Below are 72089 nucleotides of genomic sequence, written 5' to 3' on the forward strand. Positions count from 1 at the left end.
GTTGAATGTATTTTAAACACAATTGATATGTACATTCTACCTGTATATGATAAATACTAACCTCAGGTATTCAATGCTCTTTGAGACAAGGGAGTGGAGTTCTACTGTAGGTTCAAATCCATAACATTTACAATTACTCTGAACACCTTGTAGTAGGACATTTTTTCATATTGGACACGAACATTGTGGAAATTTGTAATAAATTGTTGTAAAATGGTTCGTTTTCACCGCCTTCTGAGGAAAGTTTGTAGAGCCTTAAAACCAAGTTTGTTATATTTGCAGATACTCGGATCACCTTATGACTTGATCGATTTAAACCAAAACTGGAATGTTCGTTTTATATGAAAAATATTAACGAACAGAAGCCTGGAGGTCCTAGAGACTGAGAGCTCACCGTGCCAAAAAAAGTTCAAAAACCAGGGATCTGACAGAGGCCTGAAGCTCTCATACAACGCCTAGAGAGCTTTATAGTGTATATTATTTAGTTTAATGTATATTTTTACGGAACTAGGTGGTACAGTGACGTAACTTTCAATGTACCAGACCTACGATCTGCCATGGAAATCCACGTAAATCTTGTGACCGGTAAGTGAAAGTGTTGCGTTTTAAATAACATTCCGAATTCCAAAATATCCAAATGAACTATATTATTTAATATATTTTAAATATCGCTTTGAATCCCTTACCCATTTCTCTGACACTAAAGTTTATACAAAATTTCTTCCTACAACAATCTAGATAATGTAATTTTATTAGCTTGCTACGTTACACCTCTATTTTTAAACATTATTGCAATATATAAACGATTAGTGTTCGTTATATAAACTTTATAAAACGTCATTATACTAAAAGCGTATTCAAGTAAAGTTACAACAACACCTATTTCATTGTAAATGCTTTATAACAATAAAAATAAAAACATAAAAAATAATAAAAATTCTTTAACAACATTAATAATTTAGCTTAAGAAGTAATGTTTTTGAATTGACTAATGAAGTTTTGAAATTTTAATGTAGAGGAATGTGCGGGTATATCACAGCAAACTGTAGTCTAAGGGCACAGCGCGGCTGTACTTCACTGTCTGAGAAACAAACCACAGACGGCTTGAGAGCCCATTGTGGTTCGTTACAGCGCACCAACATAGAACATTGTGGTTTATAGTGAGGCATTTATACACTTTACTCATCTAACTGGTCTTAACCACAGACGGCTTGAGAGCCCATTGTGGTTCGTTACAGCGCACCAACATAGAACATTGTGGTTTATAGTGAGGCATTTATACACTTTACTCATCTAACTGGTCTTAACCACAGACGGCTTGAGAGCCCATTGTGGTTCGTTACAGCGCACCAACATAGAACATTGTGGTTTATAGTGAGGCATTTATACACTTTACTCATCTAACTGGTCTTAACCACAGACGGCTTGAGAGCCCATTGTGGTTCGTTACAGCGCACCAATATAGAACATTGTGGTTTATAGTGAGGCATTTATACACTTTAGTCATCTAACTGGTCTTAACCACAGACGGCTTGAGAGCCCATTGTGGTTCGTTACAGCGCACCAATATAGAACATTGTGGTTTATAGTGAGGCATTTATACACTTTACTCATCTAACTGGTCTTAACCACAGACGGCTTGAGAGCCCATTGTGGTTCGTTACAGCGCACCAACATAGAACATTGTGGTTTATAGTGAGGCATTTATACACTTTAGTTATCTAACTGGTTTTTGTATACTTTAAGTTTTATGAAATTTACTTCTTACTACTCTTTTGTTGAGGCAAAGAAATAGTATAGTTTGTAGTACGCTATTATTAAACATCCTGAAGGTTGTACTATAATTTTACACACGTAGTCTAAAGCTCTTCAGAACTGAAACACACCAAACTTATTACGTCCCGTAATACCAATCAATAAAATAACCGGTTACAATTCTATGTTACTTTTGCAGCCTAAAAATTATAAATCGTTTATATCTTGTACAGCTTTAACTTTATAATGTTAATTGCCTTTTGTTATTTTCTAAACAGGGTCTATAAGTTAATTACATCGTAAAAGATAAAAAATAATGATTTAGTTCAATATTAATGAGTAATAAAATTTAAATTACATTTTTATAAAACGAAAATATAAAGTAGATTGTAGTATTTACAATGTATATTCAATCTAAACTTATCATAACATATTTGATTCTTTCGGCAAATTTAATCTGAGTCACTTAGCTGTCATTTGTGTTTTAGTTCAATTCGATAATTTATTTCAACTTATCCAAGACTCTTTTAATTTCAGAGAGTAATTTCTCTAAGTTTTTATAGTGATAAATGAGTACCTTTGCTAGATTTAAGAAGAGTAATTCATAGACATTAAACTCTCTTACTAATTATTTTCCTGATTAAGGAAATTATTTAGAGATTGATTTGAAAATATATTTATTTACTGTAAAATGCAATAATTTTTCCAATCTACCGTAGATCTAAAGATTTTAAAAACTTTAAAAAACCTGCAAATGCTACATTGAGCTACAAATAGTATGTTGCTATAAGTAAATAACACGTTATAGTATTGTATGTATTGAACTCAGAACAAAAATGGAGGACAGACACCAAGGTATAATTGGATATCGCGTTTATCTCAATTACTGCCGCCAAGTTTGACAGTTGATAATCCTTCATTTCGTTATTGGGTTATGCGTTGGCTACAAAGATTAAATTAATATCTATAACAAAAAAGTTTTGATCAATATTTATCACTTTACTTTAAAAACTAATTTAACCTTCAGGAGGTATGACGCGATTCTTAAACTCTCAAACGTTTATGTAAAACATATGTATACAGTGCAGAATATAAATTACCACTCTTTCTAAACACCATAAAACTTAATTTTGCCTTTTCTCTAAGAATTGTATTTGAAAGAAACACACTTGAGTGCTTGAACATATTGAAAATTTATATCTTAATGAGACAATCATAAACAATCAAACGTAAAACTCATAATACTGCAAACTCTGTAGGTAAATCCCAAAACTTTGTACCTTACGAGTTGTTCGGTTTTTGAAAATAAAGTAACTCTACCAATTCAAGAAGTAAAATTTCAAATTTACACTACTAAAATGAAGCGCAATTGAAAGATTATCGGTTTTGTCACATTCTGGAAATTTTAACAGCCACAAATTTGTTACACCCAAAATTTTTTTTGAATAATTTTGATTAGTTTAGTTGTTTTTAGTTTTCATTTATTACACGGATACATTAAACAACTGTCAAAAATATTTTGTGAAACTACAGTAAATAGTTGTGCATGGAAGACAAATTTTATTTAATTTAAATTAAGGTCTATTTCATTTGGTTACCACCTTTTTTCAAAAATATTAGAGGTCTACAATTTTTATAGAGACATTTTTGGTCACCACCAATAAAGGAAGAAAATGTCTAAGGTATAATATAAGTACATGATAAAGCATAGACAATCTATATTAACCCATGTTTAGGCACATTCAGATATTTATATAACCTACAAATATGTGCCGAAAGTACAAGGAGCTGCAGTGTAAACTTAAGTTGAGGGATTTAAATTTAGAGATTTAACCTAAAAGTTGAAATATAATTCGAGAAAATACTTTTTGTCCATATTTTCAAGGAGAAATACTAAAACGAGCACTTAACATTGCTTGGAATCTGTTTTTTACACTCAAATTGTTTAGTAATAGATGAATTAAATGGTTAAATATCCTCATAAAATTGATAATGTAAAGTTCCCATATATGAATGACACGAATGATTTTAAATATTGGTATATTGGCCCTACTGGTATATCAATATCCTATTTGGATCAATTGATTTTTTTCAATTTCAAAAGCCTCAGGAACATTCGCATGTAATAAATTTCCTAACAGTAGTTATACTATTTACACATTCCTATATAACCCAACACAATAATGGCTTTCCTGGCATTTTGGTACGTCATACTCCCAGTGGCTAATACCACTGAGGAATAGATCCATACAGAAATTGGCTACAGGGAGACAATATTTCCGAAACTACAGTTTGGAGAAACTGAGTAGCCAGGCTGACAAAATGTGCGATGTGTTTAGGGGGATAAGGAAACCACCGAGTGTTACAAGTCTTACTGCAGTGGTGAGTTAAGTAACTGAGCAAACACAAATACATACTATTAATAGGATGAAATAAAAGGAATGGAATACAGCAAACAGGGCTTCTTTCCACTGGCCTTCAACCGCATACCGCGGAAATTCGAATTCCTCGCTGGGGTTTGAGGGATCTTTCTGTCTCCAATTTCAACTCCATCCGTATGACCATTTAAGGTTGAATATCCGATTATTCGATAGGCCTAATTGAATTTAAGAAGGCAACACGTTTTAGATTATTGAAATTAATTAAGTTAAAGGCATTGATGGATCCTGCTCAACCTTCAATAAACAAAAATAGAAAAATAAAACTCAGGACACCATTCTGGGAAAAAGAAAAACATTAAAAAAAATAGATTTTTGGGTCACAGTTTAAAAATTGTTTATTGGGGAAATGGGCAAAGTTGTAAAAATGCCAAGAAAGTTCACTTCTTCTGCATTTCAAAGAAAGGTGTACCGAGCTCCATCCTTCCACCTTTATCCATCGAAAAATAAACAGAGTGTATCCATTATCTCCATTTTAACTCACACTATATATAGTGCAAAATACACGTGTTGAATGAAACAAATATGTACTTTGGAATTAGTGACTAACTCTGTGAACACCTACAATAAGCAGTACTTATACTACTTGACTTGCACTTTACTACTTTGCTTTACACTACTTACATTACTTACTCTACATTACATAATAACAATTAAAAGATTTCTGTTTAAGAAACTCAAATCATTTAATGCATATTTGATATATTATTAATTTTGATCCGTATACAAGTATAGATATCAAAACAGTTGGTGGGAAAACTCTTGATTCATTTCTGAGCCAAAACTGATGTTTTTAAAATGTCTAGCCGCTTAACAAGGAACAAAATTTAGTAAGAAGAGGCCTTAGAATGAACTACAAGTGGACAAGGCTTGAAATTTCGCGATGATGTTTAGCGAAATTAACTACTGCAAATTCCAGTTTCTACTGTATAAAAAATAGCTTATTCGAGAAGTGAGGCATAACTTTTTTAAATATCAACTCATAGAGAAATTTGATAATTGCTACATAATATATTTGTCTTCATGGGGTAGAGTAGACAAATATTTCTTCCGCGTCAACCACACAGCAAACAATGGACTCTGCGAAGCACCACAAACAATGCAACGTAACGACCTTGTGCTTCTCTGAAGAGTCTTGGTTCCACGAGCACGTCAATTTCTGTGACCCAATTACATTACACTTCAGACCTTTTCACAACTTGAGGTGAAACTTCTATACTCTGTCCGGTGAGTATGGCCTCAAATATATAGACCCTTACCACAACAAACATACCCCCGTAACTGACCGCCCTTAACCTTGAGTCCTCAACTAGTACCATGCGTACAGAAACTACTTTTTTGTACTTTTAGTGTATTGAATTATTCTCATAAAATACAACTATGTTATCTCTAAACAAGAGAATGAGAATAAACTCAGCATACATTTTGCATGTATAAATTGTAGGAAAAGTCAATACGAGCCTAATATTTAAACATTAAACTATTAAACTTTAATGTTTCATACTTACATCGTATTTGATTAACCTTATATATTTTGTAATTAAGATTGATTACCTACAGTATGTAATAAAATTAACATAGAAAAATTAAATATAAATAATAAAATATTTGATATATCGGGAGTATTATGGATGGCTGAGGCTCTCTTTACAACGGTTAGGATTGTGAATGCGCATGCAAAAGCCCCTTGTATCGGTTCTCTGGATAGTGTATAGGACCAACAAGACTTCATAATCTTTCAAGAGACACGTATCTCTGGATATAGTACAGAACCGACAAAGGTCCAAATCTTTCAAGAGACACGGCTCTCCGGATAGTGTATAGGACCAACAAGACTTCATAATCTTTCAAGAGACACGTATCTCTGGATATAGTACAGAACCGACAAAGGTCCAAATCTTTCAAGAGACACGGCTCTCCGGATAGTGTATAGGACCAACAAGACTTCATAATCTTTCAAGAGACACGTATCTCTGGATATAGTACAGAACAGACAAGGGTCCAAATCTTTCAAGAGACACGGCTCTCCGGATAGTGTATAGGACCAACAAGACTTCATAATCTTTCAAGAGACACGTATCTCTGGATATAGTACAGAACCGACAAAGGTCCAAATCTTTCAAGAGACACGGCTCTCCGGATAGTGTATAGGACCAACAAGACTTCATAATCTTTCAAGAGACACGTATCTCTGGATATAGTACAGAACCGACAAAGGTCCAAATCTTTCAAGAGACACGGCTCTCCGGATAGTGTATAGGACCAACAAGACTTCATAATCTTTCAAGAGACACGTATCTCTGGATATAGTACAGAACCGACAAAGGTCCAAATCTTTCAAGAGACACGGCTCTCCGGATAGTGTATAGGACCAACAAGACTTCATAATCTTTCAAGAGACACGTATCTCTGGATATAGTACAGAACCGACAAAGGTCCAAATCTTTCAAGAGACACGGCTCTCCGGATAGTGTATAGGACCAACAAGACTTCATAATTTTTCAAGAGACACGTATCTCTGGATATAGTACAGAACCGACAAAGGTCCAAATCTTTCAAGAGACACGGCTCTCCGGATAGTGTATAGGACCAACAAGACTTCATAATCTTTCAAGAGACACGTATCTCTGGATATAGTACAGAACAGACAAGGGTCCAAATCTTTCAAGAGACACGGCTCTCCGGATAGTGTATAGGACCAACAAGACTTCATAATATTTTAATAGACACGGATCTCTGGATATATAATAGAATCGGCGCAGAACCATAATCTTCCAAGTGATAAGCTCACCGGATAGAGTATAGAATCGGCGATGCTCTATAATATTCCAAGAGACACGGCTCTTCGACCAGAGTATATATAATCTTTAAACAATTAAAAGTCCATTTAATCTGAATAAATAACACCGACACAGCCCTAGTATCTTCTCAAAAACAATTTAAATCTGAAGAATAGAATGTAAATATAACTCTCATCTATATTATTAATATTTTTATACCGAATGTCCCAATATACCACGCTCATTTATGAAGAAGAAAACTTATTATAATATAAAGCTATTTGGCCGATTTACTATTAATACATAGGTTTCACTTACAACAGATATGAAAGAATGTAATGAGAGCTACTCTTCCTACACCAAATATTATTGGAATATGTAATGTAAATGTATACAATAATATTAGAACATGCAATTTATTTAGATTAAAAAATAATTTTATAGACTTACGTTTGAAGATTGTTGTAAAGTCCAAACATATATGAGCTGGAGTTGATTCCAGTTTACTATATTTAGTAGTTGTACAAATCTACTCGATATATTAATGAGACTTTGACGTTCGTACATAGAGTAACATCACAATTCAAGTACACATTATATTATTCCTAGCAATTAGTTTTTTATATAGTTTGTTGTAAAGATTATACATTTACAAATTATTTCAAAATATACTTTTAATGAAGTATTCTAGGTCATAACAACTTCTTACCCTTGGTTGTCGTAACCAACAGATGATAGACTCAAATATTCCTCTTAATGGACTTTCCAGAGATTACGGAACCATCTGGCTTATCTCATAATGATTTAATGTCATCAAATTCAAGAGCACAACAAGAAATATGCTGAAGGTTGGAACTTGAGACTTGTACTCTGGTATTAAAGAAGATCTAGGACTTATCTTTTTAATTTAACGTTTATCATATAACAACCTCCCATGTACAATTAACTATTCTCTGTGTTAACTATTCTTAACAAAACAAAGTATAGCTACTTAATATGATAAGTATACTTTAAATTTTTAGAAATTTATACAAATGGCATGAATGAATATTAAGGGTGTGAGGGGGGGAAATATATGGCTTCATCGCATTACCGTTACAGAAATGTTACCTTTGTTCAGTTTTATTTTACAAGAATTTGATTTATAGTTACTTACAATATCACTAATGATGACCATCTATGATAGAGAACTAATTATGTCAATACATCATTCTATAACTCTTGAAGGCAATCGGTTTTAATAGGGCGGCACCAACAGTTAATCAAGGAGGTAAAGTATCTACCAGTATTAAACAATCGAAATATTACAATGTACATGCATTGAATATTGTAAGAACTGAATGAGGGGGATGATGATCAAAATATTATCTTATTGATATTAAACAACTACCGATCTCCAATTGTAACAAATGAACCATATTTTCCTCACAATATAATAATATACATCCTCTCTTTACTTTAGTGGATGAACAATAAATTACAATAACAATCAGAATTCAGTGTGCTGAAAAGTGTCTGAAAACAATTACAAATGTACTCATATTTATCTTTTCATTTCTAAAACTATCTGAAAATAAATATTTCTGATATAAAACTCGTATATTATTACATGTTTGTGCACTGTAATTAATACCTTTGTGTAGCTCGAATGAGGTTGAAAACAATATCCACAGTTATATTTTTGCTCACGGAAACAAACTAGTAGAGGGTGGGGGATGAGTATATAAAATGTGATGCCGGTTTCCATTTTCATAACTTATACATTTGACTCAGTGCAAAGATATATTAATCCCCATGAGGGTTTACTCCAGCTGGTTTATACTTTCCAGTTGAACCTACACTGCTTACAGCAAAAACAAACATGTCACTTTAATCTGGGCAACCTTATGGATGTCCAGGTGCATCACAAATGGTCTAGTCTACTGCGGAAATGACTGTTGGAATTGGTGGGGCTCCCTAAGTGTTAAGGGATGTTGGTAGCTTAGACATGAGTGTGTGCTACCGTTTGCCTGTATTGACTGGAGGCTGGTACAGAACTGGCTTTCCCTTCTTCCAAGGAAGCATGGCGGAGATTAATGATCCAAATCATTCTTCATGGATCTTCAGGAGGCGCCCATACCACAAACTTTCTCATCCAGATTATACTGTCACTCCAAAAGCACAGAGCAAAGGTCCAAAACTTCTTGTCCTAAGAGAACAGAAAAATCACACAATTACAACAACAATCATTGATTTTTTATTACAATATACATAAAAATAATTAAATTTTACAACTACAACCTAGTTCTGCCGAACTTACACAATCGCACTTATAGGCCTCGTTCAAGTTGTAGAATCTTAGCCTCTGGCCGACTGATTTAGAAATAGCAGTGCTAAATATATCTTATCTCGGCCAAGGTTAGTCGTTCATCGACCCCGTCCTTGACAACTTTCACTGGACGTGAAGCCATTCCAAATATGCGAGACGATAGAAACAGTTTTGTGGTGCAGTTTTACTGATAAGTGTTGTGTTTGGTTTATTTACTTAGTGCATGTTTTAGAGTTAGCGAAGTTGATACACAGATTGGTGGTTGTGATTCCTGACTTGCGCGTGTCACAAAGCTCTGGTATTATTTGTTTGTATTAACCTAGTTTGTATTTTTGTGTTAGGTTAGTTATTTACCTGAAGAAGAGATCAGATTGCAGATCTCGAAACGCAGTGTTACTGATATTTGTATCAATGAACGATGGAAAATGTCCGGAAAAAATCGTGTGTCCTTCACAATCCTTCCATCGTCAAACAAACTTCAAACAAAGGATAAAAACACTGTCACATCAGTGCAGCCTTTACGAAATATAGAGATCAATTTATTAAGGAGAGGAAAGGTCCTTTTTAAAATCGTGTAATTATATGACTGTCTGTCCATCCGCGCAATAAATCTCGATATAAATAATGTTAAATACCGAAAACTTTGTACATAAGTTCATCTTGCTCCAGGAGGGAGAACTCTATGGAGCCTGAGGTCAAGAGGCGAAGGGCATCAAATTTACAAGGGATACCATTCCATGAAAAAATTGCATTACTTCGGTAACGACTCTAATAATAATAATAATAATAATATTTTTATTGCGGTAACAATTATAAAATTGCATACAAACGTCATAAATAAATATTTAAATAGTAAAAAGGTAGGCCTAAACTTCATTCACTCACGCACATGGTTCTCTCATTCACTCTCATCTTCATTCTCACCAGACAATCCTGCCACTGCCACACCAGAACCAGAGGATTGATGGTGTTAGTTTTGAATTTCGTCCCAGCGGCTCTCCATAAACTCGTCAACCGAGTAAAACACCCCCGACAGCAAAAGATGTCTTAGTCGAGTTTTAAATTTTTTTTGGTCATTCAATTGTTTGATCTCTTCAGGGAGCTTATTGATTAGCTTGACACCAACCTCAGACGGCAAACGTTCGAATGCTGCAGTTCTGTGTTGTTGAACGCGGAAGTTGTCCCTGCCTCTAGTCCCGTACTGGTGAACGTCCCTGCCTTGAACCAAGTTACACTTAGAACGGCAGTACAGGACAACCTCCAGGATATAGAGACAGGGCAAAGTCAGCAATCCAAGCTCCCTGAAGGTGTTTTTGCATGAATCTCTGAAGTTCAATTTTGAAATGATTCGGACAGCTTTCTTTTGACTTCTAAATACACGTTCGAATTTGTATTTAGAACAGCTGCCCCACAGTCTCAAACCGTATGTCAGATGTGGATATACCAAGCCAAAGTAGGCCGTTTTAGTATATCCAAAGAGCAGAATTTTGCAAGGTTCCGTAAGGCATAAATGCCTGAGGAAACCTTTGAACAAATGCCGTCAATGTGATCGTCCCAAGTCAGCCCTCGATCTAGGTGCATTCCGAGGAACTTGGTGGAATCAGTTTCTTCTATTAGAACATCATCCGCCATCACGGCAGCGAAGTTGTCAGGTTCTTGCTGCCGGAGAAAAAAATTGACGACGCTTGATTTGGAACTTTTGGCCCTCAGATTTAGTGTTGAAAAATACTGAATACATGAATTCAGTTCTAAAAATGAGTTTATTTCTAATTCATCTTTTGTTTTTGCTCTGATGCAGAGAGTTGTATCGTCAGCATACTGAACCATCCTCCCCGTAAGGATCGATGAGTTCAATCTGTTGACGTACACAAGGAAAAGGACAGGTCCAAGGATAGATCCCTGTGGGACACCATAAGTCATTTTAACCTTTCCTGACAGGGTATTCGCAATCTGCACACACTGGCTTCTATCCCTGAGGTAAGACGAGATCCATTTGTGCGGCAGACCTCGAACACCACATGTCGTCAACTGGTACAACAGTGTTTCGTGATGTACACAGTCGAAAGCTTTAGAGAGGTCTAGAAATATGCTTAACACATGTTCTCTTCTCCCCAGGCCATCGACAACTGTATCGATTAGGTCTGTGACCGCATCGATTGTTGATTTGTTTTCTCTGAAACCAAATTGTTCGGAACAGAGGATTTCAAAACGATCAAGAAAATTTTCAAATCTGACAAGAAAAATCTTTTCAAAAACTTTGCTCATAACTGGGAGGATTGAAATTGGACGATAGTTGCTTGCAAGGCAAGGATCGTCTTTTTTGAAAATGGGTGTGACTTTCGCAGATTTCAAAAGGGAGGGGAAAATGCCTTGGGCGAAAGACAAGTTGATCAAATTTGTGAGTGGAGCCAAAATATGCTTAGAGCAACGTTTGAGCAGCCACACAGACATGCCGTTGATGTCACATGATTTTTTTGGTTTCAATCCCTGTATCTCTGATTACGTTCTGTCAGGTCCTCATATTTAATGTTTCTGATATGTTTATCCTTCGATTGATAGGCAGGCTCTATGTACAGTCAACAGTTAACGTTGTGTTTGTTCCTACACTAGATATCAATAAACAAAACTTGTAGGAGTTTTTTCCAGAAATATGACTGATTACATGATATAATTGACTTTTGTTGTTCCAATGACGACAAAAGAGTCCAATATTATTAATATGTTGATAATTAAACTAATACCTCACAGAAAGAGAGATAGAATAGCTTCTGAACTGCAGATTTTTGGCATCTTGATTGAGGATAATCAATCAGATAATGTTCTGACAGATGATATCAATCTACGTAATATTAAATCGGAGTCAAAATAACATAAATATTTAAAAAACCAAGAAAGAAATACATATCTATTTTATTGATTTGTGGTGAAAATAATCCAAGCTATGTTGTTTATTAATGTTAGTTTACATTACATACGTTGTTTTAATTTATGTTTAATCCAATAATACATAAATATACATACATCAGAGATATAATATTTTACATATATTAATGCAAATTTAACACATCATGGTTTCTATTTATTGGAATATTTGAACAGCATAACTAAAGCACCGATGGTTATTTGCTTACTCATAACGTTCAGTACGAGTGCATTATCACAATAATATATTAGCTATTCACATTTTATTGTATTCATCAAATTGAGAGGCATTTAAGAGACATTAACTATTTATAGCATGTGTAGCTATTTAATATGAATCAAATAAGTTTATAATATATTACTCTGAATGAATATTTAAAGAATTGAGATAACCTCGAAATTAACCCCAGAAAATCGTTTCAAACACTTTGTTGTCGTAATATTTCTGATCATAAAATAATGGGAGATGTCCAGTTTCAAAAAAATTATTAATACACATCCAAACTCTTTTTATATGAATGAGGAGGAGTTCTTCTTATTGGAATATCAATTTTCTATTATTTTACAAAAGAAAACTCACAATTCTCCAATAATTTGTGTATTTTACCACGAGGCCTTTCGACATCGAAGATGCCATCATCAGGTGTGTAAAAATGATGATTAACATACTTGTACATGTCAACTTATACTATATTAGCAAAATATTCTTTATTACTAAACTCTCCTATCTTATGGGTAGCCTACTTTCTAAATAGCAGTCTCTACAAAGATGATACATGTTTTATTTAAAAAGCAAAACATTGTAAGAACTGAAAATATCCTCCCCCCATAAGTTTTGAGATTATGGTATGTGATAGACTTCCTAAAGAATTGTGTTTCTTTAAAGCTCTATTCTATGCATTACGGTGATGTAACAGCACCACATCTATTCATAACTATCCAAAATCTCATATTGGTTCTGTCTAGAAAATGTGAGCTAGACTCCAAGTGCCCTCAAGCATTTGACTAATATTATTGAAGTGCACAAGTATGTTAACACCTGATGATGGCATCTTCGATGTCGAAAGGTCTCGTGGTAAAATACACAAATTATTGGAGAATTGTGAGTTTTATTTTGTAAAATAATAGAAAATCTTTTTATATGTTGTGATATTTTCTTGGTTATTCTGAAAAAAGGTTTTAATATTTTTGTAATTTGTCGATTGAATATTAAAGTAATCTTTAAAGCCCTTCCAGTTTACAAAACATTCTTTATAGCCCGAAACAAAACTATGAAAATAATTCAAGAAGTAATAACATAAAAGCAACATCAACAATCTCTATAACAAGCAAAGACGTGGCATTTGTAAGATGTGTGACGTTTCCGTCTTTCCTTTTTATTAATTAATTGATTAGTTGCCGATTAGCTCAGTTAGTTATCACTATCGGAAATTATATATGAAACTCAGAGTCACAGTTTTATAATATTTGTTTCCTTTAATTAACACAAACAATACAATTATGAAAAATACTGAAACTTATTCATACTAAATTATTTTGTAATATTAATTTAATAAATCTTATGCATCATTTTGAAATAATAACTAACTTATTTATATCAAAGGTGACTATTTGTTAATGTCAAAATCAAATAAGTAGAAACTTAACTTAATTCTGCGTGAAGCCACTGGAGCCAGATTCCTTGGTAAACAGTGTTATTTTGCGGTTAATTTAGTTGGTGGTTTGCGTCTTAATAGTTTCTTGTATTTGTCTGCGAGGGACTTTGCGTAAATAGCTCTTTTATAAAAGAATTACGATTTTCAAATGGGAGTTTTTCTGTTTACTAATAGTAGCTTTCTTGTACAAGGATAGCTCTCAATAGAGCTCATGTCGTTGCAAGTATAGTTCAGAGTAGTCTCCCATTTGAATATAATTTAAAAGTTACTGGTGATAACCATTTAGTATTAAACAGTCTTAATAATTTTTATACATGAAGATATAAAGCTTTTAACAAACATTTTTGGGTGAAACATAGTTAAATTACAGTTTAAACTTTGAGACTGTACTAACAGCAACAGGTTGTGACATAAGTGGTACAAAAAAGTGTTCAGGAAGTTTTTAGTAGAAAAGTATATTTTATTTTGAGTTCAATTACAATCTTTATTTAATTTGAGTTTGATAAAAAAAGTTAAATTTGTAGTTCGATGTTATTTTTGAAACAAGAAGTTGGCTTTAATTTTATTTATTTTATTTGAAAGAAGATAATATTTTCTTGAGAAAACTTTTAAAAGGCAAGTGGTCGTGTAATCATTTGAGTATTAAATCTATACCACTAACCTCTCAAGTCTGCCCCAAATATTATTAAACTGTCAAAACATCACATCGTTAAGAGTAAGAATAAGCAATCATTGGTTTGATGTTCATAAAAATTCTGAGAGACCATTATGTGCACATGTGCTTCAACAAAATCAAAATAAACTATAATAATTTCGACCTAAAAAGAATTTACCACATATATCTTGTCACAGTAAATCTGCTCTAAATCAGCTATTTAATATTCGATTTCAATAATTTTTGTTTCATTAGATTTATTATAAAATCCTCTAAAATCAGTTATTACTGTAAGTCTTGAGAAAAATTGCAGGTTCTTAAGATATTACAAAGTTTAAAGTTTTAGTGGCCGCCATTTTGAAAATACTAAAGATAACTTTATGATATATTTTTCAGTAACTGGCCTTATTATAATAAACATTTGAGCCAAATTTAGTATAATTTAATCAATTAAAATTTTTAATATATTAATTTTTTATAAAAAACACTTACAAACAGATGGAAAACTAAGCATCGGAGACCCATGTTCATATGGTGAAGTAAGTCTGTCTTGACTTGAGCAATAACGTGGCATACCTTTGTCCAGATAGTTACGGGACACCCTGTACAATATATACCTAGGTTAATGATCGAGGAAGCAAGGCTTAATTCAACAATGGCACCAAAAGTATAATTTATTCTAATCACAAGTGCTCTTACACGTACAAAACTGAAAATAATTTGTATCATTCGCCAAGGTCTTATCGCTCAACATTGCAAAGCTTGTTAGAGAAAGAATAATCACACTCACACAGTGACATCATACAACTGGCCGTGCTATATTATGCTTCACGTCAACTTCTGTCTTAACCCGATCACGGGTTTAATTTGGTCCTTCTAGAAGGACGTATTCAATCTTGATTTTTTCAAGACAACACGGAGATCGTAGCACGTCATCCTAGTATAAGGCAATGATAAACATTAAAAACCTAGTGATAGAGAAAATATTTATCATATTTCCTCTACCCCTTTGCCAATACCTCCTACACTCCAGCCCCCACATCACTGCACCACCCCACTAGGGACAGTACTTGAATCAAGGGTGTGTCCAGGACCACTTGTCAGGTAATTACATTCCACCTCCAGTCTGCTCTCTATATTTCCTCGTATTTCAAACTGTATTGCACATCAAACTGTGTATACAAGGCCTTTGTCTCAATAAACATCATATATTTCATATTTATTTCAAATACTTATTTCCCCAAAACCTTTAATGAGCACACACGTACAATGAGATCAGTACTGACATGTGTTATTTTTCTTACCGCTGGTTTATAAATCCCTTCGCTCCTCCTAGAGTTAGTCACTCTTATAATACACGGAGATCCAAGCACATCGACATAATCTCACGAATAACAACTGATGACTAGTTATGTTGCGTTTTGAAAATAAAATAACAAAAGTATATCATAGTGAACACGACAAACTAAATGAGAGGGACATATCTCATCGTGTTTCTTCTACCCCCTGCCCATACTCTCCTGGACTCTCCCCCCCCCGGATTACTCGACCACCCCACCAGGGACTGTACTTGACTCTAGAGTGTGTCCAGGACCACTTGCCAGGTAATTACATTCCACCTCTAGTCTGAAACTCTATATTTTCTCGTATTTTCAAGACTTGTGTATACAAGTCCTTTGTTTCGATAAATATCTGCATTAATTTTTACATTTATGAATCATTTCGCATTGTATTTTACATTTAATAAATAATTGAGTCTTTTGTACTCTGTGGTTGCTGTTAATACTTGAAACCCAGAATTTTCCCGTTATTTACAACCATATTCCTCCATCCATATCAACGTTGCGTAAGACTATCATATCAATCCTTAGCCGGCAGTTAAGTTTAACATTTGTATCAAAATATATAGTACATATAATGTATACGTTTATCTTACTTTCTTAGATCTCTGCATTTCATAACTATTCCAAATTAATAAAGAGGAGTTCATTAACTGCACTAAATCCATCAGGAGGGTTCGATTCTAGTTGTCTTATACCTTCCAGCTGAACCTATAATGGGTATAGCAAAAACCGCCGATGTGTCACTTAAATCTGGGGAACCTTATGGATGTCTAGGAGCGGCATATCTCTAAACGCAAATGTCGAGATTCTGGTGTGCGAGTGTGCATCGATAGGTGTAGTATACTGCGAGAAATAACTATTGGAGATGGTGGGGCTCCCTAAGACTCAAAGGTTCTTGCTAGCCTTGACTTAAGTGCGTGCTACCCCCTACCTGCTTCGACTAAAGAGGCTAGCTTCCCCTTCTTGCGAGGAAATGTCCCAAATCCTTCCTCGTGGATCATGACAGGAGGCTAACGATGCCCAAATCTTACCCAAGCAGAATATCTTGTCACTCTGGAAGCAGCGCAAAAAATTAATTTTGGGCTTCTTATCTTAAGGAACAAAATAAAAACTACGCTAACATGCCAAGTCCTAGCCGCTGGCCGACTGATTAAGAAATAGCAGTGCTAAATATATCTTATCTCGGCCAAGGTTAGTCGTTCATCGACCCCGTCCTTGACAACTTTCACTGGACTTGAAACCATTCCAAATATGCGAGGCGATAGAAACACTGTCACTTTAGTGTAGCCTTGACGAAATAGAGAGATCAATTTATTAAGAATACGATAGATCCTTTTTAAAACCTTATAATTATTTGTCTCTGTCCAGAAGAACAAAATCTGCACTAACATGTCAATTGTAAAAATTCTAAAACAAAATTATCAATAATGGTGGATTCAACAGAAAACAAAATAAAATTTGCACAACTATCACAAAATTACTCCTATACTAAGTTTGTAGGAGTAAAAAGGTATCTTGCTCGTCAGCGATAAAATATGTTTTAACTTAGTGGAATGTATAGAAGTATAAAGCGTATTCACTATAAAATGGATATGATACATTCACAGAGCATTTCACACGTGTTGTGTCCGCTTTCAATATTCAGAAACAGGATTAACTCCGAAGTAAGCGATATGCGAGCTGTCGCTGTCGGGACAGTAATGCGATTACTGTAAACCCACTCATCCTTATATCGGGACCGGCAGTTTTAATGTTTTTGCTTATCTAAACATTTCCATATATCGGACAATATTTTTTTGTTGGTAGCAGCTAAAATCAAGAACGTTGTTTAATTTATATTACGATAATGTCAAATTACTATAAATTACGCAGTTTACTAACGTAGATTTTAAAACATTGGATAGATAGATTGTTCACAAGACCAGTTTGTGATGAGTTTGGTGGGAAATGGAAAGTATTTGGCAGGTGACGTTGTTGGTGAAAGGATTAAGGATTACTACAATCCTCTTCTTATTGAACCAATTATGGAAATTTTATTTAGAACTTTGTTTTTCTAGAATTATTAACATTCTTGAGTTCCAGTTTTTATAGAAATATCCTGTCACTTTAATTTTGGAGTAGAACTTTGAGATTAAAGTTCATGTAACGTCAGAGACACATGTGGTTAATGTTTGAAGCTGATAACTGCTATTAAACGGATTAAGTCTCAAATCCTTGACCTAAATTATTCATTTTGATCCTAGAGATGAACAAACTATTATTAACAATGATACAGTTTGAAAGTCACTTTACATTTCTGAACACATATGAGTATTCAAAATGAGGCATTATCAGTCGAGGATGTGCAAACTGAATAAATAGAGCCAATATTTGTCTCCTAACTACCCAATATATACTCTTAGGTCGTGTGATACTGAAGGAACAGTTTTAACCTTCCGATTGATAATGAAACACTCGCAGAATGATACACTGGCTTTTTGTTTTTGCGCAGTATATTTTTATACAAATTTTGTTGTGAACAAAAAGGTTATAACATATATACACTTATTTATAACACAAGTATGTACTACATGTTTGTATAAGTACGCGTATCCGTACTGGTGTTTGATGAATTCTTTGGGCAAGAGGAATATCAGACAATGATGAAGTGTTTTCACTGTCACTATAAATTTTCACAACCAAACTCACATTCTACCGGTTTATAATCATCCAGACTTCCTGACAACAAATCTGACAAAGAAATAGCATCATGAACTTTATTTCTCTTATTGAAGCACAGCAGGATTACATATTCTGTTATCTGATCTGTTTATACCAGGATTTAGTATTACACCCATATACTGTGTGTACACAAAGTCATGACACACTTTTACATTACTTTATTTAAAAATAATTTACAGAACAAGAATGAGAAAAACATTTATAAGAAAGTACTTATACAAGTAAAGTACAAAAACAATTATAGAGTACTTTAAAAATGGCACGTCAGTTGCACTAAACATGTGCACCATCGCCCTGTAGTCGTAGTCGCCCAAGCGAACTTTGATATCCCCCCATATTTTGATAAGGACTTTTGCGATAACTGAACTAATCGCAGCTCTGATTCGTTGCTTTAAATGTTCAATATACGAACGTTATGACGATTCACATTTCCAGACAGTGAAAGGTAGCTTGAACACTAAACACAATTCGGTTTTTAAAATGTTGATGAACAACTGCAAAGTCATAACCCTCTAATTTGTACTCTGGCTTCAATGCATGCCATAGTTACGGAAATTAACCGTTAAATTTAAGTGTTTTCTTCAAAAATTTGTGAATAGTATACTTATGGACATTAAAACTCCGTCCAAGTTGTCTCTCAGACTGTTTTAGACTTCTAACAAAACGGTTTTGAATGTTTTCTACGGTTTGATCTCCTGTTTATAGCCTACCTGTCCACGTTTTAGCTTTTTATCCAGTAAACTGTATGTTTCCTTAAAAGTTTTATCACATCAATGAATGCAGCGTCTGTCAGAGGGATTAACAATACTCACGCTGAAATGAAAGCTAGCTCAAAATATACTGAAATTTTCTTTATTCAGTTACCATTATGGATTTATTCGTAAAAACGTTAGCCACATATAAGAACAGTTGTCAAGGCAGCTAATTAAAACAAAATTTTCTGCAAAATAAATAGAAACCAACTAATTAAAACAAAATATAAATAACTGTTTTAGTTTCTATATGTTTCATGGATGTGCGATCATAGAGTGATAATAGAGTAGCTATAAACACTTATTAAAAGTGTGACCTGACTTTGACGACACACTGTATTTAGATCTTATATTTACTTGTAATACTTTTATTCAAATAAGTATATTTCCAGATAAACGCCAATCCATATTTAAAATTGCATCAAAATATTTATTACTTTTATGATATATCAACCCGCAGGGATGTATAAGGGTTCTGGTTGGTCCATTGTGTCCTTATCTTTACATGTTTACGATCCCCTTGAAACCTTAGTCATGCAGGGTTACAGGCTGCCCAGTAATGACCCCTCGTTATTTTGCATACAATATTGCAAGACAACAGATGTTTGTTAATAGCGTTCATATTGTATAAGAAGTTTTAGAAAGACACATTTTCATATAAAATCTTTGGATGGACATTCATTGGTATTACTAAAAAAATTTGTAAAATCAAAATTATATATTATAATTGATACATTACTTACGTAAAATGAGAAGCAATGGCTTGTATATCGTTTGATTATTTTTTATTTCTAGGGGTACGTTATTTGGGGATACTACGAAACCTGGTTTCATAAAACTGTGTTTTGGGTGTGTAGATATTCGCTTTAAATTATATAAAGATAGATTTTTATTACAACAATATGGCGTTTAATTGGGAGTTCCGATGGCCGAGTGGTCTAAGACGTTGGAATTTGAGTCTGAGTTAGACATAGCGCAGGTTCAACTCCTGTCCGTGACCGTTGCACTTTTTATCAGTACTATCGACCTTGTACTGTATCGACTCTCCCCCTTATTCTGTTTGATAAGATCCTCGCACAGACCAGTGGCCCATGAGGACGGGCAGAATAAGACTTAAAAGGGGATCGGCTTCTCCTTTTATAAAAAAAATTGACAGTTTTACGATAGGGTGGACAATTTTTGATATTTATTTTGATAGTTAAGGCATTAACAAGACATTGTTGAACCTGATTGATAAGTACTGTAGATATTTTCCTGTCAAGATACGCTATGCACACTGTTGCTATGCTACAATTCAAATATGGATAAACCAATTAGCAAGCAGTTGATCAACCATAATAACAGTAATAACACCATATTTCAATTTATATCTATTACATGAGAGTTGTTTGGCAGCGAATCCTATTAATCGGATTACATTGTACATGGATAAACACCGCTAAATGATCTTTCAGATTTCCTGGTGTATATGAATTTATATTAAAGTTTGTATAATCAATAAATGCTATTGGTATAATCCATTAGGGATTGATAAAATCATTATCTAAATTGATAGTAATATTTAAATTAATAATATTATGCCTAAGGCAAATAATAGGGTAATATAATAAAAAATTAAATCAAACATTATGAGCTTTCCAAATTTAACTTCAAATTCACATGCTTGAAAAAAGTCACTTTAAGAAATTGTTCTCATTTGTTTAAAACGTCTTGTAATAAACTGTACAGTGTAAAGAATATTCAAATCTCGAGAAAACTGTTGTTATGGTTGTTTTTTTTATTAAGAACAGCGAAGAGTAAAATACACTACGTTTCAAGGATTGTGATCCATCCTCTTCATCAGGTCTTACAAAACCTTAAATCATAGTGTTAAGCATAAACAAAAGTTTTAATAACTATTAACTATGTGGTGATGAACTTACCGAGGTCGAGTTTAATGGATTCATTTGTAAATTTTTATTTGATATTTTTTTGACATCGGCAAGTTTATCGCTTCATATTTACAAGAAATTTGTGCGTATGTTTAGACTTATACCTTAAGATTTGTTTCATCCCTGATCCAGAATGTAGATTACAATTGTCGAAATGTGTCCTATTTTCATAAAATTAATGATTAAAAATATCTTGTGTGTGTGTGTGTGTGTGTGTGTGTGTGTGTGTGTGTGTGTGTGTGTTTTGCTGAATGACGTAAAAACTAGTAGACGGATTGTACTGAATTTTATATGGACATTCATAGTGTCTCTGGTTATCGTACAGGCCTATTCCTATTTCTAAAATCCCTCCGAGCTACACCCTGCTGATCGTGAAAACTCCTTTTTGGCTTAATCAGAAGATTTAATCACCTTTTAAAGTCAAGAATAATAATAATAATAATAATGTATAAACATTTAAACAGGTGATAGTAAATGTATTTTGTTTTGTATCTGTCAAAGTCAAATACATGTTACAAATGTCATATTAAATGCGGAAGGTATATTTTGTCTCAGTTCGTTTTATTAGAATCGTAATTAACTACAATAACATACTATCATTTATTACATTGTAAGTGAGATAACTGAAATGTTAAGGACTTTAGTCTCCCTTTAGACTTAGTTTCTCCACACTAACCTAGGATAGTTCAGTTGTTATCGTTCGAGCTATTTAATAAAACATCATGAGATATTGGAGAGAAATTCGAGAAATTACAGACAGACTAATAAAAACAGATTCACTCTCCGACTTCCGTTTTTGAATATATTTCAGTGACTATCAATTATCTCAAGATTGTTCGGAATGCCATTTAAAAAGAATATGCTCATACTGTTCCTTTTTTCGAAATGCAATTTCTATTGAAGTTGTAGATACTCAATAATTTTCATTTTGGGCCGGAATGTATGAAAGATACCTAATCTAACACTTGAATCTTTTATTCGCCTTAACCATCATATAATGATTCAAAAAATGTTGTCATAAAAAGATAATTAAAGTAACAATTAGATTCGTGTGTTTAGTTCTTTGGGCAGAAAAAACAACTGCAGTTACTACAAGGTAGCAGTACGGCATACCGCTTGTCACTGACTTCGCATGCAAAATTTTCAATCAAGAACTAATTTAAGTCTAGAGATATCCTACTGGCAGAGAGACAGACATACAACCACATAGAATAATAATTGACACAGAAACGTCTCATCAACATGATTTTGTTGGTCATGCACTATCAAAGGACACAACCTTTTCTACATATAAATTCATTTCTACTCGATTTTTCTTCTCTTACTTCAATAGATAATAATGTCCAACGTTGAAATATCATATTATTATACTCAGTTCGTTTATAAATCTTTGCTTTGCTTTTTTCTCCTTACCATCATGATTACCCATAAGACCATAGTAAAATTCGGTAACGCTCAGGCAAAAGATATATTTACACTCAATCAGAACAGATATTGTGTTAATTTTTGAATTTTGGAAATCGGATCATTCTTATCCACTTATATATTAAGTTTCTTACAAAATTTGAAGATTAAAGATGAAACTTTATCGAAATTTCTTGCCACACGATACATTCAAACTTTTTTCATTAAACTGGATTTACTAAATAATATAAGTCTACCCATTAAGTTCCAATAAAAGGTTATATGTGTTAATATACGCGTAGTTAGGCTACATGTGTTAATATGTCTACTGGTAAAATGTTTTATTATTATAATGAATTTGTTTACAAATCACAACGTTCTGTGGCTGATAGTACTCATCATTTGAAACAAAAAATGTCCAAGGACATACATCGAGAAATGAGCCGTTTAGTCGCAACAGGTGCCACTTTGTTAATATTAAAGCTAACAACACAACCATTTTACTGAATGTTTCTCTTATTTATCACTACCAATTTGAAATTTTGGTTTATGTATTAGTTCTAAAGATACTTTTTTATTAAAAACGAAAAACAAAATGACGGCTAGTGGCTAAACTACACATATCTTGACCTATGTTTACACAACATGTTTTTTTTTTAAATTATGAGTAGTGTCAGCCACAGAACTTTGTAGCACCCCTTTGTGAACACCCTGTATAGATGAACCTTCATGCACAATTTAAAGTCAGGTCTTTTTCGAGACATTGTGCTTACAGACAGACAGACACAAAATAAATTTTTCCAGACTCTCAAACGATAGGCTTCACTAAAGCTCAGCCAATAACACGTTATCAGCAGCTTAAGGTTCCCAGAACCCTGTAAACGTGTTAGCGTAGGCGTTCTAGACAATCATGAGTATAATTAAGAGAGACTTCCAACAACCAATTTAAGAGAATATCACTACCGCAGTAGATAAACGGTTAGTATTTTTCTGTTCAGAATACTGGGAAATGCCAATGAAGTTGTTCCAGTGTTTTTTAATATAACTTAAAGATTTAATTTATGTACTGCTATATAAATCTCAGACTTACAATGGCTTTTGTAACCTTTAGTTTAGATTTATTATAGTCTGTATCTACATTTACTTCCATTTTGTCTTCTTTATTTGAAGTAGAACAAATTTATTTTATGTAAACCCATGTAGTTCTGTTTGTAAATGTGGAAATAGGGTGGGAGTTTTCCAGAAATATTATATTAGTTTAGTTGTACTACTACGAAATATTTTGAGTTTTATCTTTCGTTATTACGATATTGACGATACGTCGTTTAAGTGAGCGAGTGTGAATAAGAGTGTTACAAAAGCGATTTTAAATTCTTCCTAAGATCTCGTCTCTGTGTGTTTGGAAGCGAACTTAATCGATTTGTAAATAATAATAGTGGCTTCCATTCATCACTATCCCTGTGGCCATAGTTATTAGAACACTACGTTACGATAGTTGGAATCAATCCTCTTCTTCAGCCGTCAAATATTAAGTAAGTTAGCACAAATCAATAACTAACGGTGAACAAGCCACAGTCAAAATTTGACAACAGAACAACCTGTACGTCAAAACATCAAGCATACTCGCGGTGCAAGGCAGTTAGTAGTAGTCAGAAGAACTAACAACAATAATTCTGCACAACATGCTATGGTGTTTACATAAAAAAGCGATAGACTGAAGAAAAAATATTGCCCCCCTTTGAAATCAAACCCTGGATTCCGATGAATGACAGGGGAAAATTTTAACTCCTCGACTTTACGCTTTTGTTTTTGATATCAATATTAGTTGTGTTTGAAATTAATTGCCACAGGATTATTCTGCTTAGGTTTATTAATACCTCCTGTTTATGTTTCATCATTAATTAATTATCGTTGTTTTATTATTGGTAATCACATTTGCCTAATATCAACCGAAGGGATTCACTTATTCTTTGATCTGCTAGTTTTGTGTATGAAACGTTTGACAGTTTGCGTTTGAAAAACCAATCTCTATCCTAAACTATGTTTTCAAAGTGTACTAATTTTGTACAATGTAAAGATGGCAAATGACTAAAATCATTTTATTATTTCAAATTATTCCTCTTCATTCATCATCTTCAACTTTAAAGAACCCATAGTCACCTCATTAATTTTCATTCATTGATCACAACGTTCATTCATAAATTATTACAGAATCATCATCGTCTTCAATGTTAAAGGAAAAATTGATTTTCTGTTTACATTAAAATTTAAATTACGAAAGCAATGCTTAGAATACTTATTACAGTATTTTAAAACAAAAGTACCATTTTTTAGAAAGCTCAGTCGAAACCGTACTAGTTGATAATTTTATAGTCGGTAGGCGTTTAGCCTTAATAGCTCATTAATGTTATTTATGACTGTAAAATGGATTAACAGAATTCGTTATAGCTTCTATTAGCTAAGGTTGGCTGGGCTTAAGAAGTCGGATATGAGTATATAATAATGAAGAATATTAAAGTTTATCAGTTATACTATTATATATTGTAAGGAATATATCAACGGACAATATGACAATATTGCTACAGTTGCTGTATTTAATTATATTATGTACTTGTGTTCAGAGCGTTTTAAGTAGATTAAGATAGGTTTATATTTTCTATACGTGCTTTCACTAGCATTACTTACCCTGTCTTTCTTCTTTGTTGCTACTGTAGATGTGAACTCTGATCTGTTCAAAACAGTCTGTACTCAACAATACTCAATCACTTGTTCTGTCTTTAAAACCATAGCCCTCAATCCATCATCCAATTCATCTAGAATTACCTACGATACGATATGATCTCACCTTCACATCCTCCTCACGATGGTACTCCACCACCATCACCAGACTTTCAGGGTCACATTACTCCAGATTGACGGACACGAATGTGACATGAACACAGCGAAAGATCAACTCTATCACATAAGCTAGCCTTCGTGTGGCTACACCAGAGAACTATGAACGCAGTCATTGGTTTGGATCTAACTGATAACATCGATCGTAGATAAGCGTATGGATAAGTGCCTTATGTGTAATCGGTGTGCACGGACATCCCCAGGAAATAACCCCTACGCTGGACCGCATGTGTTTATTAATAGACTAGTTCTAATCTATTATCCCCCCTCATCAAGCCTCAGTCAACAGGCTAATGTCCAATAGTCCAATAAAAGCCACATCATTCTCGACCACCCAACCATACACAATGTCAGCCCATGTGAGTACTTCGTTTAGTTTACATTTCAGTTCGTATACAATTAATTATTGTTCTTTTTATATCAATTAGAGTATATTAAGTGATATAAATTTCCAAAAAAATAACATGAATAGTAAATTAAGCTTAATTCAAATTAAATTACTTTTACTTTATTTTACATTAGAAACCAATTATCTTTAGTTGTGTTATTTATGTACTCTTTATTATAAAAGCTTTTTTTCTATTAGATTAAGAGTAAAAAAGTGGTTTCAAAATATACTGTAGTGTTACTGTTTACACCCGTAGTTTTAAAATAGAAATCTTCCATTTCAATAAAGACAAAAATAGTAAATGTCCGAAGTACAAGTTATTGAACCATGTGAGCATTGAAGTTTTTAATTTACTTTGGAAAAAAGTAAGCAAAATAGAAGTTTTAATATTATAATAGAGTTGAAAAGAAAATCCAATTAAAATTAAAAACTGCTTTAAAACTCCTAGTAATCATAAAAATAATATTAATAATTTATATTGTCAGTTTATAACCTGGGCTGACAGGTTCAGCTAACACATTAACCGGTAAATCCGTACCACTCCGCAATGCCCATACTTGACCTGCAGTGATATGGCTTAAGCTAGCTAGCTAGTATGTCAATTATTAAAAGAGTATCAGCTCATTATAGACATTATGGATACATTATTAATAATTTTAAGAGATATCATCACTTTTAACGTGTACTTTATTGGCTTAATCTAACTAGTATGTCAATTGTTGAATGGGTATCAACTTAGGACAGGCATTATGGATACCGGATTATTATTTTGAGATATATTCACTTTTAAACTCCACTAATATAGCTTAAGCTAACTTTTATGTCACTTCTTAAATGAGCTTTAGCTAAAGATAGACATTATGGACACCGGATTATTATTTTGAAAGATTTTATTTCTTTTAACCTCCACTGATATGGCTTAAACTAGCTATTATGTCAATTATTAAATGAGTATCAGCTAAGGATAGACATTATGGATACCGGATTATTATTTTGAAAGATTTTCTTTCTTTTAACCTCCACTGATATGGATTAAGCTAGCTATTATGTCAATTATTAAATGAGTATCACCTTAGAGTAGACATTATGGGTACAGGATTGTTAATTATGAGAGAACTTTTCACTTTTAACCTGCACAGATATGGTATACGATAGCTAGTATATCAATTACTAAAAGAGTGTCAGATTAGCATAGACTTTATGGATACCGGGTTATTAGATTTGAAGAATATTCTCCCTTTTAACATTTACTTTAATGGCTTAATTAATCTAAGTAGTACTAGTCAATTTTTGAATTGGTATCAGCTTAAGATATATATTATGGATACCGTATTGTTACATTGAGACATATTTACTTTTAACCTCCACTATTATGGCTTAAACTAGCTATTATGTCACTTCTTTAATGGGTATCAGCTTAGGATAGGGGTTTGGATACCGGATTATTATTTTGAGAGATATTCACTTTTAAACTCCACTAATATGGCTTAAGCTAGCTATTATGCCACTTCTTAAATAGTATTAGCTTAGGGTGCACATTATGGCTATCGTATTATTAATTTTGAAATTAATAACCTCCACTAATATGGCCTAAGATAGCTATTATGCCACTTCTTAAATGAGTATTAGCTTAGGATAGTATTAGGATGCATTTACTACATTATGGATGTCGGATTATTAGTTTTGAAAGATATTCACTTTTAACCTCCACTAATATGGCCTAAGATAGCTATTATGTCACTTCTTAAATGAGTATTAGCTTAGGATAGTATTAGGATGTATTTACTACATTATGGATGTCGGATTATTAGTTTTGAAAGATATTCACTTTTAACGTCCACTAATATGGCCTAAGATAGCCATTATGCCACTTCTTAAATGAGTATTAGCTTAGGATAGTATTAGGATGCATTTACTACATTATGGATGTCGGATTATTAGTTTTGAAAGATATTCACTTTTAACGTCCACTAATATGGCCTAAGATAGCCATTATGCCACTTCTTAAATGAGTATTAGCTTAGGATAGTTAGGATGTATTTACTACATTATTGATGTCGAATTATTAGTTTTGAAAGATATTCACTTTTAACCTCCACTAATATGGCTTAAGATAGCTATTATGCCACTTCTTAAATGAGTATTAGCTTAGGTTAGTATTAGGATGTATTTAATACATTATGGATGTCGGATTATTAATTTTGAAAGATATTCACTTTTAACCTCCACTAATATGGCCTAAGATAGCTATTATGCCACTTCTTAAATGAGTATTAGCTGATGATAGTATTAGGATGTATTTACTACATTATGGCTATCGTATTATTAGTTTTGAAATTAATAACCTCCACTTTAAACCTCCACTAATATGGCCTAAGATAGCTATTATGCCACTTCTTAAATGAGTATTAGCTTAGGATAGTATTAGGATGTATTTACTACATTATGGATGTCGTATTATTAATTTTGAAAGATATTCACTTTTAACCTCCACTAATATGGCCTAAGATAGCTATTATGCCACTTCTTAAATGAGTATTAGCTTAGGATAGTATTAGGATGTATTTAATACATTATGGATGTCGGATTATTAGTTTTGAAAGATATTCACTTTTAACCTCCACTAATATGGCCTAAGATAGCTATTATGCCACTTCTTAAATGAGTATTAGCTGATGATAGTATTAGGATGTATTTACTACATTATGGGTGTCGTAGCATTAATTTTTAAAGATATTCAATTTTAACCTCCACTAATATGGCCTAAGATAGCTATTATTCCACTTCTTAAATGAGTATTAGCTGAGGATAGTATTAGGATGTATTTACTACATTATGGATGTCGGATTAATAGTTTTGAAAGATTCTTACTTGTAACCTCCACTAATATGGCCTAAGATAGCTATTATGCCACTTCCTAAATGAGTATTAGCTTAGGCTATCGTACTTTTAATATTTTTGGAAACTATGCAGTTTTTATAAATGCAGGTATTTATATAATATATGGATTAATTTTGTATACATTTTTAATGTATTTATTTTATATTTGTTTAATTGGTGTTAATAATGAAATGGCGGTTATATTTGTATATTGGATTTTACTTATTTATTTGCATTTAAAAACTCAAATTATGTTCAACGATGTAAATATTCAGTCTCTTAATCCCTTTGTTCTTTTAGCAAATATATAGTATTTATTATTACTATATTATTTCAAAATTGCAGAATTATTTATATTGCACAAAAACCCATTTTGCACACTTTGTCAAACAAATATTTCCACAAGACAAAAATCTTCCATTTTGGGCCGTAGTATTTACGTTATTTACGAGATAAAAAATATGACACTTCGTAATTTACTCAAACTTTCACCCCTTCTTCTTTTATGTCAAAAATAAAATTGTAAATTATTCTTTTTCTAAAAAGTAATTTAAGATTTTTTTGTAGAAAAACTCTTTTGTTTGTCATCTAATACAATTATTATTACAATCAATATCTAAGCAATTTCTCACTCCACCTTTACAGTAACATTGGAATTAATGGGCATCTGTGTTCTAACATCTCTGTATTATCAATTGCATAGCGTTATATTTATAATAAAGTGGCACAATCTAACATTGGTATATTTAATACCTCGGGTTTACTGGCAATGCTAACTCGGCACACAGACTAACTTTACCAGCAACTTATCAGCTTCTACAGAGTACACACTGGCTGTCTAGAACCACAAACGGAAAGACTACGTCATTAGGGACTTATAGTACAATTAGCTGCAGTCCCAGCCGGCAGGAGCGTGATGTCATTATGTCAGGCTCTACTTCAGGTTGTAAACAACACTGTAATCATGTCCCCTCTTGTGGAGTTCTGTTCATGTATAGTAAATTCCACTGTTAGATTATAATCTAAATAATTTTTTATGTCAGTGATCGACTTTTGTTGCAGTTGTGGTCAGTTAAATGTTATAAATGTAAATTTTGAGAGGATTAGTTCAATGGTATATGTACATTTTCATATTGCTTGCAACACAAACGGATTTGAGGTTAAGGCCTAAATAGGTAAGGAAACGATGATATGATGTGCGCTGGGAATCACAATATTAACCCCTGATCAGTTCACTCCTCTACCACAAGTGAGAATTGTGGCCGAGTTACTTAACCTAACACAGACCCTCAGGTCTGATAGTTATCTCATTAAGGGCCCGATAGCAGCTTCCAGCAAGCATGTCATTGTGTGTCGTCTTTGTGATCTCTTGCTATGAAGGTGCTGGAGAATTTAAATTTTGTATATATGCTCCTATTGGAACACAAAAAACTCTATTGAGTGTTGGGTCAAAATGTTAAAGGTTAACAGTTGCTTCCTTCTCTTAAGTTCTGTAGGAATCTTGGATACCCCGTTGCACTGCTTTATTCATGCCAACATTTACAATTCTCCACTTTTTGAACGGTTGAGTGGCTAAATTCAAATCGTCTTAGAGATGCAACCAAAGACACCGTGTGGCACAAAGCATTATGGCATTTGATCAGACCACGATGAGATTCTTGGCAACTATTATGTGCACATCTCGGTGGCAAGGGTTCTGTTCCTTTAATCGTGTGTATTGACACGTTATAAATCCGTCAATATCTTTTATGTCCAAGTACCACGATTTTGAAGATCTCCATAAATCAATGAGGAGAGTAAATGCATCTCCTCTCAATGTTTTCTTCTCTTACGACAGGAAGCGTATAAATTGCACTTAGTCCTACAAGAAAGTTAGCACTGCTTCAGGAGTGACAGGATATTCAGGATGGGTAAGGTTAGGGAGTAGGGGCCGCCTCCTATCGAGATCCATGTCTAAGAATTAGGGCACTAGTCTCAAAGTCATGTCCTTCCGAAATGTGCGAATTACCCTTGCAATTGAGTTTAGTGATGTTCCCCTCCTGGACATCCATAAGGTTGCCCACATTTAAGTGACATCGTCGGTTTTAGCTGTGCAATGGTAGGTTCAACTGGAAGGTATAAAGCCAGCCAGAAGTGATTCCTGCTTGGTGGTCCTCCCAACGTTAATGTAGTAGCTGATAATAAAAGACACATTGAGTTTTAGGACGATTTAAATAAACCTTCTTCACCGCTGTTGCTTGGTAACACATTAGTATGATTCACAGACAACAGTTAAATTTTATGTTTAATTTTGAACAGACTTATTGTTTTATTGTTACTAACTTGTACGGTGAAATCACTAAAAGAAAAAACTGTGTAATTATTTCTGCTTAAACTACTATCAAAGATTATTCTTTTATCCTTTGATAAAATCGTTTCTCTTTAAGTTCATAAATTATTATAGTGCAAAATCATTACTAAAAATATATTTAGTCATAAAAATATAGTATAACACGTTTAAAGTGTTACCAGGTCAAAAGCTCCCAAAAGGCTTTCCTCGAGTTACAGGCGTTATCTCAAGGACATGCTGGCAATATAGCGCCCATTTAGGTTTCCGAAAAGCAGCCTTACAAACCTACTGGCAAAAAGTAATAAAACATACCAATAATTATACCAGGAAGACTGCCGTTCCCCGAGACCACCTCCCTCCCACTGCTGTTTGAAAGTAAACCATGAAGGCAATCTAGCCAGATGACAGTCACTGAAAGGACATCGATCTCGACAATTTATAAATTAAAATTTATCCGCATTATGTCCACAGCTTAATACGTTCTACAGTATGTATAAATACATGTAGCTCCTTCAACGTTTTACCTCGCTAAATGTAGGTTAATCCTCATGAAAGAGGATCATACACAATAAATGAGCTACCTCTTGCCTATTTAAAAATGAAGTTCTATTCAAATTTTGAAACTTATAGCTCAGTTTAATCTCAAGATTTCCTTGATGTTTCACTAACGAAAACCTAATCCCATTGACATAAATATGCACCATTATCAATCTATTCTTGCCTGTGTAGAATTGAATGGAAAGTTTCAAGGCTATAGCTAAATACATTCATAAGATATCCTCGGGAGAGTTAGGCTTTGCTAACTGTTGTGTACTGCTGTATCCAGTTGAAGTTAAATTTTAAAGCGCTGCAAAACTGTTTCTATGTCTAAACACTCCTTTTGTTCTAAATTGGGTAAAGTTAGTAACAATATATTAGTCTAAATATGTTTCTACTTGTTTCCAGATCGCCATTTTAACGGCGTTAATCCTGTCAGCTGGATTGGCAAAAATAAACTGCGAGGACACTATTGAAAACAAATTGACCAATGTAGAAAGTAATTTACACACAAACTCTGACGAAGGCTTGGTTAGGTTCTAATGTTTCCGTCAACTCTGAAAAAGACGGAGACTCTAGCCTTCGATCTGGGAATGTAGAAGAATCTCAGAAGTATGATGTACCTGACCAGGTAGTGAACATGCCTATAATAGCATCTGACATTGAAATTAAAAAGATTGTTCCTTGCCTTACACAAACAGCAAATTGCGAAAGTTACTACACAGATCTGAGTTCTTCAGTTTCTAACAATCCACCTGATTCTGAGAGCCCATCCGATTCTATCAACCCATCTGATTCTAAAAGCATGCCCGGTTATAAAAGCCCATCTGATTCTAACAGCATGCCCGATTCTAACAGCCCATCTTATTCTGACAGCATGCCCGATTCTAAAAGCCCATCTGATTTTAATAGCCCATCCGATTCTAAGAGCATGCCCGATTTTAAAAGCCCATCCAATTCTAAAAGCACGCCCGATTCTAACAGCCCATCCGATTCCAACAAAGTATTCGAGCAAATGAAATCGTTTTATGTACCCTACTGTTATCAAACTCGCTACTTTTCCTCTTCTAATACTAATCAACCGTCAAATGATTTACAATTTCCCTACTTCAACAACTTACCCAGTTTCAAAGGGTCTACAGGAGGGTTACAAGAATCTAAAATAAACAAGATCGAAAATAACAAATTTAATCCATTCACATTGTTTAAACATTCCAGCGTGGTACCACCTCGTTCGTATACAAACCCTCTCCCTTTTGCCCATTTCGGCCCTCCAGCAGAGCAAGATAAAGAAGCGTTACAAGAATCTCAAATAAATAAGATCGAAGATATCAACCCATACAATTTGTTTAAACATTCTGGAGCATTCCCAACTGCTCCGTACGTAGAGCCTCCCCCTTTCGCCCAGTTCAGCCCCTCACCAGAGGAAGATATTTACAAGAATACGGCTCCCTTCAACATGGAGGTCATGGAGGTGGCAGAGCCTACGTTTATAGTACCGGAGAACTACGAGAGAATGATGGTCATGCTCCCGGCTCCCTGCACCCCCGAAGAGAACCCATCGATTTTATGTGAACGACAGGGACGTTGTGAGGAGTGAAACCAGAAGCGACAGTGGGGAGTTCATTTCAAGGTAATTTACGTTGGTTCTTAAAAGTCTTTAAAAATATAAAACTTGTAGGAACATAAGAGTGCAATATAGTAGAATATTTAATCTAGTCTGAAATACTTTTATAATTATAGGAATGATTTGCAATCTTTAGAAAACATCATTATATTGCTCTTGATTCATATAATAAATAGTACTTCATATAGTAGTGATGACTAGTAGCAAAAAGGTGGTTTTCGGTGCGTAATCGTGTTTTACAAGCAAGGCGAAGTCGAAGTCAAAATACGATTAATCGCCTCAAAACAGTTTTGATCCCAAAGTGATCCCTACTGGGTTGATATAGATAACTCTTCATAGGTTTCCTGTCAAGTTTACGTACCAAACAGCTATGTTTTGTACACTTAATTCTACTGAAACAATAACAAAGTTGATATTAATGCTCTGAAAAAATATGGATTGTGCTTCAAATAACTTTTTAAATATATTTTATAAGATAATGAAAAAGTCACTTAAAAATCCACCTTAAGTAACCATACCAGCTATTATTTGTGTATTATAATACAACTTATTTAATTTTATAACTGTTTTATTAAAATTAAAAAGTTACAGAACTTTTCAAGAATAAATTTCTTGAAAGTTGAAATTACTAATACGCAAATATGAGAATCGATTAGACTATATCTTTACTAGCTGTATCACCAGGCTCCAACCACCAAGGTTAAATGAAACAGTAAAACTATTTTCAAGTAAATCAACTTAAGTGAAAGCTAAGGTTAGGGTTGGAATTAAGTTACAACGTATTTGTGTTGTGACGTAATTAGGCACATTTTACTTTTTTAATAAGAAATATAAAAAGGATTAAAATGTTATGCAATATTTGCAAAGGGGTATTCTTCAAAAGCGTATTTTTGATTTCGTTTTGATTTTGTTAGCTATAAAATTTGTACTTAATCTTGTCAAACTGCTGAAAGCAAACCCCCTCGAATGAAGTACTTTAGAATCAAGTATGGAGTGAGATAAATCTATTAATCAAGTTTATCTACATTATATGTATGTATCAAATGTTATCGAATCACTTCCAGTTACACCACGGCAGACGGTACCAGGAGATCAGAGAGGGGATCTCTGGTAGACACTCCGGACGGTGATCAGGTACTCGTCCTCAGGGGGTCCTACTCCTTCACCAGTCCTGAAGGTCTCGAGGTCAACGTGAACTATATCGCTGATCAGAATGGATACAGGGTGTTCCAATAGCCTTCCAGTCCATCCAACAAGTAGTGTTTCCGTCCATCAGCATTCATGGGGTTTTCTGACATTCCTGTACATAATATTTCTATTTTTATGTAAATATATTTTTATACACTTTTATGTTTTGGCAGTGACCTTTCTAAGTCAAATATCATGTTTACATTTTAGTTCACATTGAATTCCATGCAAATTTGGTTGGCACATTTCTATTGGTAAGAAGAGAGAAGCTCATTACAAATTACATAATTTAATTTAATTAATTTCTTTTCTCAATTACTCTTAAAGAGAAGAGAAATGAACGTTTTAAACAAAATAAACTTATTCCTTAAATAATTTTTTATGTTGATTCCTTACGATTTCAAACAAGTTTTGAAAGTTTCAGACCAAAAATAAACTCAAATAACATTATATTTTTTTGGATACATCAATAACATATGTTATGTACGTAATAAATATTTGTGGGTTGATGAAAAATACTTGGCAAAGAGGTCATATTTCATCATTTTTTTAAGACCAAAGGTTTTGATCATTTGTTTAATGGAAAATAGAACTTTTTGCTAAAAAATTCAAGATTAAGAATTCAGTGCTGCTCTGTCCTCACATAAAATTAATTTCGGAAAGGTAGTCTATAAGAGGAGAGTACCCATGGAAAAATGGTTTGTACTATATAAAATAAACAATATCCATCTGAATTTTTAAGAAGGCAAACTAGACATCTAAAATATATCCAAATAAATACTAGCTACATTATTAATTCTAAATGTATTACTAAGTATTATTCTAGTTGCATTGGATAAAACAATGTAAGATTACGCCACACTACGTGTCATGTAATACGCTGCACTGTAGTTGTACGCTAATTCTAAATCTACAGCTTACTACATTTTAGAGATGTTCTACTGCGTACCGGACCAAAGCAAACAACAACCATACAGAAGATGGAATGAAAAATGGAAATGGAATTTCAGCCAAATTTCATGGTTGGACATGCACCATTATATGACCCATTCTTGTCTATGAAAGAAATGAAATATAAGCAGTCTCAAGATATCTTGCCACATAACACAAGGTCTCGACCGTAACTGGCCAGTATAATTGGTCTCCATATCCATTTCACTACCATAGCTACGTCATGTGCAGAAACTCGGTTGCACTGCCGCGCTCAGATATTATATCTATGACATCACACAACGCACTCAATTGTGCACCTGATGGGGCACTAAGAGTAAATCTTCTATAGATTACACTAGATGATGATATATATTTTATGGTCTATGTGTCTCTGAAGTGGAAAAGATGCAGTTTGTTTTGTATGTCTTTTTCGTCGCCAATTTTTATCCGATTTCATACGCTTCACGGATCGGAAGGTAAACCTGAGGTACACTCAACTATCGTATTACACTTCAGTGCCATCTAACTAACGTTCATCGATAGAAGAGTTAAATTGATTGAATACTAAGATAGGCACTATTCTTTTTTTATACTGGTAAAAATAAATTTAGGGTTTTCTATTTACACACATTATAATTAACAAGAAAAATAGTATTTAAAATTGCTAGTAGCACTTTCTATGGCAAACAAACAAGGTTTTTAAAGATTTATAGTAAAATTATAATTACCATAACCTACCTATACCAAAAATATTGTATTTTGGTATTTTGGTTATACCTATACAAAAATATTGTTTTGTAATCAGATTGTTTGATAAATTAAATTTCAATATTTGACCTACTAACTCGGAAATTGAGTATCCAATATCATGCCCAAAAGATTATACATCATGGTAAAAAACCTATACACAACATTTGTATATATTAAGGAGTTACTTTCCTTTAGTAACACAAGGTATGAAAAAGGCTTCCCTGGAATTGCTTGCAAAGTTTCAACTCTGTAGCTCATTTCATTACCGAAATGTCTTGGCAGATATGGAGGCAACAATCATACATGACAGAAATATGTATAATTCCTCGGCAGACAAAAGAAAAATAGCGTCAATGAAGATTATAGCCATACACCATCACAGAACTCATTTTTGTCTACGTAGAAATGAAGTTCCATGAAGAAAGTGTACAAATTAAATCAATCTTGAGGTATATCTCCACGTGGTACAAGCTCACAATTGTAACTGCTCTGTGAAAATTAATTTTTCAAACCACTAATTCGTGTTCATTCTGATATTTCCAGCCAAAGGTTCCACATTAAGTCTATTTTATTTCTGGAATGGTGAATTTTTATTTTAATGATTATGTAACTTACAGGTCAAATATTCACTCATTTTGTTAACAGCTCATGTTTGTATGGGATAGATAAGGAGTTTTCTATCTAAGTGGCATATTGTTTTCAGCTACTACGCTCAGTATTGTAAAGTCAATTCCAATGAACCAGAGATAGCAACAGACAGATTACTCTTCGAGCGGGGCTAGCGAAACTAGCACATAATAATTCTTAAAACATATTTTAAGATTGTAAATATATTTTTAATTCTAGTGGGGCAATACTAGATCTTACGGAAAGAGAGAAATAAAGCTCCAGTGCAGCTGATATCTGATTTCCAAGCGTTTCAACTGAGAAGAAAAAACTTAAATTGTGTTTGCAAAAGCTGCAATGCGCAAGCCGTAACGTTTATTTACATTAAATCCCACCCCCCCACCCCCCTACCATAAGTGCGCTCAGCTGTATTCGTATTTGCGATTTAACTGGGGATTGTACATTTGTTCGAATAATGTCAGTTATTAATACTCTGTGGGAAATGTAATTCTAATATAATGAGGGTTACGTGGTTTTAAAACAAAAATGAAATGTTCCACTTAAATAAAATGTTTGTAAATATGATTAACACGCGGAGTGCAATATTTAGAAGTTAATGAATGTTAACAAAATAAGACATGAACTTGGGTATAAATCTGGCGTGTGAAAATGAGATTACGTATTAAAAAGCGAGATGTATTTGTAAATAAGTTCCAAACCATTTGTACATATTTATACCACTTCAATAACATAATCGTTTTTCAATGTCAAGTAATAAAGTGTCATAATTGTCAAAAGCTGAAGTCGTATCAGTTTCTAGTATTATATATTCCAAGTACAAACACAAATATACAAGGTTCGTATTATAACAAAATCAGGTAAAAATGGATAGGACGGGCGCACTCTGGTGTTTTCCACCGACTAACTCGATATTGCTGGAAGTAATTTCATTTTGGTGGCGTTTGGCCTTTTAATATAATTAGCAGTCCAAAGCTTGGCGCCACCCCGTACCCTAGCACGTGTAAATTAATTATCGAGTTTAACTGGAACAACGTTATTCTAAATTTTATTCGCGGTGAGTATTTAATTTCCAGACACATTTCTATTTTTGTGTAACAAGTACTGTAAAATTACACGCTGACAACAGAACTAGGAGAGGAAGTTACAGACGCGATGCCTAGGCTGTCCATAATAATTACACTATTAATTTATGCGCAATTATAAGTACAAAATGTGGATTTTCTATATAATACGAGATACGATGTTACGTCTCCTCAGATTGTAGTTTTTCAATCTAAATCACTTGCTAGTTATCTAAATACTTAACGTTCGCTGACTATTTGCTAATTGAGTGTTATCCGAATTTTGGAATTAAGTTTGTCAAGTATTTGAACTCATCATCAGAGGATACTTTTGCCAAGGGTATTTATTTTAAGGTGTTATATATTTTAGTTGAAGAGATCTTTCAGCTGAGAAATGAGATCATTTTACTGTGAGGGAAACATGATTTTCCGGACATTTGAGCACATTCAGTGATACAAAAAATCAGTTACACTACGTTTCGAGATATGCAATCTGATCTCTTCACAAGTTGAATAAATGATTTAACACACAACTACAATCTAGATTAACATAAGCTAATCACACAAAAGCGTTATGACACATATAAGTCAGAAATCATTAGTTCAAGAGAATGTCATTAAGAGTGCCCCGAATGTCATTAAGAGTATACCACCATATCGTGTGCAACTCCATGTACACTGACTCAAAACAATACTACACTGAAACATGCAATAAAAACACTATTTATGTATGTCACAACGGTCTCGTAATGATGGTTTGTTTATTTTAACCTAGATAGTAGTTTTTTACGTTACCTGTTCACGTGAGGAAGAGATCAGATTTCAAATCTCGAAACGTAGTGTAACTGAGTTTTTGTATCACTGAACGATGGCAAATTCTGTTTTGCTCAAATTGCTTTCATCGTCAAAAAATTTGAATTTGGTTGAACAGAGGGGTAGCTTAAGTATAATTTATTATTAAACTGCATATGTAAGTAAATTAACAAGTCCTGAAGACAAGAGAATATATATAATGATAGATAATACTGGTCATGAAATTAAAGTCTTAAAATCTTATTTAAGTTTTTTAAATGTATTATTATTTGTAATTTTTTAGATTGGAATTATTTGCATTTACCACAGTGTCAAGATGACTAGGTAAGTAACTGTTAAATCTAGTAATGTAACCTCAATTTCATTTATTCACAATAGACTTACCAGGACTACCCACTCAGCCATAAAGAGTGACAGAGTATTAAGATTACATAAAAATAAAACAGTAGAAGTCATTAGGTTAACATTACTTGTCGTCTTAACAAATTTATTCAACCGGTGATTTCACTTACTTGAAGTTAAGGGCAAATGGATTGCTATTACAAAAATGTTTTACATTTGACAAAAAAAAAATAAACAGAAACGATAAGATATCGTACAGTAAACGACAGCGATGTTGTGCTGACGAAGTGTGGACAGTAGTTAGACAGGTACTCACGTATTGACCGCTGCGATAGTTGTGTCAGGTCGGCTGAAGGTCGACCTAGTAATAGAGTACGTCTAGAAATCCCACCCGGAGCTATACACGTAACAACAAACAGACACGATAAGATATCGTACAGTAAACGACAGCGATGTTGTGCTGACGAAGTGTGGACAGTAGTTAGACAGGTACTCACGTATTGACCGCTGCGATAGTTGTGTCAGGTCGGCTGAAGGTCGACATAGTAATAGAGTACGTCTAGCAATCCCACCCGGAGCTATACACGTAACAACAAACTTTACAAGAAAACACAACAGCAAACCGAAACATACAACCTTGTTATTGTGATTACTTAAATCGAAGCAGCACTAACTCTCATCGTGATAATCAAACAAATACAGTTTATTCAGTCACTGCCAAAATATTATTGTTAGTGGTTATCCAACTAAGCATCTGACACTACTGCTTGCTTTAATTAAACTTTTTTTACGAAGAGTTAACTTACAAAATGTGGTAAGTATAAAAAAGTTCAACAAACATGCTTACTAAAGACTTTTTGATAATTTATCAACAAAACACCAAATCAGGATTCGGAGCTATACCATAAAATTCCATGAGGAGATTTCGGTCTTACTGGTGTTCGGTTATGAGCAAACCCAAAAAGAAATATCTAATAGAAGTGGAATGTTTGTAAAGATTTAACATGGGACTAAAAAGGTATGACCACTGAGAAGTATACAAAGCAACTACAACACAATATCTTCTCCTAGCAAATAAAATTGTAAAGTAAAAAAGGCTATAAAGAAAGCTCAGTGAAGAAACAGAAACATGGCGGGTTGGAGGCAGATACTAAACTCAACTAGTAGAGAGTGAACCATCTGAAAATACTACTTCTACAACAAATAAAAACGAACGTATTTATTTCAAGGAAATAAAATATTTAAAAAACAAAATTATTCAAAATTAATGACACACAAATTTTGAAGGTGTCATCAGTGTCATACCTCCATGTCACGCTTCAAAGTACTACTAGAGGAGCGTTATCTGGAACCTTAATAGAGAGTATAAAGCTTCTTACTTTGTGGATAAATCTAAGAAAGATGCATAAAATCATGATGAATTGTTTAATCTCAAGTGTGAAGTTTGTTATTCGGTAACTAAAGTTCTCAAAACCTTTTGATCTCGCGTCAATGTTTTTACACATGAAATAATCTGGTTTGCTTGTGCCGAAAATTGAGTATAAAACGATTATAAAACACATGCACGGTAGTAAGGATAAATTTACGAGTGAAAGTGTAATAGTTTAAAAACGTTTTCTTAAACTTAAAATACGAAGCACAGTTCGCTCTGTGTTAGTTCACTAAAACTCTAGATATATATTTTTCCAAGTTGTGAGGTGCACAGTTACGGTTTGCGGTTGAAATCGGTTTAATTTCCCTCGAGATTACTCCGGTTGCAAAGAAGGAATGCACAATGAGCCGCCTTCAGCCCTGAACCATTCTTTAATCAGGCCCTTATTAAGAGGAAGTCCTTACGTAAATGTCGCTTTTATTCATGGCTACTATTTATTATAGACTGCATTATACCTTTTTACTTGAGCTGATTATGGATTGATATGAAAGTTTACTTACAATTGATGATTTTGCACAATTATAAAATAACATCAATAAGTTATGTAATATAATGTATGTACCCGTGTTGAAGCAAATTTGAATACTGATCTAAAATCACATTTCAAGACTTAGGGCTAAAAGTACATCGCCACTGCTGTACGTGTTTTGAACTAAGATGGATTTTAGAATATGAGATAAATTACATTTGCAATGTAGGAAGTAATTAAGCCTAGAAAAATTAACGAAATCATTTACATAAAAGACAGCTTCGTGACATATACAAAACTTGCCCCTATTGGATTGAACGTCTTGAATGAATTTTAACCGGAGTTGACAAAGACTATTGTACGGAAGTTACTAAAGGCCATTAAGATATGTGGAAACTTCAGGCCTGTGGGTGGTCATGACTTTGAGATAACTGCCTGTGGAAACTTTCCCGATATGAGAGGATGTGGTCTACAAGAGTGACCAACTAGCTTCTGAGAATTTTGGTTAACGTGATGTCTCAGTACTCATTTCGTAATTGTGCTAAATATGACAGATATTTATCATGTACTGTTATTGTAGCTGAATTAATGGTATGTATGAATTAACTTTGTTATGCTTCATTAGTTATGTATCCGATCCAAAATGTTGTAGTTATTTTATACTTGAGTTTCAATGGTTGACTAAAGCCGACTGTCCAAACGACTATTGCTTTATGTTAACTTGAAAAAGTAGATTAATATAGCTTGTGTGGATAAAACTATTTTATTCTTTCTTTTTTCTTCTTATAATTGTTTGGTTCTCAGCCACAGGAAATTCCTAATTTTTGTCATTTTTAGCCGCAAAGAATCTCTAGGAAATCCCTGCGTTTGAAAGCTATCTTTTTTAATCCTTTAAGTTTTGGAATATAAAATAAGCTGGCCACTAGTATCTTCTGGCCACTAAATATTGCCTGTACTAGCTTTAATCTCTATACCTTTCGAGCTAAATGGAGCTTTGACGATGGATCTACTCACACTTCGTTTCTAAAAGACAAATATTTTACTGTAGAAGTTAAAATATAAAATATAGAAGTTTGTCTCTGGCCTGAAAATTCTCCCCACTTGGTTCAAAATTATCTAAATTATTTTGTTAAAATGTGATCAACAAATAGCTCATAGCAAATTTTTGTACAACGTTGTTTATCAAAACACAACAATTTATTTAATTAGACAATTAGTGCTAAAGACCGCGATTAAAATCTATTCCGCAAAACATGCATGCTAGTTAAAAACCTTGCATGTATAAGGCGCAAAAGATAATTACCAAATCTGTGATCTTACAGTTTAATCCCATTGCTTCAACAGGTACTATTCAGTTATCCTGAATCTACAGCCACAAAACCGTAATTATATACAAATATGTGATACTTTACCTTACTATCAGTTCCAAAATTAGGTTTTGCTGGGTTGTTACTACTCCTTTCGGGATGAAAGGCCCATCGTTACGTATATAAAAAACACGGAAGTCAACGGAAGTTGAAAACTCGTAAAATAACGCACAGTAAAACACACAGATTCAAAAAATAAGACGTACCCGAAACATAATTTACTGTACACAAATAAATGGTAGGTCTAACGCACGCACACAACCGCACACCCGACCCTTCAGGGCGGCAGCGCAGACAGTGAGGCTGAAGGTTATGTCTCTTCTCGTCCTCTACTTCCTGGGTCATTCTTATCTACTGGAGTCTTATCAGTAGGTAATATTCTTGTGACCAAGGACCTATTATAATATAATGGGAAATGAATTGCAGCTTTTCGTTTAGTATCACTCAATTTAGGTCTTCGTTTGGACAATGTTTATAGATTTCATAGTCCTCCAGGTTTTTAAAGTTTGCAACCCTCATAGTGGGGCTTTAATAAGCGATCTACACTCGTTATTTAGTTGTTTTTATCGAAAAATTCTATATATTATCCTATTTCTATATGTAAAAATCGTACACAATAAGAATTATAATAAATTACTGTAACAAGAGGAATCTCGTACGTTACAATTTTTAAAACATAAATTTAACACTAACATTACAAAACTAATAAACTAACTATTGGTCTAGACTTAGATTTCCCAGCTTTATATCAATGATTAACCGCTTTTGTGAAATGGAGGAAAGAATTCTCCCCATGGGTTAGCAGGGAGCTCCAATCCACATGTTGAAGCCACATGAATTAAATCTTGTCACTTGTGAAAAGTTATTAAATATTTTCTTCATATTCATTGCCAATTTTGAGTTTCAAAATATTAGTTACTTCTTGCTGTTTATTGTTTACATTAAAGTTACTGTAACTAATAAGTTGAAATCATATGCTTAGTTAAATAAATTGTAATATAGAATTAATCCGATGAATTGTAATTAGTTCGATGAAAACATCGAACGATTCGATAAAATAACCAAATAACGAGTGTAGGCCGCTTATTAAAGTGTACCACCCCCCTTCATATAAAACCCGGCCCCAAGAATATCATCGATGGTGTTCATCTTGTGATTATTAAAAAAAAAGTTGGGCGGTGTTCCTTGAATCTAATTTTGAATTCCTGACCAGTTTGCCGGATGCAAATGCAAACACAGTAACATTCCCCACCGGTTAACCTATACATACTAGTGTTTTCCATGTTTTCCTCATTAACATTTCCCTTTCTGTTAAACATTTTAAGGGTTTTATTTCATGTTTTGTATGCTATTATTGAGCCTGAATAATACAGTCTTTTGCTGAGGAAATGTTCTGGCTGTATACAACACAAACATAGATTTCGTTTCATTCTCGTTGATCGGGACTATTCGGTTAACTGTAATCTAGAGAACATCACGCAGTAATATATTAAAATTATATCTAATTCAAAAAGAATGTTCTTGTTAAATCATTTTCTCGTATTCCATTGATAAAAACAATGTCTAGCACCATAGAAATATGATACATTCTAGTGTTTGAATATATTATGAGGACACCGCTATTATATATACAGGGTGTACATAAAGTCCTGCACGGGTATAATATTTTCTGAACGATAACAGATAAATCAACAAGATTTGGTACATCAATACTACACCTAAAAATCTACTTTTTGAAGGAACTATCAGTTTTCTGTAATATCATGGGGACGTCCCGCAAGGAATCGGAAGGAAATCTTAAATAGGAGCATTAATAGGAGCGTTAAATAACTAACGTCATAATTCACTTCTGTACAACTGACAAGCATAATGTAGTAGTTAGCTGCAGTATTCGTTTGGTTGCAGTTTTGCTTTACTGGGGTTATGGCTACTAATAAAATGTAACCAAGTAAAACCTTTGAACAGCCGCCATTTTGTACTGGATCAGTCTTTTTGAGTGCGGTTTGCGGCATTAAACTCTGCTAGATAAGCCCTTTAAAATGATGTGCATAATGACCTATGCTCCTATTTAAGATTTCCTTCCGACTCCTTGCGGGACGTCCCCATGATATTACAGAAAACTGATAGATCCTTCAAAAATTAGATTTTTAGGGGTAGTATTGATGTACCAAATCTTGTTGATTTATCTGTTATCATTCAGAAAATATTATACCCGTGCAGGACTTTATGTACACCCTGTATAATAAACATTGAATCACAAAAAGTGCTTGCTCCGCCGGGACTCGAACCCGGATCTCTCACTTGCCGGATGAATGTGCTACCATTACACCACAGATATATATATAATCTACGATAGAAATAAAAATCGACTAAATAATATGTATTGGTTAAAATATAATTTATTATTGCATAAAAGCAACATTTTACTGTAGAGCACACAAGTACTTGAAATTATCCTCAATCTTGTCCATCATTGAATGAATAAATATAATTTAATTTAGTTTGTTTTTAATAGAGACCCTAAAATGAAATGTTTTATTAATGCCAGCCCATGCTCAGTAGTTATCCGAAGGATAAAAAAAACTTCGCCATGGTTTTTTACGAAAGATAATGCTGTTTATAACTTTGAGTGTAATTCCAGTAACGTAAAATGAAGTGAAAATATACGAGCTCACTCTGAAGAATTAACTGCCCCTCGGGAAATTAGAGGTATTTCCATTAAAAGAGGGTGGAGTTTCTCACGGCACTGCTCATTGTCACACCGTTGTGAATAGAGTTCAAATACTAAATCATTTTTTTACTTTAAAATTACTCAAGAACTTTTACATTGCTGGTTCTTCATAAATATAAGATTTTTATTAAATACATTCTTAATGGGTGACTGACCTCGACTAAATTAATATTTACAATAAATGAAAATTATACAGAATTATATGTTTTATTGTAATTGACTCTGTATTAAGTGCAGAGTTCATTAAGTTTCTATAAACTATAACTTAACAAGGACAAATTTTCAATTTCGATATTTTTTATTGCGTAAGGTATACAGAAGCACATAGCAATCGTGAATACAGAAAAATTTTAAACATAAAAGTGCTGTCAACAAAAATAAAATTTCATAGTACTCAAAAGAAAGAAATAAGCACACAAAAAACAATAATTTACATTAAAATTTAAAAGCCACTGTCAGAGAGGAATTCAATTACATTATACAACTGCTTTACTATTAAGTACCTCTTCAGGTTCCTTTTAAAAATTGTCTCGTCACAAACATTTCTCAAATTTTGAGGGAGAGCATTATAAAAAATTACACCCGCGTGCATCACCCCAGTCTGGTGCAGGGACAAACGATGTGAGGGAGTACGAAGCAAAGTGCCGTGCCTCGTCGGGTAGGCATGAGTGCTTCCCACTGACAGAATCTAACACAGATGCTTCCTGACATACATGACAACTCTAAAAATATAAAGGGATGTTATTGTCAGAATGTTGAGATAAATAAACCACGACATGAATGAAGATTCAAACATCTAGGTAGTAAAGGTTAATTAATATTGCGAATAAATTATTGCGAATAAATAGGATAGCAACTATGTTTCAGAAATATCTGAAAAGGATAATATAAATAGTTTAACGTTTTTATTTTTGGTAAAATATAACTGTATGGAAAACCTACAAGAATAATTAATTCATGTAGTTAGTTATGGTACCAAACACGTGGGCCTGCACGCAACTATTTCAAAACTCAATTTAAGTTGTATGTTTGCTACAACCACAACGGCTGCGGTGGACCACACAAGGCTTACAACTGTGGCCTCGGCCTACAAGTAAGGGTTGTAACTTTCCTCACTCTTCCCTACTCTCTCTTACTTCCCACTCTTAATTAGTTTAACGTTTTATTATTTGTAAAATATAACTGTACGGAAGTATAGCAAATGTACAAGAATATTGAAGTCGTGTAGTTAGTTATGGTACCAAACACGTAGGTTTACACGTAAATATTTCTAAACTCAATTTAAGTTGTATGTTTGTTACAACCACAACGGCTGCGGTTGACCACACAAGGCTTACAACTGTAGGCTCGGCCTCAAGTAAGGGTTGTAACTTTCCTCACTCTTCCCTACTCTCTTTTACCACTCTCTCTTTTGGTCTTCTCCATACCACTCTCACTAGTTCTCTTCCACAAACTCTGCCCTTCAAATTCAGATTAAACACATTTTTTTCATAACGGCTCATCATTTTCCTTTATCCAACCTGACTAAATAAATCTTTGCATTACAAGCTTGTCAAGGATGCAGATGTTGTGTTTGTAGTAATCCAAATCAATAGTAATGTAATTTAGGGTTTAAATTTAGCAAATTCTTTGCATTTCGGTTAATCTTGGCTTCAACTGTAAGAAAAAAGATCCTATTTAAATTTGCAACTTAAAATGGCTTAGAGATATGACCATCTTCTACACATCGATTTTCTTTTGTCGAATAATCATTGTTTTTTTTTTATTTCTATTTGACAATTCACCATCTCGAATGGAATGTTATTAAATGAAAATTTAGAGAGAGGCATAACTCTTCACAATAAACGTAAGTTACGGTATTTGTTTTGAGAATAATTAAATCTGTATTTTCATTAATAATTAACAAAAAATTAACCTTGAAGTTTTAAAGTAATAGTGACCAACTGGCGAAGTCCCAACTATTATCATGTGTTTATGTACGGTAGGATGTATTTAAATAATAATTGCAATTTTACCAGTAATTTAGTCACGATACGCCCTAGTTTAGAGTTCACCCTGCCAATGGCGCAGTGTAGCGAGTACAGAGATTATCGCTAGATAATCCAGCGTGGCTACTGCTGTGACCGCTGAGCGATCCTGTCCTTGCAAGCAGCTCGCCTGCCCGGCCGTTGGTGGTGGTTCGGAAGTCTCCTATAAACCGTTGGTCCCCAGGTTAAGTGTTAGAGAGGGATTCTTAGCCCTAACTTCACCTGACGTAAAATAAGAAATCCTTTGCCTTCTCCACTCTCTCCATGATAGTGCGGATAGACTACATTTTTATGTGTGCAAGACTAAATTCTTAATATGGATTTTATCCTGAATTGTCCACAATTTTGAACTTTGCTTCTGAGTATAATTTGGCATGTGCTGCTGACCTCATATAACTTACATCGTCGTTACTCAATATTCCACATAAAACATGACACTAAAGCCAAGATAACTAGTAGAAAAACAACGCATATACGAGTATACCAACTTACAGTGACTTACTGGATTCATTAAATTACACAGGACCATCTGACCATCTCAGTTGGTATGAACTGTCAAGTAGAACAAAGATATCCAAGCTGAGTCAATCACAACAGGTCTGGTCGTTAGTTTACATGTCAACTTGTCCTTTGTTATGTCAAAGCTAATCACACTTGTCACCAGACCCTACAGGGATATCGGCCTTATGTTTGGTACATACTATTTGGACCTGGGAAATGTTAACAAGTTGCATTGGGTACGCCTTGTAAGTTAAGAACAATAAATGTTTCTTTTACCATTTCTTTTTGTGACCCATGTACTTAAAAAGTAAATATATGCTCTTCTTCGGATCAGAGTTGGAAATTACACCTTCACATAGCAAATAATGCACTACCAGCTTGGTGAGGTCATGTCTATAATGGAGTGAATAGTTAATAAAACAAATTTTATATCCGTGCAAACTGTGACCATGGCCTTGAAATATTTCAGACATAATTTTAGAAAATATTTTAATACCAGACGAGGTTCCAAGTTTTCTTTATTGAATATGGCCATCAAAGCACAACAAAAATATCTCAAGATTGAAAATGTGTTATTGACGTTTAGATATGGTGTGAAACAGGAAGTATTGTAAATAGTCATCTACACACGTCTAATGATTAATATTAGATTCAGTTTATGCCTAGTTTGAGATTTACTGAAAATACAGTATTCCGATGTGAGTTAGTGCGTGGCAGGGACGTCCACAGGTATGATACTAGAGGTGGGGACAGCTAGAGGATGCAACGTCATAGAACACTGGCATCTGAACAACTTCCTTCACAAGCTGGTGTCGGATTAATTAATAATCTCCCTGAGAGCATAAAAAATGTCAATAACCCAACTCTGTATAAAGCTTGATTAAAGGACCTTTTAGTGTCTGAAGTGTTTTATTCTGTAGATGAGTTCATGTTACGCCGCTGGGACCACTAATATTTCGTAACTTAGTACCGATGCTGAAGCCATGTATGAATGAGAGGGAGAATGTAATTTAATGTATGTATGCGAGCAGTGAATGAATCTTAGAATAGCAAACTGCAGGATTTTTAGCTTATTTATTGACGTTTGCAAATACAATGTAAAATTGTTTGCAAGCAATAAAAATATGATTGATTGATTGACAGTTTTATTACCAGCTCAGCTATGACCAGTTTCTTGGACGTAGCTATTAAAATTACTACACTATCTGTTACTCACGGCTTCACACGCAATTACAAAATTATACTAATTAGTAAGATCACTTGTGATGTAATATGATTGAGTACTATGACATTTTTCAAAAGTACGAAGTAGGTATTTTTTATAAGTAGGTATACTTCAGGTACATCTTATTTCAGTGTTTATGATAAAATGTATCAGAGATTTATCTGGCTCTCATCTTATGTTTTACGCGTATAAGATCATTCTTTTTCTTAATTAATTACACGTCTAACGCCACAGCTGAGTCTGCCTTGTTGCCCTGAACAAAAATACAAATACGTAGGTCTCGAAAACCTAGTTTGTTAAAAACAACTTCTATCCCTTGATATGTACTTCTGGTTTATTAAGTTTCCAGTACCATTGTTGAGTTTGCATTATTGTCCCAATCAAAATCTATATACGTATGTACCTTTTGGAAATCTACTTCGGTCAACAAGCGACTAATTCCGGCTCTTGTATTCTACTATCGGTCTAAGGAATTTCCACTGCTACAGTTGAGCTCACCTTGTTCCCAGATTAAGGAAACATACATACAAACGTAGTAGTGAAAAGTCTATTACGGTCTAGGGAGAAATCCTAACTACTGTACTTCCTATTTACTTTCGAGGAAGGGGGAAATCCTTAATTTAATAAGTTCTTTCAACTTTCCAAAATAATCGTTTATAAGGTTTTACATTGTAAAGTCTTGTTGTTTTACGGTGAATAATTGGTCGTTAAGGAGTGTTAGTATTCTATCTCTGTGTTTTCATAAGCCATTGTTAAAATACCATGTCACAATGTCAAGTAAACCCACCAGTTAGAGTGCGTCATGTGAAAACATTTAAAGCTTTGTCATTAAGGTTGGTTTTATAACAGTGTTTAATTACTATTTACAATGCAATAGATACATTGCATAAGATCCTTTTGTATTGGAATTCCTTAATTACTTAAAAAAACAAATACTCCAATGTAACAATTTCTATTTATGAAATACAAACATTACTATTGTAAGCACTTACACAAACATTGTTATTGTAAGCACTTTAATTTCAGTTATTAGGTATTAAATTATTATTTGCTATCTGTATTACGTTACTAATCAAGCACCGAATATTTAATATTTAATAAAATTTTAGCTAATTTTAGACTTTAGCTAAGTGCGTTAACAGTTATTTTCTATCAGGTAAAATTTTATTATAAAACATAAAAAAGTACAATCATTCTAAATTCCTAAATAAGCCTTTCTCAGATTTCAATAAATGTTTAAAAAAATAATTAGTCGAATTGGTCCAGCTGTTCCTAAAATTATTCCTTAGCAACAATGTTTCAATTCATTTTTATTTACTGCAATGGTACTACCATACAATATGTGTCTTCAATATAGAGAGAAACATCAATACAATATCGAGTAGTGTCCTTATAACACTTTACCAACTTTTAAACGAAGAAATAAAGTAGGTATCAGTGACACAGCTTCCTGTACATGTGCTGCGCCCATCTTCACAGGCTGATCCGGTTTTAGAGTCGCAAACATAACTCTCACATGGAAACGTTGAAAATTCCTGATTGCATTAAGAGCCCACCACGAAACAATCTTAATAACGCTGATTAAGAAACCGAACTCGCTTTTATACAAAAATTACTTCTTCTATAACTACTAGCTAAATTCTTTACTATATTTGCTTGCCAATTTCGCCAATTGAACCTATTTTGACAGAATCCTTCTGGAACTTTAGAAACTAACTGTAGCATGAGTGAAAAAACAAAATAAAAGCGGTAAGGTTTGATTCGTTGGAGAATTGTTTTCGTGGAAGCTACAAAAATCACAAGGGTGGGCACCTCCAATTTTGTAAAATATTAAAGCTTGAATCATCCCTCAGAATCATCCTCACCTGAAATTTAAGATTTTTTTAAGCAGTCCCAATATACCAATGGCGATTAAAAAGCATTTCACGGCAACTGATCCCATCCCGCTCCACCAGTTTCGGTAGCTAGTATATATAAAAAATAAAAGGGTTATTTTACTTCGAGGGAGAAATATCTCTGAGCACTTCAGAGGATAGTAAGAAAGACTCGTCATGTCAATAAATTGAGAAAACCTACTGGTGTAAATAGCACTATACTCTGTTGACGTATTTTATCCTCATAACAGACAAGTCCAATAAAGTATAACAATACAACAACTGATAATATTTTTATCTTAATTGAAACTAAACAAATCACAATGGTGCTTTGTAAATAAAAACCCCGTCAATACTACCTAGAAAGACATATTTTTCATCACCTTGTATTTATTATATTAAAATTATTATGTAAACAACTATAAGATACTGTCTTAATGGGTATGTCTATATAAATTGGCCTTTTCGAAAATCATCAAAAATACAGCAGAAACGTAAATGACACCAACTTGGACTTATTGTTTCATTTTCTGATTTTGTAAAATATTCAACATTGTTTTTAATAACTTTTGTAGTTACTGACTAAGATAACTAACTCTGGATGTTTTTTTCAATATAGTTACTACAAATAATTCATTCATTACTCGAGTTAAATAAAACATTTTCGGAAACTAATAAATATTCAAACGAATAGAACTAAATACGCCAAACATTTCCAATTGTTTAAATGAAGAATTGCAATATTTCTGATTATTTTAATAACTGCTTGGCGTTGTTATTACAATGCAACATCAGCTCAAACAACGAACCCGCACTTCTATTCCACCGCAAGAGAGTAGGGAGTTATGTTTTGTGTGAAACAGTTTTTGTCAACTGCTCACGGATTGAACGAGGTAAACAAATTTGAAAACCTTTCCTCTTGGGAAATCAGCAATAAACTGGTTGAGAACTTTTTGTATTCACACCTCTGGCGTGAACAGAAGCTTCACAAAACACGTTTCACTCAAATATTAACCAGTCAATCACTCTTTTGACGACTGTCCACCATCAGTTTATTTTTTTAATCCCGGAAACCTTTAATTCTTTTGAAAGGAAGGCAAGCTTAGTCTGGAGTTATTAAGCTCTGTGACTATTAGGCTGCTCAGTGACATTGGGATTATATATCAGTATGTTGCTGCAAGTTGCGGTAATTAGCGTTTCAAAAATACACAGTTAAACGCTATCAATAAAAATAACGAGGGAACAACATATTTATAAGAGAAGTGCCAGGCAATATGTGTATTACAATTTATTAATTGTCCTAATTTACAACATCCATGATGTAGTTGTTCAAATTATTTGTGAAATTTTGTTTCTTTACACCTGAGGCTTAAATCTAGTTTCCATACTAAGCATAAACCCTGATCCGAAAATTACTTTTGGCTCAATCATGTATCACTAATTATAGTAGTAAGCTATTCAAGAAAACCAATTTTATAGTACATGCTTTTCTTCTATAAAAACTGTGTATTGAGTTGACAAAAGGAATAGATTTTTCTTAGAAGTTTCTAGGTGCAAATATAAATACATACAGCTTTTCTAAATATCAATAGAAAGATAACTTAGAGTAATTAAAACTTTGACTGATACTGTTATTTCGTCATTCTTATCGTTATTACTTGGAAACATAGCTTTACTGAATTTTACATGGTTTAATCATTCCCTCAAATTCTGAAACTAATTGTTTGTATAATTTTATGATTTCTTTGTTAAATTGTAAATCTACTAGTCTCGACGATTGTACAGTTGAAGAGATCATAAACGAGCATAGATGAAACTTTGTAGCTGACCATCTGCCTGCCGAGCAACATCTCGCGCACTTTGTCTATAAGTACAATTTATATTTTCGTATTATAAATTAGCCCTCCATGCGTGAAATTTAATGTTGAATGTAATATAAAGTAAAGTTGTAAATAGTAAAATAACTTACCTTCGTTGATGTTTTATTTGGCAGATTAATACGGATGATAGTGTGGTGATGTATTTCTGACGAGACCACGTTGTCATGAATCTTGTTGTCTTGATAAATGGACTAATACCGTCGTGATTTTAGTTTAGGCGAATTCAACTTCGAATCTCTGAGTTTCGTTTTAACAATGAGTACAACTTTCGAGTGCTTTCAGCATTTGTGTTTTAGATTTCTAGTCTACTAATCTTCATTTTTTCTGACTAAAGCTGCAATTTCGAGCCAAGATGCTGACGCCCGCGCTTGTGAGTTTACATCAACGTGAAGGTAAGTCAATTTTAAAGTTTTAATATTAAGTTCGTAAAAAATCTCCCATAGAACATTGGAACCATTAGCCCACCCCATGGTATCATTTAGTTCATTACCACTCTATTTGGGAGTAACGTTATTACACACATATTATTTTTAACATCTATAAGCGGCGCTTTTATGTTTATTTGCCACAATATAAGTAAACTTTGCAAATCGAGTATTCATTACTACAACCTCAGCGTTACCCAAACTCATGTGTTCTGTCCATTCGGTACACAGTATAAGTGAGCAGAAGCCAGCATACCCTCATGTCCAGTCTAGCAGCAAACTTTAACACTAAGGAGGTTCCACCTACACCAACGGCCATTACTTCTAGTTGTCCATTGATCAACCCTTTGGCCCCTTTTAACCATTATCTGCGGTTAGTGATGTGCCACTCCTGGACATCCATAGTCTCGTTCAGGTACAAGTGACAGGTGGGGTTTTACTGTACCCAGCGAAGGTTTTACTGGCAGGCATAAGCTAGTCTGAAGTGAACCTTTCTTCAGGGGTTAGGGTATACTTAGCACAGAAACGCATGGGATTTCAAGATCTGCTTTTTATGATATAGTGTATTTGATATATTGTGCTTATACTACCGCCTTCACACCATTCACAGTAACGAGTAGCATCTAATAATTTGTATCTTGGTCTAAGTATCATGACTTTCATGATTTACATAGTTCAAAGTAAATATGTCGTTTGATTTTAATAGTATCGTCATGTTTCGTGAAGTATGATGAAAATACTATGAAACCTATATGAAGTAATTTCAATTGAATGCTCATTTCATTAACGATAACGGATTGAGTAAACCTTTTAATGAAGTAGGCCGAAGTGTTTAAGAGCAATAATTATTCAGTGCTGACTGTACAATACGTACACGAGACCCGGACTGTGGCGGTGATCAGTGGAACAATGGATGTTAAATGGCCGATATTAACCTGGGCCCGAACAAAGACCGAGCACTCTACACTCGACAGCCGCCATATTTGAGTGCCATTGTCTCTACTCAGCCTTGGTAATGAGTCTCTGCCGGTGTGTCGCTCAACCCTGCATCGCTCGTGAACATTAGTACCACTGCTACACTGCTACCAACTGTTACGTGCCATTTACAACCCGAGACTAGTTTTTGTTGGAAACCAAAGTCACATCATGCATCTTGCATACATATTTGGTTGTGTTAAGATTTATGAACATAAACTAAACCTTCTCTTATTTTTAATTTCCATATACACATATTGTGGATTTTTATTTTTCTAATATTTGCATTAAATTTACAACAAAAAAAAATAGTTCAGAGTAATTTGAGAACTAAATGTGAACTTAATTTATTAGGTAGAGCAAGAAACCGTGACTACTATCATAATAACGCTGTTGTTTTGAAATATAATTTGTGAGAAGTTGTTCATTTTATTATAAACTGATCGTTGTGGTCTTTAATATAAAACACAGTTATTTAATGGGTTGTTGTATTTGCCTGCATTAAATAAAAAATTTACATCACGAAGAAAAGATTTATGAGTGAGGGATTAGCTAAGATATTTTGTTATTTAAAGTACACGTTAGGAAAGGTCATCCACGTAATTCTGTAAATTAACGTTATACTGAAAAAGTGTTTTTATACGGTATCAAACACACCATAAAATTATGGTTGATTTCTGTTGTGACTCATAAGAATATGTCATTTTGAATATTGTATGCCCTGAACAATCTCTCTTCGGAAAGGCCTTATTCTCTCAATGTACACTCATATGAGGGATGAACAGACATGTAGTCTTCTTCTAACGCTTCAAACATTTGATAGTAGGACCCACCTAGCTTCTGGAATTCAACAGCCTCTAATGTTTCTCCCAATCTCTGTTAGCCAATAAAAGTAACCTGATCAAGCAACGTCGAGCGTGGTTGCTGCTTGGATGGGTGACCGCTGATCGATCCTCTCCTTGCAAGGAGCCTGTTCGGCTGTTGGTGGGGGTTCGGAATTGGTTGAGAGGACTTCTTCGCCCTAACTTTGCCTAGTAAAGTAAGATTTCCTTTACTTTACTTTTTACTTTTGGGTCATCAGAAATTTCCACAGTAAATTTCCGACCTATCGATCTAACTTCTACCCGAATAGCGCTCTTGGACTCTTGGACAAGATTTTTGGTTAGCGCTCTTGTACATCCACAAGGTTACACACATACAAATTACATACAGGTTTTTACGGTACCCAATGTACAGACAGTAAGTTAGAACGTTGTACATGACTGGCAGTGTGTTTACAGTGCTCAGTTTCTAAAGAGCCACGAAGTACAAAGCAAAGCCGGGACAAAAGAACCGGAGAGCAGAGAGAGCTCGAGTGTCTAAGCCGCGGAAGTGTGGACTCTTGACGTGTCCATTAAACACTTCACTGGAAGTCCCCGACATCCCCACCCTCCCACAACACCAGCCTTCGCGATACTGTCGCCTTCTATGATTCACGTTCTGTTCACACCATTAATGTACAAGTTAATGTCAAAGAAAAACGCTTTAAAAAATCGGATTACAAATATTAACCTTGTTCTTGTAAATCGAATACAATAGGAAAAACGTGGTCGTAAAAGTTTTGCAAAAAAGGAGAAATTCCGGAAAGCATTTACTATTAATACGCTGTTTACTTACTATCCGGAAGGTCTTTAGTCTACAGTTTCAACATCCTTTTGTGTAGCGCAACCACGACCACACATGAACAGTGGCTTACTCACCACATCTCTGAAGTTATCACCTTATCAGACAATTCCTCCAGCATTCCAATTACTAGTTTTACTTTTAAGGTTAATCCGAACTGAATTGCTAAGCACTCTGAAGATAATGATGAATATCGTCCTGGGAGGCTAGAGTACACTATGGAAAGGGTGCCGCTTATTTTTTTTACTTTCGTTGCGTGCTCTAAATGTAAGTTCTCACTACTTGGATTGATTAAAAAACACACGTACAACTGCTGACATTAGTTTTTTTACTAAAGCTAATAAATTCTTTAGGGCTCACCAAAAAACTTAAATGCGGTGTATCACATATGATTGGTTGGGAAATTTAAGCCACTAGAAAACCAGTCGATGGGTAATTGAAAAACCCATGAACAAAGAGAGAAAGAGATAAGCTCCTAGAATATTGTGAGTGCATGTCGCGGCTTGTAGATATCTTCCGTTTGTCACCCAAAATTTGGAAACCTCTTCAAGGACATAATGAGTGTGTGATGTGTTTAGAGAAAGGTCTTCTCCCGGTCATAAAATCTTGCATTTGTTATAAGAGAAAGGTCTTTGTTGCGATCTTGCAAAAATACAACTTTTTTCAGAAGTACTCGGAAAAGGCTTCTTAGAACTGTACCAACCTTAGCAACCTAATTCAAAATGACATATTATCGTTATTTGCAGCAGTGATACTGGAAACTTGAAGTTATGAAATCAACGACCAGTCCTTTGCAGTTATGGGCGATGAACGTCTGAAGTGAGGCATTACGAGCAATTAACAGTTGTTTCGCTAAATATCAAAAGGAAGTGGATATGCTGTGAAAAGATTGATGTTCTTAAAGTCATTGAGATCTACTGGTGCTAAAAGCAAATTTGAGTCAATAAACTGTGTGTTGTTTGAAGTAGGTGTGCTGTGAAAATATGTAGTTTATGTATGCTTCAGCAATGGCTGGTGAATTCACCGGAGTACAGGCTAGATGTAAACGAAGTCAATCCTTTCATTATGTGTGTTCACTGTTATGCACATTCAAACCTTATCTCAAGGAAATCACAAAGAAAATCTAATATTTTTTACTTATTTGGAATAGTATAGATAATTTGTAACTTTATTGGAGATAGTACAAAGAGGCATGCATTCTTTTACGAAAACGTTAAACAAATTGCTAAACTAAACTAAAGGCTTTCTTACACTATATTGGCCTTGAATTTTAGAGGCGGTGTGTGTAATCTATGTTTAATTAAATGAAATTTTAAAAGCCACTGAAGAGTGTATGGAGTCTAGTACCTGGTCCAAAGCTATGGCCACTAGCAAAGGTATTTTGCTACAAATAAAGTGTGTTAATTATATTTCATCTTTGCAAATTATACATCCCGCAATTCAGATAGTTGTGAAAGTGAGTAAAGCTCTACGAAGCCCTAAAATAGACTGTGAACAATCAGTTGATGGTGTTGATAGCCTAGCTGTTGCTTTTGTAGAAATTAGATATAGTGAAGAACAGTTTGAGGACATCTTTATCGAATAAAAGGAGATGTTGAAATTCCAAATGTTCGGAAAAAGTCCTAGTAGAAGACAAGTTGCTCTCCTTCTCCTTTCTACTAGCACACAAAAAAGAAGAGTTTTTGAAATGTTTTACTTATTATTTTGTTATGGACCGCCTTGTAAAAAGCCAAATACTCGATTTAATCTAGAAACAAAAAAGTGATTTCCGCTTAAGGAAAATTCATGATCTTAAGGCTTAATGACTGTTACTGTAAGTGTTGAAATTAGGACATTGAAATTCTCGCAAAACAATTAGATGTCGATTCTACAGAATTACCGCCAGAATTTAAGCTGTTGAAATGGGATATCTGATACAAACTTTCCACCTAAAAGTGTTTCGGAATGGATTGACTGATTATCAAAGTTCCAATGAGGTAGAACCTTAGGAATTTCAGTGCTTTTGTGAATACTTGTGTACAATGCATCAGCTGCAGAAATGAAAGAGTATTCTCAAAACTCATGTTATGAAATCCAAGCTCAGATTCTACAATTAGTCAAGATAGTTTAGAAAACTTGTTGATTCCGTTTGTGGAACAAGAACTGGGTGCTAACGTAACCACATGTGATATGGTTGACGTCTTCAAGAACAGTGCTGCATTCGATCGTCGGATGACTCTGTAAAGTGACGTGTAATACTTGACGTTTAAGATACATGTATTACTTTGATCTTGACTTTGACTTTTTCAACTACAAAATAATAAACTCTCACTTTCCTTAACTCGATTTGCTTATAGCACATTGATAAAACTTAAAATTTATTTGTATTATTATTATTATTCTGTGCACTTAAAACAATAAACATTCTGAAACCAAAGTTATTTACATTCTTTTATTCAAACTAAATAAGTAGGCTAAATTAAAATACTCCATTCATCATTGGCTGAATAGCACCAATAACCCTTATAACAATAAATCGCTTACATTTGAAGATCTACAAAAATATAGCGACATATTCTAACTTGCGGGGAGTGTTGGCTTTATTTTTTGGGATATAACTATAATCTCAAAAGCAGAAAAGAAAGTAATACAAGGAAAAATATCAACACAAAATCCGAACTTTGCTAAGATATTGCAATAAGTTTAACCAGAATAACCTAAACCGAGTGAAGCTTGAGAAAGAGCAGAGGCTATAGCGAACCAGATTACATCTATTATTGAAGATGGCGCAGCGCTGCCTGCTTTTGTGTGCTTGGTGATGGGGTTCAAGTATTGTTAGTAGGAGATTTAACTTTCTGGGGGAGATTATCTGATCTGTAATGTCTGGAGTATAAACACTCGTTTTCGTTTTCCAATTAGATATACGTTACAACAATTGGAAAATAGATTAAAATATACAAATAAAATATTTTCAACCGATAAATCTCTGTTGTGTGTAATTAAAACCAATCAATTTGTTTTTTACTCTTAACTATCGCTGAACTATTTACATCAGCCAACAATTCTATTTTTTTTATATCACAGCTTTACATAGGTTTACAATTATCAGCATTAAACATATAAAATGTCGATATTTGAACTAATGTAAAAAAATCATTATACAGCATAGAAAACGTAATCTTGAAAATTCAAGAGCACTTAGTGATGCTGCCCACTTAATCGATATTCGTAACTAGCTGTTACCCATGGCTTCGAACTTCGAACACAATTATCAAAATCTAAGTTCTACTATTTAGTAAAAACATTTACGATGTAATATGATTGAGTTCTATGATTTTTTTAAATTGAAAATTATGAAACCTAACAATATAAGTGAGCACACATCAGGCAGAAAGTCCGAGTCTTTAAATGTTCGTCTTTAAGAGTATCAGAGTTTAAACTGACTTTAATTTTATACTCGCTGTTTCCCGCGGCTGTTTTCGTAAACTTTGCCTGTATATGAGCACTTCTGGTACTAGTGAATCATATTTCCACTGCCGATGTAGAGTTTGTCTTGTTGCCACGACCAAGAAAATCTGTCAAAAGTGTACGTTTACAACCATTACACACTCAAATGTACTTTATTATAAAGTGGTCCAAACCTCAAGTTGTAAGTTCAACCAGAAGTTAATTAAATATACATAATACCTTAGCGCCTTCAAATAGTGTTTGGCTATTTAAAATACGTAACTGTCTCGTAATTGCAGTTTATAGTGTGAAGGCGCTTTGAAAATCTTTATCTATTACAGCACCTCCTGGTGGCGAGTTATATCAATGGGCATAATATATAAACCTTCTACGTGGAAAAATACATGTGCATACAAATTTTCATAATAATCAGTTTACGATTCCATAAAGAACAAACACACAAACATTCATTTTTATACATATAAATTTGGACGTCTAGGAGCATTTTCTGTTCAAATTACTTATATTTGCAACACCACAGCTGAGGCTGCCTGTGAATGTTGACTTAGGCTCAAGTTCACCTTCCTAATAGTACTGGGTTCACAAGGTTGGTTTTGTTACAGTGTTTAAATAGTATTATAATGCATTAGGTGTAATACATTCGTTACTGGTGCAATCTGAAGTAGAATTTACATATTAACTTTTTATTTTATATCTGTAATCACTACTGATCAAGCGCTGTATAGGTACTGAAAATTTTATATTTTAATTTAACATGTTTCAGCCCATCTGTTGAAATTTAGCTGAAAGTATCAACAACTGTTAAAAATTCCGTTAAAATAGAATAATGGAAAATAAATCCTACAATTTTGTCTAAATTTCTAACAATTACAGAGAACTTTCAATCTTTATCTTCCTATAAATTTTCCTTGGATTTCAATGAATATTTAATAAAAATAATTACCCAAACTGGTCCTGCCGTTCTCAAGATTAGTGCTTCCTAACACATTTGCGATTAATGTCTATTTATAAGAAGATTAATATAATTTAAATCTTCTGCTGCTGAACAGTATACTCAAAGTTTTAATTATGTTTATGGAATGCTCAGTCTTAAGTTTGGTTTCAATTTCATAATAAGTTTGAGAGCTGAATAATTCCCTCATAAAATATTTCTAATTAGGGTACAGGATTGTGTAGGGGTTACTATGGATTTTCTAAAAATAAATTATATTAGTTTTAATACCAATAAGTAATTGGAAATTTAAAGTAATAGTAAATTAAGAATAATAACGCTTTTTAATGTTTGCAGAATAAATTTCTTTTTATTTCCGACATTAGTCTATACCAATAATAAATTTCTGAGTTTTGGAAAATTAATTTCAAAACACTAAATTTCCCAAAATTCCCACATAGTGCCGCATATCTAAGCTACCTATATCATAAGTAGTTACCAATGCGTATATCAATAATGTAACCTCTTTCCTATTAAGACTGCATAATCGTATGTGCTTTCTAAGATACCAAAAAATCTATAATGAAACCGAAAAATTGACACACTAAAGTAAGTAATATTTCACTTTGTCTTAATTGAGCAGTGGGTTATTTCCCAAACTGTATACTTTAGCTTTAATTCCATTATAAATCATGATATGTACACTATAATAAAAGTAAAACTCTGCATTGCAATTTTTTTCAGAAATATTTATACCTTAAAACAATTTCATCTTGAAACGAATTCATTCATATCGTGTTTAGTAAATTAAAAACGTGCCATGGACACCTAAAAATTGAAGGTCGTAAAATATCTACGGTTTATTGTCACTCATACAATAACAGGTCTGTACACACACTTTCAAATGAATATTCAATTCCCTGGGCCTAATTATTTAGGTGTAAAACGTCTAATGAAGGTGCGTCAGCTTCTTTAAATACTACGGTTTAATTCACGATGCTTTCTACAAATATGAAATACTTCAGGATTAAGTTCAAAACGAAGAGAATTAGCAAAACTCAGCAATCACAAATTATACAGTAAATAGTGCTGCTAGCATTAATTTGTCAAGAAAACTGTATTAGACAAGTTATCAGAGTTGCATTCAGTTTTATTAGTAGTAATATCGCTTATATAATTTAAGTACACAATTTTTCCACTCAAAGTATTTCATTGTTTCTGATTAAATGATATATTTTTATTTCAAAGAAATTTAGCATCGTGCTTTTTCAATCAGGAAAGGATGGAACTGAGATTTTTCATTGTCTCCAACTCATTTCTTACCCTGGAACCAATTTAATCTTGGAGATTGCATATTACGCCGTACCTCAAACCACCTGAGGCTCGGGCATTGTCTCTCTGTGTGTCGGTGTTCTTCCTGTCTTGGACTTTCTGCACGTTCCAGATTCAGCTGGCAGATACATAATATTAATTATTTCTGTTTTGCAGCAAATTTAATAAATATATCATTATTGAACGTCCTTACACAAACATTGTTTCTATTCCTTAGTATGTATACAAGGAAACGATTTACTAGTGAACAAATAACTCGTATATTTTGGTGAGTTTTCAAATTAACAGTTTTTAGAAAGGAACATTTTTCTAAATCTAAGAGAAAAATATGATTTTACTTATTCTATTAACCAAGTCTTTATACCGAGATGCACCGGAGACTAAATTTAGCCGTAAAAAGCCTTCATGCGTTAGAAAAGTGTTTTATTAATAAAATTTCTATAGAAGCATACGTTAAAAAAAGACATACTCATTGATAATGTGTGAAGTTGTGAAATGCAAAAAACATTTAGGTAATAGATACTTTATGTAATAAAAAGGAGGGAAAGTGTTTTATCGGAGAATAATGGGCTGCGAAGTGTGTTTGGGTATAATAAAAAAACCTTTCGAATAAACCATTATAAAAGTTCAGATACCTTCAAAAATGTGGTGATCTCATGAAAACGTAATTTTTAAAAGAAAAAGAAAAGAATAAGATGAAGAATTAAAATATTCCAAGGTGAAAGAATGAACATTTGATAAAAAAGTAATGAAAAACATGCTGAGAAACAAAATCGAAGGAAAACAACTACAACTAACATTGTATGAATATTCATGTTATTGACATTAGTATTTACAACTTTATTTCATATTTTTTGCATTTTGCAGTCCCAGTTGAGTGTAATTATCACTACTCCAAAAAACCTAACACCTACATTTTGTGCAACTCGATACCACATATTCTAAATATTAGGTGTTTATTTCTGTGGTAGTTTTTTACTCCAATTATATTCGTTATATAGTTCTTTCTTTAGTGACACTGATTTCCCAATATAAATTCTGTGTGTATAATACTTTTAATTATTTGATTAAAGTGTTTATTTCACCAGTGAAGCAAAATAGGATCCCATTCCATATAATTACAGCAATTATATTTTGTGTGTAATAAAGCAGTGTTTCTAGTTGCGTTTAATTGCTATTTTAGTTGTCATTGTGTATTTATTGTTAGGAAAACTTCATGGTAAAAATGAATTGCTTAATCAAGAATAACACTTCTGAAATTATTGTATTACTGGCAGATTTTCAAAACCATTTTAAAAAATAATTTGCCAAGCGTAATTGTGCATGCCAAAAAATGTGTTTGACTTTTTCCATCTCAGCCAATCTTGAAGGAGTTCACACTGCACAACGACGCCGAACTAGTTCTACGGGTTGTGGAACTACGCCCTTTCGTAGTAACAAGTTCCACAACCTTTTCCGAGGGTTGCAGCGAGCAGAGAACTGTACGTTAATAGGTCTATAGCATCAAAGGCGAAATATTTAGGTCTTATTACTTATTTGCCGAGTGAGAAATAGTAATTGCACTAATGACTGCATTCGAAAATCTTTGGAAAAATCAGTCTTTATTTTATGCCTAAGAGAACAGTTAAACTTTGTATGGACTTATTTTCAGACCCTTTTTATGGATGTATCTCACAAGCATCCGATGCTTTTGCATTTTCCGATATTTTTATTATTTATTTACCATAAAACGAACTGTTTTTTAGTTTATGATTTGAATATTCCAGAAAAACTAAACAGTGTTAGAATGCGTAATAATGCACATTTTTTAATGATGAGATCTCTTATGAATCTACGGCTAAAACTTATTTCTAGGTCGTAAAATTGTTTAGCATTGTTTACGTTTGTAAAGCTCAAGGTTATATCACTACTAACGATTTGGAAAGTAGCAAATGATGATATTTAATTCCTGTGACAAACATTCTCAGAGTTCCAACCATTGCTGACCACAGAACTCCATGGGCTTTGCATGATACTACCCGCCCTACAAACATGCAGCCCTGCAACGTCTTATTGCTGCCGGCGCTGTTCCAAATTATTTCAAAATAATTTTTTTTCCTTTTATATAATGAATGTGTTATTGATATTCGATACAAATTAAGAAATATATATTTATATATATTAAGTAGAAATTATTCAGAATTTAACATAATATAATACTAACGATCCATTTCCAAACTAACTTTAATATTCTTACAATTGTCTTTTTGTACCACGTAGGCATATTAAAAAATTAAAAATCATTTAAAGGTGGTACCATTTTATAGGTTGGGTTATGTCATAGAGACAATTCGTGGTTTAATACATATATAGGGAGGCTATATATGACCTTACTCCATTTATCTCAGTTGCCACCTGGGGAGAACATCAACAGGTTTTTGTATGAATTCCAAGGTTATACTGATTACGTTATTCACACTGAGCACTAAATATTAGCCTACGTTGTGAGTACAGTAAATGTTGTCTCAGCTCTTACCAGGTGCCAGCTCAAATATGCTCTAGAATTAGGTTCAATTGTTCTAACGCTTAATGCATTGTATCCAGTGTATATCACCTAATAGATTTATGACCTAACTCCATTTATCTCAGTTACCACCTGGGGAGAACATCAACAGGTTTTTGTACGAATTCCAAGGTTATACTGATTACGTTATTCACACTGAGCACTAAATATTAGCCTACGTTGTGAGTACAGTAAATGTTGTCTCAGCTCTTACCAGGTGCCAGCTCAAATATGCTCTAGAATTAGGTTCAATTGTTCTAACGCTTAATGCATTGTATCCAGTGTATATCACCTAATAGCTTTATGACCTAACTCCATTTATCTCAGTTGCCACCTAGGGAGAACATCAACAGGTTTTTGTATGAATTCCAAGGTTATACTGATTACGTTATTCACACTGAGCACTAAATATTAGCCTTCGTTATGAGTACAGTAAATGTTGTCTCAGCTCTTACCAGGTGCCAGCTCTAATATGCTCTAGAATTAGGTTCAATTGTTCTAACGCTTAATGCATTGTATCCAGTGTATATCACCTAATAGCTTTATGACCTTACTCCATTTATCTCAGTTGCCACCTAGGGAGAACATCAACAGGTTTTTGTATGAATTCCAAGGGAATACTCATTACGTTATGTCCACCAAATTTTAGCCTATTTTGTGTGTTTGGTGCCAGTAGATTTCCATTCATAGTTTTCCAGACTGCAATTTGCCTATTAAGGATTGAGTTTTTTTTTTTTAGTTTTGCTTTATCACACTTTCTCGCGTGATCACCTGTTATTTTGAAAAATTGTTTTTTAATGTTTGATAGAATCCCTTAGGATCCCAATTGAAAAATAAATTTAGCTTTTTATTATTACTTTTTTACTGATAATGTGTTTTTTCTTGGTCAAATCTTTAGTTTATGTTTATTTGTAGTACTTTAACAGCTTTTTAATGGTTTTAATTTTCAGTATATGCTTGCCCCACCAGTAAGTTGCAAATTCAAATTACTTAATATTATATCAGATTCTCCTATCCTTTCCTGCATCATAATTACCAATCAAGAACCAATTAAGTGTAAGCGACCATTTCATTTCCCATTTGATTCCAAGGTCGAAATATGGATTCTACAACTGTGCACATAGTTTTGCCGCTGATCTAATCTGACTACCAACACATACACACATCTGTCTACTAACACATACACACCGCTGATCTACTAACACATACGCACCGCTGATCTACTAACACATACACACCGCTGATCTACTACTAACACATACACACAGCTGCTCTACTAACACACACATACACACAGCTGCTCTACTAACACATACACACAGCTGCATTGCTCGCTCAACGTCACCTCAATACTACTTTCCGTTTACGCCCTTCAGAGAGAACCAGACGTTAGTGAGTGTGAGATTATGTCTGTACCTCTGTACATGCACCCCTACAGTCAGTGTCAAGCTTAATAATTATTGACTATTATACGGTTTAATTGTATGTATTTATATCTTTTGTTTTTAACATACTTGATTAGTATGTTGGTAGTTGGTTTAAATAAATTTAATACTTATTTATGAAAGTTGTTGCTTATTACACCTATTGAGTCAGCACAAGAAAAAAACAGTCTTTTCCATGCGTGTCTTATACTTTTTAATATTGCCTAAACGAGAAGACGGTATTATTACTACAACGGTTCTCTAAAACAAATGGTCAAATGCATGGCTATGTATTTATAGTAAATGTCTAGTTTTTCATAAGGCAAGAGCATACAAAATTCACCTTTTACTTCCCATTAACATCTCCAAAACTTGGCGATCAGTGAGCTCTAATATATTAATTATTTTTTATATTTTATGCTGATTAATTTTGCTAAGTAACGTTAAAATTCCTCTGCTGACGATATGACCCCCGGATAAGTACAGGATAAGTACAGGATAGATAAAACCCGATTTGAGATCGACTAGGAAGAATTCGTGTTTCAGAAAATGTCCTTATAAATAACTGTACCAGCTTGCCTCAACATTTTTAATCACCACTAATCATCAATCATGAACTACTATAGTGATTTAAAGGTATGATATGTAGAAAAGTCCACCTCTAAGTTGTAAATTTTAAATCATACTCATTAAGAATCATGTTGCTATTGCTTTATTTTGAAAATTGAATTATTAGGACATTTCCTGTCCTCTGTATTAGCCCTCTCTAAGTGGGAGGACTCAATCAGGATGCCACTGAGGTGTGTGTACCAAGCTCTTGAAGTGCCTACATCATCAATCTATTGTTTACTGTGTCAACTAATCATAGTTCAATACAATATATTGTGTGCGTGTACAGGAGACAAATAGATGTTACCTCAGACGCCACTGAGGTGTGTGTACCAAGCTCTTGAAGTGCCTACATCATCAATCTATTGTTTACTGTGTCAACTAATCGTAGTTCAATAGAGTCTGTTGTGTGCGTGTACTGGAGACAAATAGTTGTTATCTCAGACGCCACTGAGGTGTGTGTACCAAGCTCTTGAAGTGCGTACATCATCAATCTATTGTTTACTGTGTCAACTAATCTTAGTTCAATAGAGTCTGTTGTGTGCGTGTACTGGAGACAAATAGTTGTTATCTCAGACGCCACTAAGGTGTGTGTACCAAGCTCTTGAAGTGCCTACATCATCAATCTATTGTGACAACAGTAAACAATAGATAGAACATGAACAACCTCGGGAGTAGAAGTCAGTATATGTTTTCTTATTTAAGAGTAAACGTAGAAAATTAGATGTAAAATTATTAACGTTTCCCTTTTTACTTTTGTAATATTATTTCCACGATAATTGGCATAACACAGAATCAGTTGGCTTCCATCAGGTTGTGACAGTATAAATCTATAATGTGCTAACTAAATTACAAAACCATGCGGTTTAATCGCTAAAGAGTCTCCGGGAGGCAAACCACTACATGGAAACTCACTTAGCAGCTATTATGTGAGGGACGGGACACACGTGACTAAGTATGGAGCTGTTAACAAGTCATTAGACATCACGCATGTGAAACTCAGACTTTAGCTAACGAGTATAGAACTCGTATCAAGTTATGGGTTGTTTATTTAGTATTTCTGTTAGTATATTTCAAACAGTATGTATAACAATCAACAGAAGTTTATAGTTTTTAAATTTTAGTATAGTACACAGAGAATTATAAATATTAAAACAAATTAATTTTAAAGTAATAAAAAAAATAAGAAATATATGCAGTAGACCAAAATTTTGATGACGTACTTACCTCCAGAAATATGTTAATACATAGGCATTACAAATAAATGTGTGAACTAAATTGTGAGCTATTAGATATTAGGCCCTCAGCTCTTGTGTAGGAAGTAGGCTAAATCTGAATTGATCATACTGGATATTAATATTTAAATAATATACAGGGTGAGTGGCTCTTGGTGTGACAAAATTTTTTGAGTTATAATGCAATGTAAATATGATACAATGCCGGTTATAAAAAATTCTAACTCCAAAAATTAGGTCTGAAATGAATTATTTTCAGTTTTTCTAAAAAACCCGTGTTTTTGTACATAAATCTGATATTTCTCAGCAACGTATAGACATATGTGAGCAAACTACATAATTTTTAGATTCTCCGTTAAATTTTAAATTTGAAAAAGTTATCGGTTCAAACGGTAAGAAAAGAAAATTAAGCTTCAGGTCGATTCAGATGGCAAAGTTGCTATGTTTCAGAAAAACTTAAATATTATTGAACCCCTTCTTTTTAACACATACTGTACACAAGAATGTGTCAAGTGATATTAAAAACTTTGCCATTTAATAGGATTTAAAATTGTATGCCATATGACCATAGTTAAGTATTCGGTTACCTACTTTTATTGGTTTGAATACTAAAAAACATGCAAGCTACAAAAAGATTAAAACAATTTAATAACAACTTCACTTAATTTTTATGTTTTATAAAACTGCCTCATAAAACAAGGTATGCCATACCAACTATTTAGGTGTTTTGCCATTAAAAAAAATCAATAGGTTAAAGGTTAACACTGAGTAGTCATAGGACGGTATAATAATTTTTGAGCATTAGTAAAGATATTTAATAATGGAACTTTAATCAATTATCAATAAAGTAAATGAAAATTAGAATAGATCATGAACACAAAACATTAAAAGTAAAATCATTGCAGTTCATTCTCAAAATGGCGACCTTCTTTTCTCACACAAGCTCTTGTTCGCTTTCTCATTGCTCCAACGATCGTGTTAAAAGACAGTTTTTCCCGAAGCCTTTGAGCAGCCAGACCAATTCTGCCTCGTAATTCTTCTTCTTAGTTTACTGGGGTGGAATAAAACTTCCTGCTTAAAAAACCCCACACAAAAGTCCATAGGTGTAAGGTCGGGAGATCGGGCAGGCCATGCGACAGTTCCCCACGTTCAATCCACTCGGGATAGTTTTCAGTCAGCCATTGACGTACTGTTGCATTAAAATGTGGAGGGGCTCCATCCGGCTGGAATATAAGCTCGTCTCTTTCAACATTGTTTAAACCATCTAGAAGGTTAGGTAGGTCGTGTTGCAAAAAATCTAAGTAGTTTGTTCCATTTACAATTCCATCAAATATGTGAGGGCCAATCAATTGGTCGCCTAAGACTACGACACCAAACATTAATACTAAAACGCGTTTGAAAGGATTGTTCCCTTGTCCGGTGTGGGTGATTTGTACTCTAGGAGCATAATCAGTTGCTTTCAGACCTTGAACAGGCGTACAATGGTATGGATGGAACTTATTCTTATGCAAAATGTCCAAAACCTTCCACTGTGATACACCTACGTCTCTAGCAAGTTGTCTACTACTATCATTCCGAACTGAATTTAGAACTACTTCATCTAATCCTACATCATGAACAATGTGTCCTACTTCGTTAGGTCTTTTGTGAACTGTACCTCCCTCCACCAGACGTTGATAGAGTCTTGAGAACACAGAATGACTGGGAAGTCGGCAATCAGGGTAGCGAGCTTGATACTCTCTTTGGGCAGCACGCGCATTTCCATCACAAAACCCGTAAATAAAGTGCATATCAGCGTATTCTCGAGTAGTGAACTCCATGGCAGCCTACACTTGACTAAATTGAACAGAAAAATAGTTTATTGGAGGTGGAAGTAATTCATGTGGACACTGGTCTTATAAAAAAAGATAAGGAATGAATGTACAATAATACTGGTGAAAGTGATAAGATAAGAAATTAAAACATTGATAAACATTGATTAAACCATTAATCAATAACTATCATCCACAAATTATTTTAAACTGCTTTACTTCTTTGTAATCTTCAATTCCTTGTTTTATGAGGCAGTTTTATAAAACATAAAAATTAAGTACAGTTGTTATTAAATTGTTTTAATCTTTTTGTAGCTTGCATGTTTTTTTAATATTCAAACCAATAAAAGTAGGTAACCGAATACTTAACTATGGTCATATGGCATACAATTTTAAAGCTTATTAAATGGCAAAGTTTTTAATATCACTTGACACATTCTTGTGTACAGTGTGTGGTAAAAAGAAGGGGTTCAATGATATTTAAGTTTTTCTGAAACTTAGCAACTTTGCCATTTGAATCGACCTGAAGCTTAATTTTCTTTTCTTACCGTTTGAACCGATAACTTTTTCAAATTTAAAATTTAACGGAGAATCTAAAAATTATGTAGTTTGCTCACATATGTCTATACGTTGCTGAGAAATATCAGATTTATGTACAAAAACACGGGTATTTTAGAAAAACTGAAAATAATTCATTTCAGACCTAATTTTTGGAGTTAGACTTTTTTATAACTGCCATTGTACCATATTTACATTGCATTATAACCCAAAAAATTTTGTCACACCAAGAGCCACTCACCCTGTATATAATAACATAATTCATACTAATTAGACTTAAAAGGAGAAAACTATGGCGGAAAAGGAAAATATTCGATTAAATAATTTTTCGAGAACTCTGAAGTGAAAATAGCTTTTCTCTTAAAAACAAATATTTTCCTGAAGCACAAATTTATATTGGTATCTCAGTACAACTGAATAAATAAAAAACAAAATATGTCAGTATTCAGACAGTGAAACTTATAACTTACATCAACGAAAGACTTGCACTAGTAACACATAACCATGGCGTGCACATTGAATTAATAGTTTTTTGCAAGGTAATGTTATTGTTTATTTGTTTTTTTATTTGCATTTCAAATCTTTTATTGCAAATCTGACTTTTGTCTTTGATAAATAGTTTTTTAGTGCACATATTGAATACAAAATTATTTATACACGTTTTTAGAAACAATAATTATATATTTATATTAGTCTATTTTAGTTACAGTTTAGTAAACTTGAATTTCGCAAAGCATTTAAGGGGAGTAATTAAAGTTTTCCCTTTTCGGTCTCATGTGTCTGAGAAGATAAACCTGTATTATTGAGTGCCACAGAATATCTGTTAACATTACACCAGTAAAATAGAACATGGAGCAACTCGACAGCATAACTAATGAGGTATGGCACCAACGGACAGACAGACAGACAAACTGCCGGACTGCTCTTTGAACCAAAAATTTTTTTTTGGCCCAAAAATACCTAATGAACAAATTTCAAGTCTCTAGGGTATTTCTATCAAAGATCATATTACAGATAGACGAAATTTCTCTTGAACTACTGACTCCTAAAACCATCATTTAACGTATCTTCGCATCATGAGGAATCCAAGTGCCAAATATAGTCTCTAAAACCTTTATATAAAAGTTATCATAGATATTGCCCAATAACTACACGATTTAAAGAGGAATAATATATTTAATTTTAAAATAAATATTCTAACATTAACCAACAATGGCATTAAAGTACGAATATTCAGTTCTTTACTATACTAAAGAGTGCTTCACAAAAGCAACTGGCAGTTGAGAGAGGTGTAAGTTATTCACTCTCCTTTTTGAAAGGGCGAGAAATCTCTCAAGAGCTCTTTTGGGATTCTCGACTCTCAGACCGCCATCACCGACTGCTAATCTGCGCTTTAGAGGTATACATTATTATGTATTGCTGTTCCGTGAAATTTCGTATTTTTAAGATTTTTACACATATTGATTTTACTTACATTTTAGGCAAATTTTAGATATTTTTCACCAATATTTATTCAAAATTGTAAGTACTACTAGCCACTTTACTTTAGTTACATAAGAAGTATCTTAAACACAAATCTTTAACAATAATAATTGTGAATACTGTTACTATCTGGTATTTTATACAGTTTGGAGAGATATCTAATTTTATAGATACCCTTTTACGCATCTATTAAAATATTTACTTTATTTTTAGTTACTCAGTAAAATTTATATTTGAGAACAATAAACTAAACATTTATAACTTCTTTGCTATATTCTGCTTCACATAACGGATCTACTGATTGCTCTAAACAGGAATAAACTCTCTGAAATCAATGACACTTATAGTACTGTACAGTACCTCGCCCCAGCCGTGACAATGTCGTGTTACATTCGGCAGCAACATGAACTGATCGGTATTGGTAAGTATGATGGATGAACGCGCTTGTTTAAATACGTCACTTAGAACATGAACAAATCTGCGTCACATATTCATCGATTTAGGGTTCCACTACACAAGGAACATAACATGAAAACTAGTGCCTTCTTAATTGTTGCTACTCGATTAAATAAACATTTAAATTGATTATTGAGGACGTAAGTAATAATGCTTTTAATTGGCACTACGCTAAATAGATTCTCCATTTTTGTAACCTTACTTAACAAGACTAGTATAAGTAAATGTAGGAATGATACTGATTAGCTTAACGAAATAACAAACATCCTTTAATACGAAAGAATAAAATTTTACAAACTATTAGTAATATTACTGTTCATTGTTAGATGAAACATTGTATACTTATATATTTATAACTTGCTGAGACATTTTTTAATATATTTCAAACAAAAAAATTGAAAGAGAATTTTATATTTCGTTGAAATTCTTGTTTTATGATGAATATTGTTTTATATGAAGAAGTTAGGTTTACGCGACACCGAGAGTCGCCTGACAAGTTTTTCTGAGGTTGCATGCAAAACTCAAAACTATAGCTTTTTCAGCCTAGAGATGTTTTTCCAGCCCCTCGTATGATAGATGCATTAGTAATAAATATTTACCTACTCTTACTCCTTACATCCATTATTACTCCGATATTTGCAGTTTCTATTTATGATGACT

General features: G+C 33.5%; 2 protein-coding genes across 2 annotated transcripts; both read left to right on the forward strand.

The window, feature by feature from the left end:
* The first annotated feature begins 25847 nt into the window (after positions 1-25847).
* Positions 25848-34516, forward strand: LOC124358601. The gene is made up of 3 exons (XM_046810905.1): positions 25848-25918; positions 32102-33326; positions 34385-34516. The coding sequence occupies exon 2, from the start codon at positions 32334-32336 to the stop codon at positions 33291-33293; it is 960 nt and encodes a 319-aa protein (XP_046666861.1). The 5' UTR covers positions 25848-25918; positions 32102-32333; the 3' UTR covers positions 33294-33326; positions 34385-34516.
* LOC124356523 (larval cuticle protein 1-like) lies at positions 34309-34670 on the forward strand. Its single transcript, XM_046807577.1, has 2 exons — positions 34309-34313; positions 34385-34670. Exons 1-2 carry the CDS (start codon positions 34309-34311, stop codon positions 34554-34556), a joined length of 177 nt encoding a protein of 58 aa, XP_046663533.1. The 3' UTR covers positions 34557-34670.
* Positions 34671-72089: the final 37419 nt, after the last annotated feature.

The sequence above is a fragment of the Homalodisca vitripennis genome, chromosome 3 (assembly GCF_021130785.1).
Source record: "Homalodisca vitripennis isolate AUS2020 chromosome 3, UT_GWSS_2.1, whole genome shotgun sequence".
NCBI lineage: Eukaryota > Metazoa > Arthropoda > Insecta > Hemiptera > Cicadellidae > Homalodisca > Homalodisca vitripennis.

Coding starts and splice junctions, on each gene's coding strand:
- LOC124358601 (XM_046810905.1), top strand. CDS start 32,334: ATGCCTATAATAGCATCTGACATTGAAATTAAAAAGATTGTTCCTTGC.